The sequence below is a fragment of the Clarias gariepinus genome, chromosome 14, assembly GCF_024256425.1.
Source record: "Clarias gariepinus isolate MV-2021 ecotype Netherlands chromosome 14, CGAR_prim_01v2, whole genome shotgun sequence".
Classification (NCBI taxonomy): Eukaryota; Metazoa; Chordata; class Actinopteri; order Siluriformes; family Clariidae; genus Clarias; species Clarias gariepinus.
In genome coordinates this window covers 2,694,866-2,766,954 of record NC_071113.1, presented here as the reverse complement: position 1 = coordinate 2,766,954, position 72,089 = coordinate 2,694,866, and the positions used below count along the sequence as shown (strand labels likewise).

The following is a 72,089-nucleotide window of genomic DNA, read 5'->3' as shown; positions in this document are numbered from 1 at the left end:
TCTGACTTCACTACAAAAACACAACAATCTCTTATACTGTATATGTTATTCTTATAACACAGAATCTCTTATATTTATTCATATAGTGAAAGTTTATGTGTAAGTTTATAAGCTCCAAGATGCAGTACAAAAAGTTACCATTTCATCTCAATATTGACCTTTTGCAGACATGTACTCTACCATGATATGTACCATAAAGTGCTATACAAGTAAAATTGTATTATATAGGGTTTGGATCTAAGCTAAGGCAAATCTCATAAACAAGAAAACTTTACCCATACACATACCCATACACATTGTCTTGGTTTATTCCGTGAGAAGGAGGGGGTAGGATGGGGTAGTAAAGGCGAGAGTTCTCGGAAAGAGAAGTTGAAATATCTTGATGAAATGTTCCCTTAAGATGTTTGGCACAAACTGTTTCTATTGCTACAGTATGTGTGTGTGTGCGTGGGTGGATATTTTAGTAAATCACTTTTGTTTCTTATCAGATGATGGTTTTTGGATGACGTCAGTAAAAAAAAGTTTTTAAAAATCCCCTAAAAACGTCACTCAGGTATGAAGATTTCCAAATAGTTCTATACTGTACATGTTACTCTAGCTTTGAGAGCCCTGAACACTGTCAACGTTGAGTAGAAAGTTTTCATTCGTAGAGAATAATGAATGAAAACAAACACACTCTTCAAAAAGACATTAGAACTAAATTTCTGAGGTACTGATATTATAAAATTTGTTAATTAGTTTAAACTAACACCACTTATTTTAAACAAATCCATTTAAAAGGGCCACTCAAAAATACTTCGTAAGGAAACTGGGCTCTGTTAAGCCCTATTCGGATGGGACTAGTTTTCCAAATGACGTTTGAGTTAGAATTTTTTTCAGATGATGTCTGTCATTTCATGTATGCATTTGGACGGAACTAGGCAAGGCAAGGCAAGGCAAGGCAAGTTTATTTGTATAGCACATTTCATACACAATGGTAATTCAAAGTGCTTTACATAGAAGAAGAAAATAAACATGAAATGAAATAAAAGATAATAGCAATAAGACATTTTAAAATTTCATTTAAATAAAAATAAATGCAGTTTGCAACAAAACTTTAAACTAATTAAAATTTAATAAAAATAAAAATAAAAGGCTAGGTAAAACTAATAAAAACATAATTAAAAAAAAAAAAAAATAAAACAGTTTAAGAAATTAGATAAACATAAGATAGTACAGTCAGTTCGGACGTAGCACAGTGCTCATTGAATAAATGCACAGCTGAACAGATGAGTTTTGAGTCTAGATTTAAATGTGACTAATGTTTTAGCACATCTGATCTCTTCTGGAAGCTGGTTCCAACTGCGGGCAGCATAGTGGCTAAAGGCGGACTCCCCTTGTTTTGTGTGAACCCTTGGTATTTTTAACTGACACGAACCTAACGATCTGAGTGGTCTGTTAGGGCCTAACTAACATTTCCATGTATCACGAAGGTAGGAGTGTCTGTGTTTTACATGTGGGCGTTGCACAATTATTGTTATTATTGGTCCACAAACTTGAATACCTGCGAGTTAGAGATAGTACGGTAGTTCACGCTGACCAAAACACAAAAGAAAACGCATTTTGGAAATCACAGACATTAGCATTCGGACAGGATTAGATTTCTCAGAGGACTGCTGAGTTTGCTGAAATTCTTACAGAATTGCTTTAGAATTCTTACAGAAGTCGTGTAAGAGAAAGACAGACGTGGTAGATTCGGACGGTATTAAAATCACAAAGTATGTCTGTGAAACAGAAATTTCTCTAACGACACCCGTAAAACTACTGTAGTCTCGTCCGAATAGGGCTTTAGAGTCTCCAAGAAACTCCTGCAGATGTTCTATCCATTACTGGCCAGTATTATTTTGTATGCTTTAGTGTGTTGGGGAGGGAACCCTAAATGCGAAGATGCCACTCGCCTGAACAGGGTGATCAGGACTTGCTGGAACTGGTGCTAGTAAGAATAAATAAAATTTGAAAAAATTCTGTCCATCATGTCCAACAACAATCCACTCTCTATGGAACTTTTGCCAGGCATGTAAAGCGGCACACTACCTCAGCTAAACATGTTGCTCTCCCTCAAAACATTCTTACTGTTCAGTCATATTTATTTGTTTATCTACTCATCATGTACTCTTACTACTACTGACTTGCACTACCAGAGTCTTGCAAAAATTCACGTTGTCACTGTCATCTTAATTTTTCTGTAGTTTATCCACTAATATTCATCCTCACTCAGGAATATTTGATTCAATCCATTCTCTTCTGTCTCTGTGACAGATTTGCCCACCCTAGTAAAAAAATTACACTTTAGTGTATTACAAATATATTCAAATCTTTAATAGTACATTGCAAATATACTAACAAAACATTGTACCATCAGTTAATTTATAAAAAGCATGTACTAATATATTGTGGCGTGGGCGGAGCGGCGGCTGACAACCGTCATGCATTGCAAGGGGTTTTCAATGTGTTCACCCTGTTAGGGAAGGGTGTTTGGGTTAGTGGCTTCAGCCAGGGGGTGTGTTAAGGAGTGTGTGTGACTTGTTGAATGTGCTCCGGTTTATGCTAAGGCTGAATTGGATGTGGTTCTTGTGTGAATGTGCTGCTTATGCCATACAGTGCTGTGTCAAATAAAGTACTCCCAGCCATTGCATTGGGCAGCAATTAAGCTCACTTGTCTCCCCAACATCCTTTCCAGCGGTAAATCGCTACAATATATACAGTATGCTATAATTAAATGCTATAATTGTATTAAAGTGCACTTTTCAAAAATCTGTTATAGGAAAACATACTTTAAGTGAAAGGTCAGTTTACTTTTCAAAGCACACGTATTTAAACTTTGTTTTTCAATTTATTTTTGGCGTGTTATTTAAAAACCTGCTCAAAATAATAATTGAAACAATGTACAGAAAGTAGACATTAGAACATAAATTTTAATATACGTTAGTCTCAGTATACGGTAGTGCAGTGGTTAGCTCTGTCGCCTTGCACCTCCTTCACTTTAGCCAAAGTAAATTTCTTCTTTGTCTTTCGGCTGTTCCCCTTCAGGGGTCGCCACAGCGAATCATCTGCCTCCATCTAACCCTATCCTCTGCATCCTCTTCTCTCGCACCAACTAACTTCATGTCTTCTCTCACTGCATCCATAAATCTACTCTTTGGTCTTCCTCTAGACCTCCTGCCTGGCAGTTCCAACCTCAGCATCCTTCTACCGATATATTCACCATCTCTCCTCTAAACATGTCCAAACCACCTCAATCTGGCCTCTCTGACTTCATCTCCAAAACATCTAACATGGGTTGTTCCTCTGATGAACTTTTTCTTAATCCTATCCATCCTTGTCACTCCTAAAGAGAACCTTAACATCTTCAGCTCTGCTACCTTTAGCTCTGCCTCCAGTCTTTTCTTCAGTGCCACTGTCTCTAAGCCATAGAGCCTTGCTGGTCTCACCACTGTCCTGTACACCTTTCCTTTCATTCTCGCTGATACTCTTTTATCACACAACACACCTGGCACTTTTCTCCACCTTTCCCAACCTGCCTGTACCCACCTCTTCACCTCCTTTGAACACTTTCTGTTGCTCTGGACCGTACTTAAAATCCTGCACCTTCTTTACCTCTGCTCCCTGTAGCCTCACCGATCCTCCTGGGTCCCTCTCATTCACACACATGTATTCCGTCTTGCTGCAGCTAACCTTCATTTATCTGCTTTCCAGAGCATACCTCCACCTCTCCAAATTTTCCTTGACCTGTTCCCTGCTCTCACTACAAAGCACAATGTCATCTGCAAACATTATAGTCCATGGAGACTTCTGTCTTACTTCATCTGTTATCTTGTTCATCACCAGAGCAAACAAAAAGGGGCTTAGAGTCGATCCTTGATGCAGACCCACCTCCACCTTGAACTCTTCTGTCACACCTACAGCACATCTCACCACTGTCTTAGCGCTCTCATACATGTCCTGCACCACTCTAACATACTTCTCTGCCACTCCAGACTTCCTCATACAAAACCACAGCTCTTCTCTCGGCACCCTGTCGTACGCTTTCTCTAAATCTACAACACAATGCAACTCTTTATTACCTTCTCTGTACTTCTCCACCAGCATCCTCAAAGCAAATAATGCATCTGATGTACTCTTTCTAGGCATAAAACCATATTTCTGCTCACAAATTCTAAACTCTGCCCTTAATCTAGCTACCACTGCTCTTTACCACAGCTTCATTGTATGGCTCATTAGCTTTATACCTCTGTAATTGCCACAGCTTAGCACATCTCCCTTGTTCTTAAAAATCGGCAACCAATACACTTCTCCTCCATTCCTCTGGAATCCTCTCACTCTCCAAAATCTTGTTAAACAAACTAGTCAGAAAATCTACTGCCACTTCTCCTAAGCACTTCCATACCTCCACAGGTATGTTATCAGGACCAACAGCCTTTCCACTCTTCATCTTCTTCAACACCCTTCTCATCTCACTTTTACTAATATTTGCTACTCCCTGTTTCACAACAGTCACCTCTTCTACTCTTTGTTCTCTTTCGTTTTCCTCATTCGTCAACTCTTTAAAGTACTCCTTCCATCTGCCCATCACCCTCCTGGCATCTGTCAGTACATTTCCATCTATCTTTAATCACTCTAACCTGCTGCACATCCATCCCATCGCTGTCTCTCTGCCTCGCCAACCTGTACAGATCCACCTCTCCTTCCTTACTGTCCAGCCTAGCATACAAGTCCTCATATGCTCTTTGTTTGGCCTTTGCCACCTCTACCTTCACCTTACACTGCATCTCCCTGTACTTCTGTCTACTCTCTTCAGTCCTCTCAGTGTCCCACTTTTTCTTAGCTAGCCTCTTTCCCTGTATACACCCTGGACTTCCTCATTCCACCACCAAGTCTCCTTGTCCCCTTTCCCCTTACCTGATGATACACCAAGTACCCTCCTACCTGTCTCCCTGATCACATTGGCTATAGTTGTCCAGTCAACTGAAAGCACCTCCTGACCACCCATAGCCTGTCTCAACTTCTCCCTAAAGACTACACAACATTCTGCCTTTGTCCTTTTCACCTTCCTCACCATCAGGGTTATTTTACACACCACCATTCTGTGTTGTCTGGCTACACTCTCCCCTACCAACACTTTGCAGTCACTGATCTCTTTCAGATTACAACGTCAACATAAGATATAGTCCACCTAAGTGCTTCTGCCTCCACTCTTAAATGTCAAGCTATATTCCTGCCTCTTCTGGAACAAAGTATTTACTACTGCCATTTCCAACCTCTTAGCAAATTCCACCACCATCTGTCCTTCTACATTTCTGTCCTGAAGACTAAACCTGCCCATCACATTTTCATCACCTCTGTTCCCTTCCCCAACATGTCCTTTGAAGTCTGCACCAATCACCACTTTCTCACCCCTGGGGATGCTCTGCCAAAGTATATTTAATACACTTAAAATTGTGCTTTGGTATAATTTATTTACAAATTAAATGCACTAAGTACAAAATTAGCTGTCACAAAATACTGCAGCAAACTTCAAGTACACTAGTCATCAGTCTGGAGCAAGTACACTTACTGTAAGTATGCTTTGGCATGCTAGGATTTAATATACTTAGCATACTTTTTTCCCACTTGGTCTGAGAAAGGAATAACTCATCCAGCGTGGACAAGATAATTTATTCCGGTTATATCCGGTCTCAAAGAGCTCTGTTTGTTTTGTGTTTTCTTTCATTTCTTTGGAAAAGGGCTTCTGTGTGTATCATAAGAATTTTCACACCTGCTAATCACACTGACTTCCTCAGAGTACCTGCATAAGGGCTCTTATATACATTATTACATCCCGTGGTGCGGCTGTTAAACCAGCACCACTTAACACCCTGCTGAAAAAAAAAAAAACAGCATAGACCAGCATGACCAGCAATTATACCAGCATATGTTGTGTTTTGGTGCTGGTATGCTGGTGACCAGCATGCGTTGTGTTTTGGTGCTGGTGACCAGCATACATTTTGCTGGTATGCTGGTGACCAGCATTATAGTGCCATGATGCTGGTGCTAAAAAAAAAAAAAAACATAGACCAGCATAGCTGGTGACCAGCTATGCTGGTCTATCCTGTTTTTTTCCCACCAGCACTAGCATAAGCAGGGTGACCAGCATACCAGCACCAGCATCACAGTATTATGATCCTGGTCACCAGCATATCAACACCAAAACACAACATAGCCAGCCCATGCATCCCAGAATACCAACATTTGATGGTAAGCTGTTCACCCCATCAAATGTTGGTGTGATATAAAAGTCAGAATACATGCAAATATTACAATGCTTCTTTTGCTTCAGATATGCTAGTAAGTCCCTAGTAACAAGACAAAATTCAGATTTTACAAGATGATCATCGAGCAACTCTGTAAAATATAGAATAGAATTAGTACAAAATCTGCTTTATTGGCCAATACAAACAGTATTAACAATGTGTAATATGTAACAATATATACAATATACACATTTGTAACAATATGATAATTTAACAATAAACAGCAAACAAGTTTTGATTAAAAAATAATAACAAAAACAAAACATGAGACCAACGTCTCAGTGACACATACAGTTACTTTCACACCACAGTAGTGTGAATAAGTGAGCTTGGCCCTACTCATTATTTAGGGGTCTGCAGGTTTATGAGCCCTGAAGTAGTTCTGACATGTTCTGACATTTGTGTATTTTTCTTGCTTATAAACATATACAGTAAATGTAACCTTAGTTATATACATATAAATGTCACCTCTTTCACCTAGTGCAAAGTAAATGTCCAGGATTGAGAAAAAAGGGACACAGGTGAACTTATACACAGAAGGCACAGGCATCCTGTAAATATGGCCGTGCAAACAGACATTCAGGGTAAAACAGTGCAACAGGAACAGTGCACTATGAAGAAAGGATTTTACCTCTTTGTGCCTCTCTCGAAAAGCAGTTCTTGTTTAACACAAGACATAAGTGAACATTGCGTACCTGGCATTTCCATGGTGTTTTTTGCTGCTTACCATAAACTGATTTGCAATGCACACAGACCCTGTAACATTCCTGGCATCTGAGGGCAGTCCATGTGCTGGTTGTGAGCAGTCACAGATGAAGCCATATCGTGTGGCTAACTAGGATCCATCCCGAATCCAGACCTCTGTCATGGTCCAGGTTTCCATGCAGGCAGGAATCGCAGAGTCTGTGTTTTCCATGACATAATGATGATCTGTCTGTATCTTGCCTGCTTGTTTGCATTTGGTCTCTATAAAACAGGTGGCTGATTATTTTTATGGTCAAAACTGTTTATAAAAAAGGAAAAAGAAACATAAGCATGATAACAATAAATTACTGTATATTATCATCAATAATTATTAATAATTTATTACCATGGATAAAACACAAGCTTTTGCAACAATTTATATTTTTTGCATTAAGATTTACATTTACACCTTAACATTACAAACATCTGTAAGCTACATAAGGCAGTATTTTAGGCACCGGAAGCTGAAGTGTTTGTGATAAATAACATATCGATAGCAGTGTCATAAGCTAACCAAGAACTGAACCAAATAGCTACCATAACATGAAGCTATCCAAAACAGGGTAAACTATATTATAAATATTTACACCACAGCTGATACTGACAACCATCTGTAATCTACATACTGTAAGGCATTAGCTTAGCCACCGTGAGCTAACCTGTTTGTGCTAAGCTACATAAGGCAGTATGTTAGCATGATTTTGCAGTGTTATCTACATGCTACATGCCATGTAAGTGACATTAAATGACAATGTTTCACATCAACTGGCAAAAGCTTGTGGGGAAAATGATAAAAGATAAAATAATATTCATTTTATATTATCAGAATAAGGATTATATAAGATTTAATAACTTACTCATGGTAAAAGCTTGCTGGATTTTCCTCCTTTGTTCTCTGTTGGAGTCTCAGTGTTGTTCTGAGGTAAATCTAAACTCCTCCCACATTCCAGAACATTCTGTAGAGCTGTAGATTTTAACATTTTTAATTACTTTCACGGTTACCAAAAAAAAAATGCATGTGGTCCCACCACCGGAACAGCTGACCCCATGATGCCGGTATTGGTATGCTGGTAACCCTGCTGATGCTGGTGACCAGCATCATAATGCTGTGATTAAGTGTTTTCTATTGATTCATTTTTAAAAGTATGCATTTATTGCCAGTGCATTTATACAAAAGGTTTGTGTTGTGTTTTTAGACAACCCAGCAGATATTTAATAAATGTAAAATAATGTATTTACATGTTTTTGGTAAATGGATTATTTTTGCCTTTTTGTGTAAATGCATTTAAAGATAACACTGCATGGTCCATGTATTTACATCACACACTATTTTCAGTACTAGCTATTAAAAAAACTATATAATGAGTTAAAATAATAACAATATTACATAAAAAAATAAAACAATGATTGAAACATAACATAACATCTAAGATTCTAAAATGGCTTGGAAGTTGTGCCCTAGGTGATTTGGTGCAATTTTTTTTATTGCAGTGAAATCTTTCTATTTTCCTGTTGCATATCTTCCCATTCTACAGTAGGTCATAAAAGTTGTCTAAGCATTTTTGCTGCATACCATACTGTGTATGGATCTTTCTGTGACAAATAAAAATAGAAATTTGAAATTGATACTCCCTTCTCACCCATGTGTTGACAAATTGCATTGTTTCCCAAGCAGCTATAAATAGCCATGTACTATAAAACTTATTTCCTGATAGATGATTTTTTCACTGAAGTAATTTTTAAAACAAGTACTAGTTAATTTTTTAAATTGCCTTAAATTAGTGGCATATCATTAAAAAAAATCAACAAATACGAACACACCTAGGTTAGCTGTCCTCATACATTTAATCTAAACCTTTTTTACTTATAATACAATTGATTTAAAAAGGATTATTAAAGATCTATGAGAAGTTTATCTAATACAAATCATATATCCATCATATACCTATACCATATATAAGTATAACAACAAACTGCATTAGGTCATTGCTCAGGTAGTCACTAAAGGAACTTGATTTTAGAAGCTTACTTTAGAAGTCAACCTCACCAGGGACCAAGGAATGCTCCCCTTGGCTATATTATTTCCAGTCAAACAAATACTGGCACTTCCCCTTTTTAACAGGAATTGATGAGGGCCATCACTGCATAATGCCAGCTAGAGGCAGTGTGCCAAAAAGGGCATCCTCTTTCAGGGGTCCTGAAACAACAGGCCTAAGGAAAGAAATTAAATTAATTAAACTGTACTGATAAATAAAGTCTCTATATGGTACTGGGAGTGATCTTGTATACTCATATGAATCATGAGCATAGTTTTCTGAGTGGAAAACTGAGGTTTAGGTTTTGGGTGGGCAACCTCTCTTTCCTGGCTTGTAGTCTGAGGTTACCCTGTGGTTGCTATTGGCCTGTTTCTTCTGTTGCCTGATAGCCCTCTCTTTGTGTTAGTGCACATAATTTTAGGGTTTCTTGCTCCGATGAAACCATAAATCCACTGCTGGTACTACTTCCAGGTTGGGGTCCATGGAAACTATTGGGGTCGGTGACCTAGATAACAATTGCAGGACAATAAGTATGTCGAGTTTTGTGCATAGGGCAGATCAGGCCACTTACAGATGTGGCCATTAAGAATGCATCTTTTTTCTTGTGAAAGGCCGCAGTTCGTCTCACAGAGTGCCACCGAATCCCACAAACACCATTTTAGAATTTAAATAAATGTGTTGTGCTTCACAGAATATCCTCCAGATGGCGCATGAAAGGACTTTATCTAAAAGCCAGATCCTTTGCTTTAAACTCATAAGTTTGTTATTTAGTTTTTGTAATCCCAGACATGGCAATTGCCTTGGTTCAAAATGTATTAAAATTATAATTTTATTTCCTAATAGAAGTGCTATCTGATAGTGTTAACTTTGTGAATGCCATGATTCTGGCATTTACCGGTTCTGTATGCAGTAGTAAATTCGGGCACCTCTGTTTGTTAACATGATGTGCGTGAGTAACTGTGTGTGTACTTTTACCAGTACCAGTAGTGTCACAAGGGGGCAACTAAGTGGCGGGGATTTACAGATGCAGAGAGGAAAGACTTAAAGCAGAGCCTTAGTCGAGGAACGAGAGCTCAAAAGCTGTGTGATCTGTCAGGGAGGGCGTCGAGCCAAAAACGCGAAGTCTGGACCCCTGGGGTTGTGTAGTGTGCGCACAGTCCCCCAAGGAGTCTTAGACATAATTCTGGGATGCTGACTCAAGGACCTGCGAGCCTGACATCCAACTATGAAGCCTGACAGATGTCTTGCAAAAAAGGCAACCTGCCGCATGACATACTTCGCCACGCGCCTCATAGGCTAGGGCACTAGCATCTCTCACCCGACTCGTCCAGTGGCGGCTGCCCTTCGGCCGCGGCCCCAAGAGCATATGAAACCTGCTCTGATTTACGCCACTGGCTAGTGCGGTGGTGTGCTGTAAATTTGAAGAGCATGAACTAGACACAGTGAATGAAGTCTTACTGCTCCGTAGCCGTAACGGCGGAGGACAGAAGCTTCGAGAATAACTGCAGAAGATAGTTGGGTGAGGATGCAGAATAGCTCAAGCTAGCCAATGGCAAAGCCTAAGCACCATAGAAAGGCTGATAAGCCAGCAACAAAGGGGTGCTTTCCACAAGCCTCATCGGTCAGCCGCTATGTACAGTATGTTCTGAGTGTATTAGTGCATAAGCCAAAGGTCAACTTTCTTGCAGAAACTCCAGCAATTATACGGTACGGCGGTGGACTGGGTCTGCATGTTTCACCATGTCCCGGAATGTAAATGATTCTGAGGGACAGAATTTGTCCTGTCCTTAAAGCAGAACCTAGTGCGCTAGTCTCCTTAGCGGCGCGAGCTTAGTCTGCCCAAACAATATTTACAAGACTGCCGTAGTGTTGTCCATCTGTGCTAGGACATGTTAACCTCTTGACTGCTTGAGGGAGTATTTCAGGGCCCCTAAGTGGGACCCAGAGTCAAGGACAAGGGTCTGAACCACATAGAAAGGGTGCGAAGTTCCCAGCGCATAACCCTTATTGGCTTTGGGGATTGGCCCATGGATGAAATCCCCCGGCACTAAGCCACCACTAAAACCACTCTGGGAGTGGTGACGTTACCACCTGGCCTAGCTTGTACTCCTTTAGAGTGCTATAATAAATTTGGCGCGCGCAGGAGACAGCTGTGCCCGCATTGCGCTCGGATTCCGCATGACACTCAACTTCATACCTCATGTCGGAAGGAGAACGCTTTTGTGGCGTTAAGACTCCACCCTGAACAATGAGGTGAGCTAGGGCAACGTGTTGGCGGCAAATGGCTCTGTCTGAAAGGGAACATGTGCTATGGCCCCTTTTTTCAGCAAGCCTGTGATTTTGAATTACTAGAGATGCTCACTGTGGTTTCACAGAAGTGAAAACCCATGCCGTTGAAACACAATGACTGAATCCTGTAGCCAAGAAGACTTGCTTGGCAGTAGCTTTCACGCTGCCAGCTTCTCTGAAGGGGTGGTAGCTTTGTCGCTTAGCTAGGCAGAGGAGTGGTGGTGATAGTGGTGGCTGTTAATTGTTCGGTGTCCTGAAACCTGGAACCGAGCACCTAACACTTTGTTAGAAACCGCTGTCTCCCGAAACACCAGTGGTGGCGGGAATTGGACATCTGGCTCCTGAGGGTGGTGGTCTTCCACAGTGCTTTGTGCTTAAAGAGACATAGCTGGCAGTAGGTTCCCCGCTGCCAGCCTCTCTAAAAGGTGCACGCACTTTGACGCTTCCGCTAGACAGGTGTGTTAGGTGTTCAACATCCTGAACATGGGAGGAAGGGACCGAACACCTAAAGTTTCACTGTGGTGGCGGGAATTGAACACTGGTCTCCTAAGGGTGCCGACAAGGAGAGACACCCTCACGGGGTCCTAAGGACTTTCTCCTCTCAGATATAATGGTTCTCAGGCCCGTTCTCCTCGCGACTGTGGCTGACAGTTCCACCTGTTGAGCACGGCGGGGAAGGAACCTAACAAAGGCTTCCTCATCGAGCTTTGCATCCCAAAACTTGTTCATAACGGTTGTGACGGCGTCACCGAACAGTCCTGAAGGTGAGATGGAGGGGCCAATAGCACGGGCCATCTGCTTGGTTGCCCTGAGAGACAAGCCTGTGGCCTTGGCGTAACTCCAAAAATGTTGGACTTTAATAGGGATAAAATCACATCTTCCCTCAAGCCCAAGGACAGCGTCCCCCAAACACTCGACACAATAAGTGTGGAAATTGCCGTCTGCTAGACCTCTCACACGGATAGACGCATTTCCTGCTAGATTAAGCCATAGTAAGTAAATAAATTATTACTTCCCTGAGAAATCTGTTTGCACACCGCACACACCACAAGACAGGTCCTGAGGAGAAAAAGATCTGGGTATGTTACCGGTTCATGCCTATTTATAACCTCCAGGTGCACCTAATCGAGTGATGTCACCTGACCGAGGTTATACATGCCAAAATTTTTGGCTTGTTTGACACACCTGTGCTTCACAACCGGTAATGAGGGATTTTTCCTATAGCGCTTTCACGCAGCATCGAGTGTAGCTTTTGAAAAGGAACAAGGAAACAAAGCAAGTTCGACAATGTGAAAACTATGAAACAGGATAATATTAAGGCAAGACATCCCACCAACAGATACTTCCAGGTTTTGCCGCAAAGTGCCTCGGGGTGGCATTTATGGAAGTCTGTAATCAGTGCTGGGCTTAGAATGTATTGGGTTGGAACACAGCTTATTTCCTCAGGTCCATAACCCTCCTAATCTACCAGATACTTGACCCCTCTGCCTCAGCTTAAAGTCTTCAGGAGTCTTTAGACCATATAGGTCTCGCCGCCAGCAATGATCCTGGGAGAAGAAAGAGAAAGCAACAGTCAATCAATTAAATTCTATTTTATTTGTATAGCACTTTTAACAATTGTCATTGTAACAGAGCAGCTTTACACAATTAAAAGAATTATTTAAGTTTGTATGGAATGTGAATGTACATGAATCAAAATGAGCAGATTGTCCCGGGTGAGCGAGGGCGACAGTGGCAAGGAAAAACTCCCTGAGATGGTAATAGGAAGAAACCTTAAGAAGAACCAGAGAGAGGGAAGAGAGAGAAGGGGAGAGAGGGAGGAGAAAGAACAGAAGAGGGGAAAGCAGAAGAGGAGAGATAACAGTTAGGTATCGTCGCAGTCACATAATATATAATGTGAATGTATATTTAGTGTAGAGTTCAAGCAGAGACTCAGGCAGGACTAACTATAACAGCATAACTAAAAGGGGAGAGCCAGATGGAACAATAGACATGAGGGCTCCCTGAGATGTAAAGCAAACAATCACCTCACCGTCAACAAACCTGAGTGATCAATAAGAGTGAGGAAGATAGCATCTAAACATACCAGTTCCCCCAGATTTGCCCCTTTACCCAAGACAAATCTATTTATAAAAATGTGTGATTAAATAAATAGGTTTTAAGCCTGGACTTGAACACTGAGACTTTATGCTGGGTCAAAATTCTGTGTTATTTCGGGTTCTTTAATCACACTTTTGGGTTGCTTTCGCTATGAATATCAAAAGTGCTGCATAAATAAACTCAATGCAAAAAACAGAAAAAGAAACTTCTCCATTTCCGCTCTTTTGTTCTGGTGTTTATGCAGTAAACCAATGGGTGAACACAATGATTTAAGAATTTAATTAAACACGAATATATATAAGTGCCATTTTAATTAAAATCCAACATTTTAATGGTCAGTGGTTGGTGCATGGACGTCAACTCGCACGTTCTGTGATATTCCATTGTCATTCATACTGCCGTAGTTTTAGAGCCCTATACCAAAGCATTCGCTAGTTAGTAAGTACGTAAGCAAATCAAAGAGAAATGAATAAACAGCTTTAAATGTTACATCAGCGTAGAAAAAAGCTAGAAAACACTAGCATGAGTTTATGTATAAGTGAAATATTATGTTTAAAGAAAATCTGATTTATATATTTGTGTTTAATTAAATTCTTAACATTTTAATGGTTAGTGATTGTTGCAGACATTCACACTATTTTGGGGGAAGGCTATGACACGTAGCCTTCTGAGTTTGGAGGCCAGGGTTGGTTGGTTTGTTGGAAGCATGTTTGAAGGAGAATATACAGTAACGTCACAAACACACACACAAACTCTCTGTGCATACACATATACAGTACAGTATGAGTGCGCGGACACACACTCTCTGTGCACACACACACACAATCTCTCAGTGCAGAAACACTGTGCAGAGAAAAACTGAACACCTGGCCATTATTAAAAAAATTAATATTTAGGCCTAAAAAAGATGCTTTAAAATCTAAAATTCATTTACCAGCGTGTATAAAACGCTCGGCTGCCACTTTCACTTAACAAAAGGCAGCGTTTTGATCAAAAGGATGATAAATGCGTGCGATTTATCGATAAAAATGCAGACAGATAAACAACAAACACAATATATAGGCTACTCGATAGATAAACGCTGTCTTTTTTAACACGCCAGCGCGCTCCGATGTGAGCCGATTTATTTAAGTCATAATTAGAGAATAAATAGAGAGATAAAAAACATAGAGAAAGCATAATATGACTGTCCATACAGTAAATAAAAAGAAAAGTGTCTGTTAGAATTATTTTATATATAAAGGAGTTATTTTTTTACTCTCTTTACTCTCTTCCTCATAGATCTGATATTAACGTGTTGAATCTTTCCTGCTGCTATCTTCCTGTCTCCTCTTGCATCTGCTATTTATGGTGTGAACGCTCCCATGCTCACCTTCCCATCCTCTCTTTATGTCCCCCCCCCTCTCTCTTCCCCTCTCTTTCTCTCTTTCCCTCTAACTCGAGCCAACATTTTGTGATCTGTCTCTGGACGGACACCTCTCTATCTTCCTCTCTTTTGATTCTTCAGAATCTCACCAAGACATTTACAATGGTTCATGTTCTTTGTAGTAGCATACACTCTAAAAAACGCTGGGTTGTTTTTTCTACCCAAGCGCTGGGTTCCCTCTGTTGGGTCATTTTTCTGGGTTATTTACAGAGAGTTGGGTAGTTTTTGTGTAACCCAGCTGCTGGGTTGAAGTTTGATTGGCTCCTCCCCCAAAGTTGGATTCAGCGGCTGTCAGTCAGAGCTTCGTGTCTCTCTTGAGCTCCCACACCGCTGATGACGGTTCATTTAAGGGAAAATGACGTTAAATACAAGGTCTGTATACACATGTTCACTCACCTAAGTCACATATGACTGAAAAATTATTACTATATGTGAGATTTATTACTGTTACCGTGTTAAGGTTACACTCAAACTTTCAGGCTGGTCTGAGGTAAGATAATTTAAGTGACAATAGCTGCTATAGTTAGCCAAAGAACCCCATGAAAGAAACGGATAAGATGTCTGAGCTTTTTATCTTTCTCTGTAAAATGTTTGCAGGGTGACGAAACTGTAACTCTAGTATTAGCATGACGCTAACATTTAGTTAGGTTGCTAGCGTTAGCAACCACATTAACATTAGAACTAAATCTCACTGTTTGAGACAATAAAATGCTGGAGTGTTACAAAACACTGACCCTCTCACAAATATACACACCTGCTAACCCTCCTGTTTTTCACTAGCTAGTAATTTACTCCGCGGTCAAAAGTCGCCGCGTTTCTCCAGAGTTATAACAATATTTTACATCTTTACCCCTTTGGCAAGTAGTATGCAAATATGACTGCTGCATGTAAGCTAACCAGGTAGCCCTCTTTAACCAAAGTTGCTTGTGACTCAGGCTAAATTAACTATCAGTCAGCTGTACAGATAACTACTAGATGGAAGTATTAATATTTGGGTGATTGTAATGTGCCAGTATGACAATGCATTTCCTCGGTAATTAGCTTAAAATCAACGCAGACCACAAGATCAACTAGTCTGACTAAAAATAAAAAAAAAAAAAAATTATATATATATATATATATATATATATATATATATATATATATATATATATATATATAAGCTTTATCCCAAAAGCTATGCTTATTTTGCTTATTTTATTTTTGGTAGTAGCTGTCTCCATGTTTTTGTTTCATGTTACCTATACCCTAACTTTGTAATTTTTTTATTTAGTTATTAAAAATTTATCTTTAATTTCTTTCTAAGGTTGGAACCAACATGGTGGAATACCTCAAGCAGGCTGAAGGGTCAAGGCCGTACCCCTACTGTACATCCTGACGTTGGGAGATAATGACCAGCGCTGCTCTCAGGCATTCTTCATTCTGGTGGGACAGGCTCTGGAGCAATGCACACTACTTGGGGCAGTTGATGTGTGCTTCAAGGCATTTTATATTTTCATTTACTCCAAAGTAGTGTGCTCCTGTACAGGACTTTTTGTAATGTCAAGTAGCAAGGCCTACTTGAAAAGTCATAGACAGTGTTTGTATGTTAAAATGGGACCAGGGCTGGATAGTTTTGTTCTGCAAAAAAAGATATCTAATGTAACAAAGAGATCCTGCTCTGTAGAAGCTGCCTCAGCCTATTTGTGTTATTACTCCATTCTGCCCTTGTGAGTAATAGTATAGTAATGATGTCGCTGTTGATTATCTGTTCTTGTGCTTTTGAAAAATAAAAGTTTTTTTCTATGAACATTTAATAGAATGTTGTTTATTGCATATATGTATGGTTTGCAAAACTTTTACGTTTTTTTTTTTTTTTGTAATAAACCAGTATATCAAAGAAATTTAACTGTTTAATAGACATGGGTAGTTTTTTTTTTTTTTTTTTTTTTACAGATTCACTGTAAAACATGAAAATAATAATAACCTATTTGTGAGGTAGAATTAACTCAACATTCCAGTTAAAATGAACCAACATCTGGGTAGAACATTTGACCAATTTATGTGGTAGAATTAACCCAGCATTATAGTTAAATATGACCCAGCATTTGGGTTGAATATTTAACCCATTTTGCTGGGTTTGCATGTAGTTAGTCCAATAGTTACCCAGCAGCAAATGGCGTCAAAATAAATTGTTAGTTTTCAAAATAGCATGGAAGGAGAGCATCCTGAACTATAGAAGAGCTCTCAGTGCTGCTAGGTCAATGTATCTCTCCACTCTTATAGAAAATAACAAAAATAATCCTAGATTTTTACTTAATACCATAGCTAAATTAACTAAAAACAAGACCACTGCAGAAATCTCCACAACAACAACATACAGTAGTGAGGATTTCATGAACTTTTTCAATAACAAAATCATAAATATTAGGCAAAAAAATTCAGGCTTTGAAACCAGACAATTTAAGTCAACCTGTTAATTAGATCCTATACCGAAACCTGACCTTGACCCCTGTCAGCTTTCCAATTACAGGCCGATATCAAACCTCCCCTTTATCTCTAAAATTCTGGAAAAAGTAGTATCACAGCAGCTATGTTCATATCTACATAGGAATAGCATACATGAACTGTATCAGTCAGGATTTAGGCCTCATCACAGTACAGAGACAGCACTCGATAAAGTAGTAAATGACCTCCTAGTGGCCTCTGATCAGGGTTGTGTCACTATACTTGTGTTACTCGACCTCAGTGCAGCTTTTGACACTATTGATCATAGTATTCTCCTTTACAGATTAGAAAATGTGGTAGAAATTAAGGGAACAGCCCTCTTATGGCTTAGATCGTATTTGACTGATCGTTATCAGTTTGTAGATTTAGATGGTGACCATTCCTCATGTTCTCAAGTTGAGTTTGGTGTTCCACAGGGTTCTGTTTTAGGCCCACTGCTTTTTTTCCTTTTACATGCTTCCTCTAGGCAACATAATTCGTAAACATGGTATTAGTTTTCATTGTTATGCTGATGACACACAAGTATACGTTTCAGCAAAAACAGGTGAGAAAAACCAGCTTACTAAAGTTGAGCAATGTGTGCAGGACATAAGAGATTGGATGTTAATTAATTTCCTTCTGCTTAATCCTGATAAGACAGAAGTTCTAGTCATAGGACCACAAGCAGCTAGAAGTAAGCTTTCTGATCACACTGTGATTTTAAATGGCCTTTCTGTTCCATCAAGTGCAACAGTAAAAGACCTCGGTGTAATTATAGATTCAAGCTTTTCATTTAAAGCACATGTAGATAATATTGCCAGGATAGCATTCTTTCACCTCAGAAATATTGCCAGGATAAGAAATACATTGTCACCAAATGATGCAGAAAAACTAGTTCATGCTTTTATCACGTCTAGGTTGGATTATTGTAATGCCTTACTGTCTGGTTGTTTAACAAGGTGCTTAAACAAGCTTCAATTAGTCCAGAATGCAGCAGCGAGAGTCCTCACTCGAACCAGAAGATATGAGCACATCACCCCTATCTTATCCACATTGCATTGGCTTCCTGTGAAATTTCGCATCGATTTTAAAATACTACTCTTGACGTATAAAGCATTAAATATTCTTGCGCCGCAGTATCTTAGTGAACTGCTAGTGTCTTACAATCCGCCACGCCTACTTCAATCAAAGGATGCAGGCTGCTTGTCAGTACCGCATATTATTAAAACTACAGCAGGGGGCAGAGCTTTTTCTTACAAAGCCCCAACGTTATGGAATAGTCTTCCAAATAATGTTCGGGACTCAGACACAGTCTCAGTGTTTAAGTCCAGGCTAAAAACCTATTTATTTAGCGAAGCATTTTTATAAATAGATTTGCTTTAGGTAAAGGAGCAGATCTGGGGGACTCATGGACGTAGAGTATTAGGTGAACTGGTATGTTTGGATGCTGTCTTCCCCACTCTCATTGATCACTCAGGTTTGTTGACGGTGAGGTGATTGGTTGCTTTACATCTCAGGGAGCCCTCATGTCTGTGTTTCCTTCTGGCTCTCCCTTTTTAGTTATGCTGTCATGGTTTTTCCTGCCGGAGTCTCTGCTTGCACTAAATATACATTCACCTTATACATTGTTCGACTGTGACCATACCTAACTGTTATTTCTCCATCTCTTTTGCTCTCTCCTTTTCTGCTCTATTCTCTCTCTCTCTCCATCTCTCCTTGTTCCTCTACCTATCTCTCTGTTGAGCTATACATGTCGCTCCTGAGCTGCCAGTGATCCAGACCCCCTCTGCCCGCTGGACCTCTCTAGCTCATCCTGGAGTCATGCTTCTGGTTGAAGATCTCATCACATGGATGCCCCCGTGTGGTCTGCCTGGAATGCGTGTGGTGACTGGGGTTGGTTCCACTTTTCCATGAAGGTGGTCCTGTCCTCGACTGATGCAGACAGCTGTTCTCTGAGGACCTGTGACTTTAGTCGCTCAATAGTTCAGGACTGGAATTTCTCTCTTATACTGAACTTCCAGTCTCGCATATTATTATGCACATCAATCCCTGGTATCTGTTTTCACCCAGATGAGGATGGGTTCTCTGTTGAGTTTGGTTCCTCTCAAGGTTTCTTCCTATTACCATCTCAGGGAGTTTTTCCTTGCCACTGTCGCCGTCGTCCTAGGCTTACTCACCAGGGACAATCATATAATTTTGATTCATACACATTCACATTTCATACAAACTTAATTCTTTTGATTGTGTAAAGCTTTTGCTGGCGAAATACATTTTAGGCAGAGATGTCTGCTCGGTCTTGTTAAATCGTTTTAAACGTCTCAATTCTGCAAATTCCCCCATCCACGAAACCGGTTTGATAACTTCACACCTACATCAAAGGTGAGAAATAGGATTACAGTAACTGAGCATACTGTCATGTTGGATATACTGTACAACACGCGTTTATCAGCCTTTTGATAAAAACGCTGCCTTTTGTAAAGTGAAAGTACGAGCCGTGGGTTTCCGCGATGGACAGCTTTATTTTAGTCATAAATTCAAAATTACATTCCAGCTATTATTTTCAGCCGTAGTCAAATAATAGATAAAATAATTATTCAATATATATATATTGTTCATTCATGTATTCTGATGATGGCGACACATTTTTACGTTTTAAATAAGATATGTTGGCATATTGACGAATCAGGTCATTCGCATAGTTAACACTATCAGATAGCCTACTTTCAGGAAATTCAATTAATTTCAACACCATTTAAACCAAGGCATTGCCATGTCTTTCATTGTTTTGTCCCTGTTAAGACATTACAAATGTCTTAACAGGGACAAAATACCATGGGCATGGTATAGCATTACAAAATCTATATAAGAAACTTTTAAAGCACAAATTTGGGCATCTCATTTCCTCATTATGAAAATAACATGAAGCACATATACACACACACACATTATGAAATAGTTGTTGTAAAACAAAATTTATGTTTGCTTCAGCATTGAAAACAATATTGTTTTGGGCTAACTAAGTATACACAATTCTTCGCTGTACTTGGTCTGGCTTTTAGATAAAGTCCTTCCATGCACCATCTGGCGGATATTCAGTAAAGCACAAAACATTGATTTAAATTTCCGAATGTTGCTTGCGTCAAGTCGCGGCACGCCGCGCACCATATTGCAGCATCTCGCGGGAAAACACACACATTTTTAATGGCCACATCTGTAGCTGTAGAAGCGCTGATCAGGTTATGGTCAGAACCGGAGTCGATAAGTGCCTGAATCTGGTGAGCTTGGCCGCCGATGATTATAGAGTAGTGGGCATGGTTCTGGAAGTCTGTTTGAAGGAATGCCCTCTAATGCTCCCAGTCTGACTAGAGGGTGCATCCTTTTAATAGACAGTTCTTAAGTGAGTGTCCCAAGGCCACACAATAAAAACAGGGAATGCCCTGGGTATGCCTTAGGATCCCCAAGTCAGAGTTAGCTAAGGTGGCTTGGAAATGGAAGTTTGGGGTTTCCTGCTGGAACTGCTACCGCCGTGACTTGATTTTGGATAATACCCCTTTGACTCGCGGTGAGATATGGTGTTAGCCACCATGAGTGACCACGAGGTAGGTCTGTGAGAACTGACACGCGAAAAGATGGAAACAGAATCACAGTGCCAAAACTTGCATCATAATGAACCGTACTTACGGCCACCGCGCAAAACCGCATAAGTGAGATAGGGGTATAAACAGTTAAAGATGAATGGATGGATGTTTTTTAGCATTGAGTTTTATGACTTTTATTAAATTTTAAAAACAAACCATGCTGTGCTAACCTCTTTGTTTATGGTTTTGCTTTTATGGTATTTTTTGTCCTTGAGCAGGTGACTAAGCATAAGGAAGTGTTTTTGATGATCTTTCTTCCTCATATTTTTCTAAACAATAACTTCAATTAAAAACATTGCAAAAAGGCCTACTTGGTGTCACCGCTGGTGTTGAAGGTCTGCTTTTAGCTGCAGGATGTGTGGGTGCGATTTCATTCTCAATGGCTTCGTCAAGTTTTCGGGAACTTTAAGTATTATCACCCAGTCAATTACCTGCCGAGGCTGCTGAGGCAAAATACTGATCTAAGAATTGTACGTCACATAACTCGCGCTATCCTCAAAGTCGCGACACAGGGTGGAATTAAAGGGGCTTTTATTAATGCGAGATTTATTGGAAATAAGTCACACACGCTAAAAGATAATTTTGTCCTCCTTTTAACAGACTTGGGTAGAGGTAGAACATAATAGTGTTTTCCCAAACCTTTTTCCTCCGGGGTGCTCAGTTTATAATGCACCCTGTGTGGCTGGCTGAGGTGGAGGCTTAGCTGTGGTTTTTAATAATGAATTGAATTGTAGGTCTCTCTCACGGATTTTCTATGCAAGCTTTAAATTACAAATAATTGTCGTAATTCTACTTAATCCTATACTGCGTGCTGTTATCTAACAGCCAGCAAAATTTCTTTAAATTTTATTTGTAAATTCTCAAATGTTTTGGCTTCCATTTTTTCCAAGTATGATAGCGTACTAATTTGCAGGGATTTTAACATTCATTTGTGCTGCCCAGAAAACCAATTAACTGTCCAATTAATTGCTATACTAGAGTCATTTGGCAGGTTGTTAATGTACATATAAAGAAACCTACAGTATGCTGGACAGTATGCTCACTCGCTGATTAGTCATATTTGCGTGCATTGCACTTAGACATTAAAAGTTATGTAACAAAAAGGTTCTTCTTCGTACCGTGAACTGTAAAATTACTATTTAAGTTTATTAGGGTTATATGTGTGTGTGTGTGTGTGTGTGTGTGTGTGCAGTGTGTGTACGTTTGCTTGTCTTTATATTTAATGTGGAAACAACTACCTCTAATAACCTTAAAGAACACAATAACAATCTGTTAAAGCTGCCTTGCCTTACTGAGGTTGATAAAAAAAAAATCCAGTTTGTCAAGTTAGTTTTGTTTGACAACTTTATAATTACAAATAGAATCAAACATTCTTACATAAGACACACATAAGATAGGAGGTCCACTGCCTGGTAAGCTTTTAACTTTTTATTATTTTTTTTTAAAATTATCAGTACGAAAACAAGCAAAAGAAAATCTTAACGGAAAATTATAATAAGATTTCTTAGCGACTTTTAGGTAATATAATAAGCATAAGCATATGCCTTAGGGCAAGATTTAGGATACACTTTATATTGCTGTTGGGAATATATTTTGTTATAAATAAACAATGTCTAGTTATGATTATCTAATTTTTTTCCATGCATTTATTAAAAATAACTAACAAAAGAATTTAAATAATAATGATTAAGTGGTTAGCACTGTGGTCCAACTTATTTTTTATTTTTTTATTTTAGTTTATATATAAGTAAAACTCGAAAAATTTTAATATTGTGCAAAAGTTCATTTATTTCAGTAATGCAACTTTAAAGGTGAGACTGATATATGAGATAGCCCACACTGCCAAAAGCACCAAAATCTGGTTCAATGAGCGTGGAATTACTGTGCTTTATTGGCCAGCAAACTCACTTATATAGAGAATCTATGCGGCATTGCCAAGAGAAAAATGAGAAACATGAGACTAAACAATGCAGATGAGCTGAAGGCTGCTATTGAAGCATCCTGGTTTTCCATAACATCTCAGCAGTGTCACAGGCTGATAGCTTTCTTGTCACGCCGCATTGAGGCAGTAATTTCTGCAAGGGGGCTTAAACCAAGTACTGAGTACATATGCATACTTATACTTTTCAGAAGTCCGATATGTTCTATGTACAATCCTTGTTTTATTGATTGCATGTACTATTCTAATTTTTTAAGATTGTGGATTTGGGGTTTTTATGAGCTGTAAGCCATAATCATTTCAATTATGACAAATCACAGCTTGAACCATCTTGCTTTGCATGTAATGAGTCTATCTCATATATTAGTTTCACCTTTTAAGTTGCATTACTGAAATAGCCTAAATGACAGAGCCTAGCATCACAGTGGTGTAGTGGTCAGCACTGTGATCACGCACCTCATGAGTCCAGAATTTCGACATGGGCTAACTGGCGTTCTTAAATAGGCTGTATTATGTGTGTTTGTGTGTGAGCTCTGTGATGGATTGGCACCCTGTCCAGGTTGCAGCCGGTGTTGTGCCCAAAGTCATTGTAGGTAGAATAGATAGGTTCCAGGCCACCCATGACCCTGTACAGCTGTGGTTCCCAACCGGGCCATGTATAATTTGGTCCTGAAAAAGAATAAAAAATAATAATACAAAAAAAAAACGAAAAAAATTTAAAATATATATTTGACTTTATTTCCATTTTATTGACTATAAGAGTCAATTGTGCAGAGTGTTTTATTTTGAAAAATTATCAGATTGTCTCCCATTTGCTTTCATTTGCAACATATGTGAATGAAAAATTATCTGCACAAGCAAACAGTTATGCTACAACTTGGGCAACACATTGAACAAATTTATTTTCTGGTAACCCAGGTACTAGAACTTACTGTGGTGCTGGGGTTTCCCTGGCTCCAGCAGCATAATCCCTGCATTGACTGGCCAACATTATCCATTTCTAGCTGGGGTTTCTCAGTGCCCTCAAAGCCACCTGAAGAGCACCTTATGCTCAGCTCCAGCACCTCCTGTCCCAGGCTTTTCAGGCTTATTGGGACCACAAGTACAATTTTCCAAGGTAGTGGCATAAAAGCACCCTGGCCAGAGCACTTCCGGTTGTGCAACAAACCTTCCCCCAGGGCCCATCCAAATCAGAAGCAGATCGCTGTCCTTATCCCTAACAGAATAACAGCCCATGGCATGGTGCAAAAGAAAAGCCACAATGGAGCTCAAGCAGGTAACTGCCAGGCTCTACATCAAGAACCTGGATGGCCTAGCACTTACATCTCCCCCACCCCATAATCTCCCACATGGAAATAACCTATATAAACATATATGTTTATATAAAGGTTTTGATAAAGGTTTTTAATATATGTGACATATATGAAATTGGCCATTTTTCCATATTATATGCACATATTTGCGTACATATATGCGTGCATATATACGTGCATGCATGTACCTATATGGGTACAGATATGCATGTATATATGTGTGCATATATGCACCTATACGTTCACCTATATATTAGTAAAATTATTAAAATCCATAGCTGCTAAATAACATAAATAAAAGCCCAAAAATAAGACAAAAAACAGGAAAAAAAATATTTTGAGGATCTTCTCAGCTCTGTGAGCTTTGAAATGATAGATGTGCCTATCTGCCCTCGGGTGGCTGCCGGCCACTTCTTCAATGTAGCATCTAGAGAAGACAAAAATTGGACACATATTTTGGATAAAGGGCTGATCATAATTTAAAAAAAAAAAAAAACGTCATGTAAACATGTCAATTGGAAGAGACTGATTGGATTCTGCTAAATCTGAACGAAATTATGATTGGTAACATCACCCCCCCCCCTTTCTTTTTAGCGGCATCATTCTTTCATATGCACATTCGTCATGGGGACTGCACTGTTAACAGTCACACGGTCAATCATGTGCATCCAAAGCAGAGAAAATTCATGGATAAGAACAATTTAGCCACTCTTGCATTTTTTGGTTTGCTTAAAACACAGGTGAAGTACAACTTCTGCAGTTGTTTGTAGGGAAATTAAGACCGCTCTGCGGTTTTATAGCATTTTTCTGCACCCAACAGTACCCAAAGTACTTTACAATGGCCTTCCATTGACCCATTCTCACACACTTTTCACCGGCGAGCTGCCATGCTAGGTTTACTCGAAGATCAATAAAATATGCATTAAAATCAAGCAAATCAATTACCGGTATAGACAAAATAAGGCACAAACACAGGAAAGAGGGGATTAAGGGTGAAGGAGGGGTGATTATTTCTATAACTTCAGACGACAACAATTAGTGCCACGAGGTTATTTGCAACACTATATGTTCTACAAAATAGAGGACTACACACCTTACAGCGCAATACCCCAGAAATGTGGCTTTAGAAAAGGAAAGGTAGGATTAAGAAGTGAGCAAGCGATGAATTAGTATTATAGTCTCCAAGCAGATACAGTAACAATAATGGGTGCCCTACCTTATGCACTCTCTATTGATACAAGTAGGCTATGGTTAAAGTGGTGAACTTATAAAGTCTTAAATGTTTTGTTTTCCCTTCTCAATGCATTATGCATTTACTCACCAATAATGGCTACCTTTTTTTTTATTGGCAACTTTTAGAAACTTTTTCATGTTTCATACTGATTCTTATGCTTAGCTGCCCAATAGTTAATAGGATTTTATGTATAAATGCAGATTAATGATAAAGATATGAAACAAATTAATCATTGCCCTAAACGTTATTAAAGGAGAAAAGGAGGAGGACAGGGTGGGGGAGTAGGGAAGGAGAAAAGACAGTGGGTGGAGGGGAGCGAAGGGGGGCAGGAGGAAAGGAGGATTATTATTTATAACACTAATTGGCTCCTACAAAGCACACAGTTTAAGTACACCTGTGTTTGCTGCAGTCTTGGTAGAGAAAAACCATTGTTAAACTCTTCAACAATTTTATGCATATGGGGCAAGTAATTTACATATTACCACTAACTATCCCAACATATAAATCCCTATAGCTCAGTCGGAGCCTTAAGTAAAATAAGTAAAAAAAAATCTAAGGTATAAGACACCTGTGGTGTCTTTCGAAAGCGCTCCGTCACCATGGGACTCTCTTTAAAGGGCTCGGTCTCCTCTCTGGAGTCTTAGAGAAGAAAGAAACATAGTAAAACTCTTCATCAATTTTTATTTATCCAAGCAAGCCACTATAGATTCTTATTTACAGACGGGCTTTGTAAATAACATGTCAATAAATTAAAGTTACATGCAAAAGTAATCAGCCAAACATCATACAAATCCATATAGCTCTGTTTGAGTAACAAGTAAACTGAATAAATAAATAAAAATGCAAGGGAGAAAAATACTCACCAGATGCATTTCTCCAAAAGTCGAGGAGGAATCTAGATCCTCCACAGGAGTCCTTCCAGTCTTGTTCATAGTTATTCTTTTCAATAAATTGAAGTGCAAATACATCAAATAATCAACTCTATCAATCAGCCCAACATCACAAGTCTCTACAGCTCTGCTTGAGAAACAATTTAAAAAGCAATGAAAATCAGAGGAAGTTACCTTTTGAGCAATAATGGCGAGGTCACTTTTCATTTGAGGGATTTCTAGAAAGAGGTTATGTAAAGAAAACAATAATTACAATCAATAGATCAAAAAAGCACCCAGCAACTAAGTGCCCTTACTCTTCGAAAAACATTTCCCGCAGCTGTGAACGCAAGCTACAACCCCCATTGATAAGGCTCTGCAGAGGAAACCTGGTTGTGAACGCAATTTTCTGACAGTGGCACAGATGGGAGAGCGGGTCGTCCCATGATCGGAAGGTTGTGGGTTTGACTCCCGGCTTGTAGACTCTCCTGCAAGTGCAGACTGTCGATGTGTAACAAGACACTTGGACAAGACACTTCACCCAATCCCTACAGTATGTGTGAATGGTTGGTGGTGGTCAGAGGGACCGTTGGTGCAGATGTGAGCAGCCTCGCTTCTGTCAGTCTAACCCATGGGAAACTGTGGCTACAAATGTAGCTTACCACCATGAGCATGGAGTGAATGAACCCCCCTTCCTTTTAGTGCTTTGGTGTGACTTTGGGGTGACTTGTGTGTCTTATGAAAAGCACTATACAAATAAGATTCCCTTATCCCCCATAAAAATTGTACTCATCATGAATGTATTGTAATGTAACAACACACACAGGATACAGACTGGTAGTGTACCTTGATCTTTGAAAGTCTGTCATGACCCTTCTCCTGCTTCTTATTGTCCTGGTACTTATAATTGGAAGCCCATCCTTTTTTATTGTTAACCTTGAGAGACAGAGAGGGACAGACTGACTTTTAGCCCAACTCTTACACCACCTTGCACATACATCTTGTCAACAAAGCACATGAAATCATTATAGATGACACAATTACAAACCTACACACATTAGGAAACAAAAGAGAGAGGGGGGGATAACTTTAAATAAAGCACCAATTGGTGCAGTCTGTTACCTTTTTCTTTAAAGCCTTCCCAGTGTGCCCCTGCTGCTCACTGTACTTTGAGTTTGGGATGTAAGGACATTTTCTTTGCCCTTGTGTGTCCTTCTTCTCCATCTCGATCGCACGCAGTTTAATTTGGAGAGTTTTTTCAAATTCTGGTGCAAAAAAATTGGAATGTTATCATGAACTGCAAACGTCTAACCATGTTTAACGTTACCAAATCTAACATTAGTCCCATTTGAACTTCGCTAACATTAGCAAATTAGGTAGCTAACATGAGCCAGATAGCTAAGCTATTGCTAGCCAGGTACCTAGCAAAATCCATTTATACTTCTTTACTGTAAGTGCGAGCAAAACCATTTAATGTGGTATGTAACTACATAACGTCAGCTAAAGTCAGCTGGTAACATACTTGCCACGTCAATAATTCTGGCTCGGTGCACCGGCCAGGGTTTGCGGCCTTTTCGCCATTCCACCAGTTTCTCGGTTTTATCAGTCCTTTCAAGAAAATCTTTAACTGAAAAATTCTGGACACAGTCGAGGGCCAAAATACTATGGGCCCCTCTTTCCTCCCCCTCAGTCCATTCAAGTAGGACATAGCGGATCTCCAATGCTAAAATCGCCATTTTTACTCCCAGCCGCTATCTTTCGGATGATGTCATCAACTAACCGACGTTTTTTGTATTTTTTTTTTAGTTAGTTCTTAGTTATTGCCTTGATAATAGAAAATATGGGCTAGGCATCATGTATGACAGTTGCCAAAGTGAGATATAAGCTAAAATGACCAGATCCTGCCATGAGCTATATATGAGACAAATCTTGTATGTACATATAGGGCTTATATGTGGATATAAAAAAGCAATACAGGAGACCTACTGTATATGGCCTGTATTTGCACATATATGCACTACAATTTTGCCTGTATGCAGCATATATATTATCATGTATATGCATATATACTGCATATAGGTTTCATATATGCGCATATATCCTCATATAGGTGCTTTCCATGTGGGCTTGACTTGACTTTATTCTTGTCATGTTAAGACAGTATTTGTTGGATTGTAGGAGGTATGGTCCGGAAGGATGGTTGTGGGTTCCAGTACGGCACATAATGGACCCCGAATTGTGGACATTAAAGAGATGTAAAGGGGACAAGCAGCTGCCATAGGAACATCAGGAGCCATGTATAGAAGAGGGTGATTTCGTAACGCGCAGGTCTTGCAAGGGGCAGATCTGAACTGGCCACCCTCCTGTGTAGTTGCTAGATGACACCACTATGTGGGTAATCAGGAGAAATGGGCCTGATGAAAATTAAGATAAAAAGAAAACAAATGTATAGTCCATTGACAAGATAGCATCATGCATTTGTTGCATCATTCAGCTGTATGCAGTTGCAAATCCTTGACAAGAATGCCCTGTTCCAAAACCCCAAATCCCTGAGGTGCTCTATAAGATTGAGATTTTTGGCTGTTGACCATTTTTGTATTTTGTTCGTAGCCAACAGGAAAGGCACCTGGCAAAGTCTTTGCCTGTTGTAGTCCATCTGCCTTAAGGTAGTGCATTCAGAGATGCTCAGTTATAAAGAGATTTTATTACTTTTAATCTTTTATTATTATTTGTTACTGTTGCCTTTCTCTGTCTGCCAATTCTTCTTTGACCTCTGGCATTAAAAAGTTATTTTTCATCCAGAAAACTGCTACTTACTGGATATTTTCTCTTTTTCTGACTATTCTTTGTATACCCTAAAGATGATTGTGTGTGAAAATCGCAGGAGCGACCTGTCTGGCACCAACAAATATGTCACTTCCTAAACCACTTAAATACCTTTTTTCTCCTATTCAATATGCTTGTTTTGATCTTTAGCTCATCATCTTGACCATGTCTAAATGCCTAAATGAGTTGCTGCTATTTAATTGGCTGATGTGTTATTTGCAGTAGCAAGCAGGTGAAGATTTATAGCTAATAAAGAGGCTAGTGATTATGTATGTATGTATGTATGTATGTTTGTGTATGTGTGTTTGTACTGTATATACAGTGACAAGAAAATGTATGTGAACCTTTTGGAACTTTATGTTTTTCTGCATTAATTTGTCATAAAATGTGATATTAACTACATCTAAATCAATTGACAAATTTAATGTGGCTAAAGTAATAACACTAAAAATTCTGATCTTTCATGTCTTTATTGAGAACAATCATAAAAGCCTCATAGTGCTAGTGGAAAAAAAGAATGTGAATCCTTGAGTTAATGACCTCAAAAAAGCTAATTAGAGTCAGGTGTTAGCATCCCTGCCATCTTGTTAAGAAAATGTGTTTGGAGGTGTGAAGTAACCTGGAGCTACTTTGAGTGATTAAAAGACCCTCAAACAAAGTTTGCTCTGCACAAGACGAATACGCTTATGTGAGCCATGCCTCACAAAAAAGAACTTTAGAGGATCTATGATTAAGAACTATTGATTTACATTAAGCTAGAAAGGGTTACAAAGTGATCTCAAAGGCTTTAGAAATTCAGCAGTCTATAATTAGGCAAACGATCCACAAATGGAGACACTTTGGGACTGTGGCTACTCTATCAAGAAGTGTCACTCAGTCAAAATGACTCCAAGAGGACAACGAAAAACCTGAGGTAATAAATGAGGTAATAAAACCAAAAGGAACAGCCAAAGTTTTGAAGGCAGCATTGGAACTGGCTAACATCTGTGTTCATGACTCTACAGTATGTAAAACATTTAACAAGTAGGGTGTCCAGAACACCACGAAGTGAGCCGCTGTTTAATAAAAAGAAAATTGCTGCATGGCTTAAGTTTGCCAAAAAGCACATTGACACTTCACAGCAATACTGGCATTCATTTACATTTACATTTAGGCATTTGGCAGACGCTCTTATCCAGAGCGACTTACATTTTTTATCTCATTACACATCTGAGCAGTTGAGGGTTAAGGGCCTTGCTCAAGGGCCCAACAGTGGCAACTTGGTGGTTGTGGGGTTTGAACCTGGGATCTTCCGAACCGTAGTCCAATGCCTTAACCACTGAGCTACCCCTGGCCCCCATTCAAATATGTATTTGCCAGTGTTTCATCTGTGTGCGTATGAGTGAAGTTTAATTAAAGCCGTGTTAACCACCTTATACTTTTTTTTATATTGAACCGAGAAAAAAAAGCAGATGTGTAGTAATATCGGAGAGGAAAAAGTGTGAGCACACCTTTTGCTGAGAAAATACCACAAATCTGAAGGGACACATCAAGGCATTCTGTAAAAATCATCTAGTTTTACAGCCTCTTTGTGGTAATTGTTACCACATAATTATGCTGTGATGTGTTTTATTTTATTTTATAGGTAAACCGATGCCAAAAACATTAATCTAATAGGTTAGCAAATGATTGTGACTTTAAGAAGCTTGAACAGTCCAGGTGTGTGAATTAATTTAAAAAAAAAAATGTTTTAAAACAATGTTCATACTGCTCCTATTGTTTTGTAGGACATGCAGCAGTTAAAAATAAATAAAATTAACTGAAAAATCTGATAAAAAGATACATTTAGAAATGTTAAGAAAATTATTTTGTAAAAAATCTTAAATGGGCTAGACTAGATTGACTCTAGGGTTAATCAATAATGATCTTATTGTTAAAATATTACATTTTCATTGACTAAAACTAGATTAAAAATACTTAAGGGTTCCTCTGACTAAAACTAGACTAAAATGACCAGACTTCTACACTGAAAAAAATGATTTTTTGGTGTGGTAAAATTTATTAAATTAACCATCATAATTTTTACATTGTAAAAATACATTTCAAGGAGAACTAGAATTTTCTAAGTAAAAGTTTAAATACCTACACATTTAATTCATGTAATAAATTAACTAAGTGGAAAGAGTTAAATATTATGTATTTACTTGTTACATTTACATGTTTTATAGTCACTGCACATAAACCTAATAATATTAAGTAAATTTTACTTTTTAAGTTTAGTTTAAATTTCAAATTAAAGCGCGCATGCGTGTTTGGAGACGCTGTAGATCCGTCGGTTGGGGATCATCACGGAGGTACAGCACGGCGTGGCTGGAGATGAAGTTTGGCGTGTTCGAGGTAAGTTTACCTTTCTGTTTTGGATGTATTCTCACTTTCATGACCCCCAATTAATGTTCATCTTAATCTCAGGACGTACAATTAGCAATATTTTAGTTTTTAATAATGTGGAGATTCACAAAACACCGTTTTTCGTGTAAAAACCTGAACCTACGGAGCCCCACAGGGGTCCTGTGGTAATAATTAAAAAATAAATAAATAAAATAATAACGAACCGAGCGCGTGGTTTAATAGAACGAGATGCGTGTTTCTTACCCCCACCCCTCGTGAAAACGGCGTGTTCAGAGAAAGGCTCGCCAGTGAGATGACCTTTCTGAACAAACTGAGTCAGGTGTGTTAAAGCATTAAATGGTAAAAGAGCACTAGCAATAAACGTTTTTTTTTTTCTTTTGAATCCGAATTGTATTAATAAGTTACAAGTTAAATTTCAACTGTAATAACCCTGTACATATGTTCATACAGTATTGATAGAAGCTCTAATTTGTCCAAATCGCATTGCAGACAAGAAAAAGAAGTAGAGTCATCCTGTGACCTTGCATGCTTCATCTTTCCACACATGATTCTTGCTTCTCACTTTTTCCTTAATCCCTCACTGTTCTATCTTGTATTTTTCTAACAATGTCAGAAACGTTGTGTTAGTAGCACTGCTTGACATGCTTGATGCCTTTCTCTTTTGTAATTTTCTTTGGATAAAGGCAAACTTACAAAAGATGAAGAAATGGCTAAATGTAGTTGTACTAATAAAAGATTATGTAATGATACAATGTAAATATTTTCACAGAAACAGCGTAGAGCTGAGACGTGAATCTGAAGAGGATCTCTGATGATTGCCTGGTAAAGCATTGTTTTCTTACTAATTATACAATTTAAAATGTTAAATTCACTACAAGATAAAGTTAGATGAAGGGGTGGACATTTCCTGCTTAGTGATGACCATCCACAGTTTATCTAGCTCAAACAGTAGAGCATGGTGCTACCAAGGTCATGGGTTTGATTCCCAGGAAAAGCAAGTAATTGTAAATTACAAGTTATAAATAAAAACTTGTACCTTGAATATAGTGTTTGTTGCATTGGACAGAAGCATATACCAAATGCAAATGAATACATAAATCTGAGTAATGATTTGAAGAATTTTCATGTTTGGACTAACCCTTTAAATACAAACTCAGCATTCATCATAGGATTTCCTGACACTGTAAAGGTGCAGAGTAATCTATGGAGTGTAGCCATCTCATGACATGTTTTAGAATGTTTTACCGATGCAAGATTATTGCTAAAGCAATTTAACCCAAGTTTAACAATCTGAAGTATATGAAGTGATGGTCATTTTTTATTATCAATCATTTTTATTATTATTTTTTTCTGTGATAATAAAGTCATCACAGGTGATTGAAGCAATTCAGATTTTTTTGTTTCTCAAAATAATTTTTTCTTTTTTTTTTATTTACTTGTAAATTTTATGCAGGAGGACAGACGAAGTGATGCCAGTTTGCACATTCTTAAAATCCTTGTTGTCCGTGCTGTTGAAGGGGAGGAACCAGTTGGTGTATCCATAATCCTTGAAGGAAAGGAAATTTTGCAAGAATGTGGCAATACTGCAAATGCATGTGCACTGCTTATGGGAATAATTTATGCCATAAACCTTGCAGACCCCCGAGCACTGCGCTACACATTTGAGCTATTTCAGAAAGTTCTTTTAGAACTTGGTGGGATTAAGCTATCACCAAAAGTGCAAGCTTTAAAGATAAAGTTATCATCTTAAAACATTTGATATGGCTTGACTACTTGTGTTTACATGTTCAGCTTAAAATGTTTTAATGCGTTAAGTTTCAATGGCATACTTTTAGGTGCACTAGTCCAGAGTGCTGATTTGAATGTTGCAACTTCACTGCTACAGAGGGCTATTAAGTTTTAAAATTTATTCTACAGTTTGTTTAATGTATTTTCTGCTGTATTTTATTTCTAAATGAATGCTGTATTTTATTAATTAATTAATTTATTATTATTATTTTACACAATTTTGTTTAAAACAAGTATTTCAGGCCCTGGTGCTGTACAGATGTTCCTATGGATGCAAAATTTATCTGAATGCACATTTATTAAAAAGACAACCTGTATCTAGACTGTGAATGTCAAAAAATATTTGGTAATGTTGGTGAATAAACTGTTTAATTATATTTTAGTTGTGTGATTTATGAAAGATATAGATGAAATAATTACTTAAGTTTCTTTGCAAAACATAAATTAGCAATGTGTACATTATTATAGGGAGTAATATAAATTAATAAAACCAAGTAAGGGAAAATCTCATAAAACAAAATAATAGTAAGATTTACTTAATTTCATAAAATCAAGGTTCCTGCTGATACAACAATAAATTAGCTTTACTAGATTATTTTAAATAAATCTAACTTGTGCATTAAATATAATTATGTAACTTTTACTTAATTTTTTTGATTGTTAATTTAATTAAGTAGATTTTACCTGACAATTACAGGTGAGTTTTACTTAATATTGGAGCAATAAAATTTACTTAAAATCCATGTGTGCAAATTGTTACGAGGATTTTATTAAGTAAATCTTACAAGTTATTTTTTTCAGTGTAGTCGACTAAAACGTGACTAAACTAAAATTGGGATTAAATATGATAAAAACTATCAGGGACATTTATCCCTAAGACTAAGATTGAAAATACATGACAAAATGAACACTAGCAGAAACTCTGCAGAAATTGGGTAATGCAACAGGACAATGACACAAAACATTGGAGCAAGTCCAAAACACAATAGTTTCAGGAAAAAATCCATCTTTTGGAGTGGCCAAGCCAGAGTCTAAACCCCAACCCAACAGAGATGCTATGGAATGACTCTTCTGGGGAAGAGGTTCATTCACATGAGACGCCCAAAGAATACCTGGTTGAGATTATTGCTGCCAAGGGGGCGGGGTCAATCAATTATTAATTCCCAGGCTTCACTTACTTTTTCCACTATTTTAAATGTTAAATAAATGTGCTTAATAAAGACATGAAAGATTAGAATTTTTGTGCATAGCTGTGGTTATTATTTTAGGCACATTATATTTGTCAATACCCTTGACTTAGAAGATCGGATCACATTTTATGACAAATTAATTCAGAAAACCATGAAATTCCATAAGGTTCACATACTTTTTCATTCCTCCTTTATGATTATGATTTTTGTTTTTAACCTCAGATTTCCTGTTCCTCATGGGCCATTCACTTCTGATGTGTATGGCCACATTGCTCTTTGTGAGTAAGTCTAAACTTTACAAGAATACAAACACCGGATATTTTATAAATGTTTAATAAATGTTACCTAACAAAAAACTTCACTATATTATTTAAATTAACTCATAAATATGTCAGCTACACTACCATCAGAACTGCTGTTACAGAAAGTTATTCAACACCTCAAGTTTAGGTTTTAACTGTGTTGTCATCTAAGAAAAATTATACAATTATTAATATCTGGATATAGAGACATAATAAACTTCTTCGCACTTTTTACATTGCCTTATACCTGTAAATTGTTAATTCAAACTGTGATCTTGTGCCGTGGCTTTCTACAGTATTCACCCCAACCCTTCTAACCTAATCAAATCAAAGCAAATTACTTTTATTGTCCAATCATGTTACTGGTACACTGGTACAGGACATGTGAGTGAAATTCTTGTGTGCAAGCTACACAAGCAATAGTGGTGTACAAATATAAAAATAAATATGCATATGAATAAGTACAGTAGTAAGTATTTTTTTAAAATGAATACAATACAAATGAATGTGAATACAAGTATACATACATATACAATATACATATATATACAATATACATATATACACATTTTTATATATATATATATATATATATACATAGACACATACACATATATGCATACATGTCTATACACATACACACATGTTTGTGAGAGTGTGTCTACTTAGATATAAATGTATAAAGAATGTCTGCAATGAATGTTGTGCAAAAGGCAATTATATGCAGTATGGAAGGCCTAAAGTGTCTTAGTGACTATAAAGTAACAGTGTGAAAGTGATCTATTGGTCAGTGTTCAGGAGTCTGATGGAAGAAGCTGTTCCTCAGCCTGCTGGTTCGGGACCGGATACTGCCGTACCTCCTGCCTGACGGGAGCAGTTTGAATAGGTTATTACTAGGGTGACTGGAGTCTTTGATGATCCTCCTCGCTTTCCTCAGGCACCGCTTTCTGTGGATGTCCTGGAGGGAGGGAAGCTTACCTCCGATTATCCTCTCGGAACACCGCACCACACTACGCAGAGCTTTGCAGTTGTTGCCGTACTAGGTCGTGATGGATCCAGTGAGGATGATTGAGGGGGAGATGTGCACCAATGTGTCAGGGCACTGACCTCTTCCCTGTATGCCGTCTCATCGGTGATGAGACTCACCACTGTTGTGTCGTCCGCAAACTTCACAATGATGTTGGAGCTGCTAGTGGCCGTGTAGTCGTATGTGTAGAGTGAGTATAGTAGAGGGCTCAGTACACACCCCTGTGGAGCACCAGTGTTCATTGTGACGGAGGATGAGGTGATACTGCCCAGTCTGACCATCTGGCGGCTGTTGGACAGGAGCTGCAGAGAGAGCTGCTCAATCCTAAATCTTCTCACATATGTAACTCTCTTCTCCAGGTTGGTGAGGGCAGTATGTAGTCAGGGCTATGGTGTCATCAGTGGACCTGTTGTGGAGGTATGCAAATTGTAGAGGGTCCAGTAAGTCAGCAGCGCAGAGCAGATGAAGTTTTTGACCAGCCTCTTAAAGCATTTGCTCACAATGAGGGTCAGGGCTACTGGTCGCCAGTCGTTCAGAGATGTGATGTGGTGAAGGATTTGAGTACAAGGACGATGGTGGCCATTTTAAAGCAGGCTGGGACTACAGACAGAAAGAGGAAGAGTTTAAAGATGTTCATGTACACTCCAGCCAGCTGAGACGTGCATGATTAAAGTACATGGCCGGGGATTCCGTCAGGACCAGCAGCTTTGCATGCGTTCACCTGTCTGAAGCACTTCCGTACATCCTCTTCAGACACAGTGTGCGCACAGACGTCATCCATGATGCGTTCGCTGTCCAGTCTCATGGTGTTGGCTGTGTCGAATCTAGCGTAAAATACAGTACGTTTATATCCTTACGCATAGATGCCATGGTCTGCAAAGGGTCAGCCGGGAAAGAGCGGGGGGAGGAGTAGTAATGGTGGACCAGTGCTGGCGTTATTTGTTTGGATAAGAGAAGGAGAGATTGCTGTGGATCATTTTCTCTCTAAGATTTTTTAACCGGATTATCTTTGACTGGACATATTCCCTGGACTTCTCACCCTCCGTCATTGGCCTCCCGGACTTCATTAACCCCAGTGAGACCGAACCATACTCGGTATAGTCTGATAACACGCATACAATAAACACGGACTTCGGACATTTTCCACTCACTTTCCACTCACGCACACATACACATACCGTTTATTATATGCGGTTTGTAAATATTGTTTATATCAAGTTCAAGTTCAAGTAGGCTTTATTGTCATTACAACCATATACAGTTAGTACACAGTGAAACGAAACAACGTTCCTCCAGGACCAAGGTGCTACATGCAACATAAATTTACAACATAAATTACCATAGACACTAAACTAGCTAACCAAGAGGCCTACTGTAGTTAGCTGGCTACAGAGACAGAACAGAGAGACCTAACATAAACTACAACATAAATTAACAAAAACTAACTAGCTAAAGTAACATTTTTATAGACAACATAAAGTGCACGTGCAAATGTGCAAACAAGAGCAACAACAAAGTGACAGTGTGCAACCACGACATAACAGAACATAAAATATGGTGTTGAGGTAGTGGGTAAACATAAACATTCCTTAAAACAGCAGCAAGAATTGAGGAATTAGTGATATCTTTGTTTGGTTGTGGTGCACCTTTTTCATTTACTTATTTAGTTTTGTATAATACACGTTTGCTTTATCTACTTGTTTGTGTTTGTTCTTTTTGCTCACTGGCCTTTTAACGCAACACTGACACAAAGATAAATGACCTCTCGATTTTTGTAGCCACAGTTAATATAAAATTAGCTGGTCGTTACACGGTAAAACGGACACCATCTTTTCTATGTATTGACGTGTCTCCAGAGCCGTCATTCAGTTATGGCAATGGGCGTTTCGTTTTCGAACACACGCTGTAGCAAAGTGTTTTTATACCTTGCATACCTGTAAACCTGTTTTAAGAAACTAATTGAGCAATATTAGCAACCTTTAAAATGGCATAATAGGACCCCTTTAAAGCATCCTTCGTAGTTGGTAGGTGGTGTGTGTATATTCCAATGTGTTAGCGGAGGCAAAGGCAGAGTTCTGTGCTGCCAGATCCATGCGACCATGACTGTTTATACATGGTTTCTGGTTTGGATAAATTTTCCCTGTTTTGGAAGGGACAACATCATCCACGCAACTGAGTCAAGTAATAATGATTAAGTAATAAACATAACATTTTGTGTTTTTAAGTTTGATAGATATGACTTAAGAAAAGTAATGAATAAATGGTTAAGCTTTGGGGTGAAAGTCATGAATGTTAGAAGAGGGTGGGAGTACAGATCCTGGTAGACACATTGGGTCAGGTAGGTTGGATGAGTGAAACTTCACTTATGTTTACTTGGAGTTTTGTATTAATGCTGCTTTTTTTATTTTTCCTTTTATTTCACTGTCATTTGTCTTGTGTTAATGATATTTGCACGTGATAAGTGTTTTTTTGTTGTTGGTGATTGCCATGCTAAATCCTTAATCATTGACCTGTTTGTCATCATGTTTTATTGTGCTTTAGATTAACATATTTCTAATGTCATGTCTGCACTAGCATCCCATCTTCACTATCTCTCTCTCTCTCTCTCTCTCTCTCCCTCTCTTTCTCTCTCTCTCTCTCTCTCTCTCTGTAATGTTAGGCAGTACAGCAACAGGACAAAATGGTAATGAATAATAAAAATAATTGTGTGGATATTATTTGCACCATTCTTTTATTGGTAAATTATTTGCTTCCATTAGATACATAATGTATTAAAATAAACTTTCATCTTTTACATGAAATCCAGTGAAACTACATTTCCTACAAAAAAATGAGAAAACTTAACTTACTGTAAAATAGATACTTCACTTTAATTAAGCTTCACTTTAATTAAGCTTGGCCAATTTTATTTTTTTACACAATACTTAAATATTTAATTGTTAGTCAAAACAATTTTATCAAACAGAATGGGAATTAAAATTTGTAGACAACTGTTTTGTCATCAGCACTACTTAGCCAAGATTTGAACTCATAATCTGCAGATACAGTAAGGCAAATTTTAGGAGTGAATACGTGTGCTAAGACTGATCGGACAATTTTCATATTGCATTTTAGTTTTAAGGTTATTTTGTCAGACAAAATCTGTAAAAGTATTAGTTTGATTTTGTTCTGCATGAAAGTGCCCATGAGTTCTGCATGAAAGTGCCAAGTTTTTCCTTAATGTCAGGAGATCATGAAAATCACAGCAGAGCAGAAGGGGAACGGGTGTCATGTTTGTACTGTCCTATTGATAACAGTACTAGCCAACAATAGGTCCATTTGGAAGTGCTGTTGCCAACAATTATCTAAACTTTGTGGTCTGTTTGACCAGACCTTTTTTTTTTTTGCCCAACAGTGAAATGTATATGTACTGTTGCTGGCTGAACTGAAGAATTTGAGTTACCTGATTAATTAACAGCTAGCTTTAATAACACTAAGTTAGATAATAAATAGATTTAGATTTTAAGTTTAATTAAGATTAACACAATTACCTTTTAATTTATATAATAGTACATACATACAGTATGTAGTTGGACATGAATTCATTGGTTGTCTTGGGTGGTTAGAGATCATCGACATAAGGAGTTGACAACATTTAACATGGAAATATATGTGGAACAGGGCCGGATAGAATTAACTGTTAAACAAATGTCATATACTTTAAGATTCCGTTGACCTCCGTTGATTTAGCTTTGATTTAAATTTATTTTGATTCAATTTATTTTTATTTATTTAAATACTTAGTTTGTAAGATGATGGGTGTTGCAGTTGATGGCATAATGAGCACAAAAGGCGCAACACACTCAAATGGCACCCCTTCTGCCTGCATGCGCTCCTAGACACCCCTGATTAATTAGTGTCACTTGTTCATGATTTATGTGGTTTATGAGTTTAAACATGCCACCATTCTTACCTTGGAAGCATGGTGAATTTTGCTTCCTAGAAGTCCCAGCAGTGTGCAGCTGTGGCATCCTCATGAACTGAGTTTTCATTTTGCAAAAATAATAAATGCATATTCATATCAAATGTTCCCCTGTAATTCTTTTTGAGGGCATGCTAGGAGTGAATTGGGATGGTAAGCGGTAGCGTGAGAGCATGTGTGTTTGATTGAATTCGTGTTCAGTGGAAGAATTTGCTTAAGCAATGGGGGGAGTTGTGGGACTCAGCAGCATTAAATCTGCTGCTACAGTGAACAGCACTGTTGTGATCTTTATAAACAAATGCAGTAATAGAGACAGAGATCACAGTAAATGAATGTTTCATTCCTGTTCACACACTCATTACACCATTAAAACGGATCACTCCAGCTAACATGCCGCCATTTACAGTATTAGTGATGAGATCTTAAAATGTGAACTGTCATGACTTGGTAAAATAGTTTCCCTAATTCTTAAAGTCCCCTCTCCTGAATAATGTTGTCTAATAGGCATCAGGTTTACATGATACCCAATAACCAACAAAAGTTCTTCTTCATGTGAGAGTAGACTTTGACTACTTCCTGTATGCTACATTTGACACCATGGAGTGCTTCGACTGTGGACAAGAAGGGCATGTGATTAGAGCATGCCCTGAGAAAGCAGATCAAAGTCAGCCAGATCCAGGCGAAGATGGACAGGACAGAACTAGTGCTGAGAGCACTGAGACCAGTATGAGGAGACAAAAATGTCTCCAAAAGGATTTAATAGAAACAGACACAAAATCAGTTACACAATATGTGTATTATAGAAACAGTTACTGAGGACAAAGAAGTGTCTAACACACTCGAAAGTACTCAGAGTGTTACTGTAACTCGGCTGATTCAGTGTGGGGGCCTGCAGGTACTGATTAAAGCGATGGTGCAGTTCGTGCTGCAGACGTCAAGTTAACCAGCACTACAATCCTCCACTGAGTGAAGCACAGGGTAGTGCAGTGTTACTACTTAATTTAGTCGTGGCTAATTCCTCCCCGTAGCTAGGGGGCTCCCACATTAAGGCTACTACTACCATTCAGCTGGGAGGGCTGAAGACTATCACGTGTTAATGGGGCAGACACAGGAAGCAAACAGGCAAAAGAACATAACTTGTAAAAAACAAGGTTCCAATCGGAATCTGCTAAATCACATATAAACAAAAAAGAGACCTGTAAATTAACTTAATAAGAGATATTTAGGCTGAGGAAATAAATACAGTGGAGCCTTGGATAGCGAGCATAATTTGTTCTGAAAGCAGGCTTGTATATCAAAACACATGTAAATTAAGCGATAATAAGAAATAGTGGAAACTCAAATTATTTGTTTCACGGCCCCAAAATAATAATAAATAAAAATAATTATTACAAAATTAAAAATAAAACAAATTAACTTGCACTTTACCTTTACAAAAAGTAAAAAATAAAGAAAGTGGAAGGGAGGCTAGCCAAGAGAAATTTTCTGCTTTCATCAAAATTTTATACAGCGGTAGGGTGTTAATCGCAAAAAACCTTGCTGCGTCTACTCTGTGGAACCGTTTAGCCTGTATGAAACCTCCTGCCCACTATTTTACCCACAATCATTAATTTTTTTAGGACCGTCTTCATTGAGTTCCACAAAGTATTTTATTTTTGCAAAAAAAGCTGGGACAGGGTTTGATCCATCTGTTGAGCAGGACAGCAACCTCCCAACTAAAGTTTGCTCAAAAATATCTAATAGGGTTGAAACAACTGGTACGGCGGGACATAGCCAGCTGTATTTTAAAAAGAGCAAACAACGTAAGATTGGCTGCAGCATTGTTTTTAATTGGCCCTGACTTTATAAAGTACAACAGTCCACCTCCTTTTTTTCCAAGAGCTTTTTAAATCATTGAAACTTTTTAAAGTCAAACTTACAGACTCTACTTTGGCTCCTAGAACAACCCCTAGTCAACTGAGCAAAGTTTAACCTGGGTGGCATTGCTCCATCTGGATTAAACACAGCACTTCTCAAGACAAAAACACTACACCTCCAGCAGGTAGTAGATGCAGCAGGGCCTGACTTGAAGGACACCAAAACTGTGTGTGCACTTCTTGGTCTGAAGTTGAGGTGGGTCACACAAAACATTCTGGACCTGTGGACTCAAGAACTCACAAAGGGGGAACTCCTACTGCTCAGAAACTACAGATCTGGCATTATAGCTCCTAACAAGCAGGACCCATTTCCAGAGATGGTCCTACAGCCTGACTTTGGTGAACTATCTGGTCCATTACTTAATGCTAGGGTGACCAAGCGTCCTCTTTTGCCCGGACATGTCTACTTTTTGTAGACAGGTCAGTGAGGTATGGTGCTGTAATGTCAGGTCCAGACTGGATGGAAAACAGGTTTTTACAAAATTATGGGAAATCTGGAATTTTTAACAGCAGTGGTGTTACAATGACATAACACTGGTCTGATTGTTAGGATCAGAGCTCTGTATCAGGACATTGAAAGCATGCTGAAGTTCAGTGGTTTTAATGTGTGCCCAATTTAAAATAAGCAAAAGAATAAGGATGTGCACTATTAGGAATTTTGTATGCTCTTTAACTTGAGCCAATGGCACTGGTTTACTGTACTCAATTTTAACAAAAGCACAAGTACTATAGTGGATACATTACTGCAATTTACACACACTTTTACTGAGAGATGATTTTTCTAATGTTTTAAAGACCTATTTATTTATTTACTTCAAATTAAATTAAATTGTGTTTAGAAATGCACTTTATTGAAATCCATGCAAATGTTGAGGTAAATAATTACATAATAAAAGAAATCTCTCTCCACCAGATAGAGGGACATTTTATGATACGAGTATTTTTACCCATTTTATTGTATTTTACCATATAAGATGTTTTATTTTTGTGTGGTAATGAATCATTATTTTCATATGACTTTTCATTTGTTTATGACTCTCTTTCTTCACCCCATACAGTTCCAACGACAACAGCACCCCCAGGTAATATTAATCGAACATTTGCTTTTTTTATCCATTTTATTATCAAAAAAAAAAATCTAATCGATGTTTATGGTGATTGTTAAAAAAAATCAGGACATGGAAGATTCCCAGTAGAAAAGAAAATACTCTGGTGATTTTCCACCATTCGATTGATATGATTTACATAATAGTGAGACAAGATGGCTAATCATGAGGTCATCCTTCGAACATACAGTAGGATTGTTCTCTCTGGTCCACTGTCTAACCAAGCTGTAGATGATATACAGTACTATCACACTACTAGTAAGATTCACATCTTACTGCAATCTGAACAGATTGTCTCTATGGAGGATAAGCATCAAACATACTCTGGAGTGGAATCTTATAGTTTCTTACACAATTTATCATAAATTTCTAATGAATTTTATTTCTTTTGTTTCTTTCTCTCTGGGAAAGTTACAATCACCATATTGTCATTAAGCAGAACATTAAACCAAGCATCTCATTTTCTTATGGTCAAAAAATAAAACCTGGAATTATTAAGACTTTTCTTTTCAATTTGTTGTAGAATCAACGTTTTTTGTTAGACCTAATGCAATACAGCCAGCCTTTTGGGGGGACCTACTGTAAATGAATTAGTGTCATAATACAGCTGCAATATCTCAGAAATTACACATCGGGAGAGTCTTCTGGTGCAGGGTTTCAGTCAACTTAGAGCAGCTTGCCATCTTGCAAAGTTGGTGAAATTTGGAAAGTATTCCAGGAATAATAACATGGAAATGGGTTTTGTTAGATAACTAAGGATAACTAGCACCAGGTGCTAAAATGCGACTGGGCGGTATCTAAATGGTCTCTTTAAAAGTGATCATAGTTCTTTTAAAAATGCCTCTTTTAAGTTTTATACTGTGTTTCACAGTACATTTAACTTTATATCCATATGTGTTCCCTTCTTAAGAGAATGTTTCCCTGCATTGTGTTGATTTTTATGTTAATAAATGGCTTTCCTCACAAAGCTGTATTTCAATTTCAGCATCTCTCTTTCTTTTCTTACTTTAAAAAAAAAAAAAAAAGGAAATAATGTTACTTCAATACCACTTGACATAAATAGGTGGTTAAGCATAAACAAACAAGTAATGTGTTCTGGAATATTTACTCTGTGTTTCCTGTTAGCTACAAAAAATGTTAAGTATACCATGTATAAATACACATCTCATTTCTTTATTATTTGTTAGCCTTAAAACTAGAAAATCTATCATTATATACCTCTATACATGTAATCGCAATGTTAGCTGCCTAACCGCTAACAGATCTTTGACACATATTCACACTAAACTCAAGATTAACACCAACACATACACTTCCATTTTACACGGTACAATATTTCCCAATTAACTGTACTCAAATCAATTTTTTATAAACTTTTGATGATCTCAGATTCCATTGTAATTTCCATCTCTTACTTGCCTATGACGTCAGCCAACATAGTCACTTTCCAAAATAAAATACCCCATAACAATTAAGAATTATAAAGAAAAAGAATAAAATAAAATGTAATAAATAAATAAAATGTGTAATCTGGTGTAACAACATATTCTTCTGCTACATTAGAATAACTTCAAATATAACTAAACATTAACCTTGCCCTTTAGAAAATTGTAGGTTATTGTCTAATTAAAGAAAAAACGATGTGCGTAATTATTGTTCTTCCTAACTGTCTATAATAAAGCTTCCAAAATCACATGTTTAGGGTTTTTACCTCTAACTAAAGTGGCCCAGAATGGCAAAGCATCTCTCCTGTATGAGTATACTATCTCTTTTATCATCATGGTTTATTCCTTACTTGATATGTTTATTCTTATTCTGTATTTAAGTGAAACAAGTCTGTGAAATGAGATTATAGTTTAGTTTAGTTTAGTAATTGTTATCAAATTATATTTTCCTGTTTATCTTTCTTATAGCATCCTGTCAAAGTTTGAGCTGCACTCAGGATGAAGTTTGTACACAAATAAATGAAGTTTATGGCTGTGGCTGTTTTGTACAAACTGGACGGAATACCTCAGGGATTTATGGTATAAATTTCCTAAAGCAACTTCCATTTAATTTATTTTTTACTGAACAGTTGTGGGTTAAAAACATCCACAGTCTATTATTTTCCCCATAAAGTAGTACACATTATTGAGACAGATTTTTGACATTTCATTAGTTTTTTCCAAATCGAATAGTTTCTACAGTAAATTACTGGTCCATACAATATGAGTTGGTCATAGTTTCCTGAAGATGATTTTTACTGTTTTCTGATGTTACTGTTACATATTTCTGGCTACATTTTCAGATGCTTATGAAACATGTTCAGGCAGTGCTGGATCACTGTCTCTGTCTCGCTGTCAGCTCTTTGAGGCTGGATATGCTGCAGATTCTCTCCATCTTAACGATCCAAACTGCAAAGGGCGACTCCAGGATGGCAGGCTGGTGTTCAGCTTTGACAGTAATGCCAACATGTGTGGCACAAATCTGACGGTATGAAATCAGCACAATTTTATAAGACTTAAACACAATACATACTAGTTTTAAGATATTTTATGATTGTTTTTTTTTTTTTGGATGCCATAATTTGGGGTCAGTTTATCATCAAATTCATTATCACAACACATACAGTATGTAGATAAAGTAATTTGTTTAGTTTGCATGGTCTAACCTAGATAATTACCCTTAAAAGTGTCTTGGCAATATTGCATAGGGCACAGCTTCCACACATTACATTAGGCTACTTAATAGATGCATTCCTTCCTAATGCCCCAATTACAGTAAGTCCATTTCATTTTTTTAAATAAAACCTAGATTTATGTTTAGGGACGCAATGACTTTCAGGCTGTAGAATTTTCCACTTTAAATTTGCAACACACTGCACATCACCTGCGGGCAAAATTGGGCCATTATGTGGTTTTGCATTTTGCATTTTATATTTTAATTAATGCCTTGCAATCAGCCAAAACATGGTGTTGGTGCTAAAAAGTGTCTCAAATATGTAAAAAAGTAACTTTTTTCAATACTTTTGCTTAAATTTAAAATTTCAACGATCTTGGCTTTCAATAAACTTGGCTAATTTAGATTTCACAACTGAAAATTCTATGATTCTGATTATAGCCTGATTTTAATTATAAAAAAAAAAACATGCACAAATTAACTTAGGAAGAAAGTGATTAACTTTTAGCTAAGGCTGCCACTGTTAGTAACCTTGGAAACCTGTAAATGCATTAATTCTCACCACCAACAACAACAGATCTGCCTAGGCTATAATGCTACAGGAAGCTCATGGAGGGAGAGAAGAAGGTGGTGTGGGAGAATTTAGGAAGGTTGAAAATTTAAAGAGTCAATGGGTCTGGGTTCGATTTCCACTTCAGGTCCGTGTGCATGGAGTTTGAATGTTATCCCCAATGCTTGGTGGGTTTCCTCCTGGATACTATTCCTTCCATAGTTAAAAAATATTTGGATTAGGTTAACTGCTATTCCCAAATTGCCTGTAGTGTGTGTATGAGTGAGTGTGTGCACTGTGATGCGAGAATGTCTTCACCAAAAGATCGATGTCACCTTATACGACTCACATTCTAGATAGGAGGCAAACCATTTTTATGCCATGTCAAGACTTGGAGGAATACACAGGAGTATCCTTTGCTGAGAGATCCAGGAGGTTGAGGATAGATGACAGTTTAACCAATCTAGCAGGATGGAGTTTCTCTGTGATGGACAGAAGGGCGGTCTCTGTGAAATGTGTGCAAACAAAGCATTCAATTTTAGAGAGAAATGGGAGATGTGATCCCAGTCAATAATCACCGATGTCTGCTTAATCCAGGGAGGGTTTCTTAAGAAGAGAGTAATCCTTGCCTTCTTAAATGCAAAAAGAACATAACCAGACGGTATGGAATAGTTGAAAATTGTTGTGATCGAGGGAAGGAGGTTTAGTGAGATGACCTAAGCATTGTGGAAGGGATTGGGTCTAATGGACAAGTTAAGGGATTGGAGGATGAGATAACAACCCTTTGGTTATCAGTTTGGGAAATTAGCCAATGGAGAAGAGAGAGGGTCTGGAAATTGTACTAAAGGGGTTGGGGTTGGAGCACAGGTTTTGCACTCAAACAAAACAAAAATAGATATCTTAGTATCTTAGAGTAGTAAATTTCAAGGCTTGTTATTTTATTGGCAAATTGGTGGCTGATGCAATAAAGTTAGACTTTGATAAATAAATTTTTTCTAATGTAATACTGTACCACACCAACTGTAACCCTGGCAGATGTCCTATGATTTTCTAATTTCTCATTCTTTTCCCCATTCTTTTAGACTAATAGCACACACATCATCTATATCAACAGCGTTGGAACGACTGGGGAAAAGGGTGTGGTCAGTCATGTTGGTGTCCTCAACATTGCCTTTTCCTGTGTGTATCCAATCACCCAGATCATCTCCATGCCAATGGCAATTGAAGCATTTGGAGGGTATAAAGCTATCAGCATTTATAGTTTCCAAAAAATTGTGAGGCTGCTTTTGGTACCATCTGGTCCCAAACTACCATCTTAACAGATTTATTTATTAGGGCCCAAGCACTATGACATTAGCATGATGACAACATGACCATTGCTCTGATGATGCTGTTTAAATAGTGCCGATGCCATGAATGTGCGAGCCCTCTTGTTCTTCTAAGGCATATTAGAGCCCAAGCATTAAGACATCGCACAATGATGACATGACAATGAAGTCATCTCCATCGCTCTGATAATGCAGTTGTAATAGTGATGATGTCATAAATGTGCGAGGGCCCTCTTGTTTTTTAAGGATTCTTTTTCTCTTATTTTTGTCCCCAATCATCTGGGCCATTTGGATGATCTTGTCATGTTTGTAAAACTCATGAAAACTCATAAAAGTCGGCACATAGGTTAGACTCCCCTGCCATTAGAGTGTCTGCGACACTTACTGAGCTAAACAATTTTCACTATGCATGTCAGGGGCTCAGCTTAACATAAGGTCAGATAATTTGGGTCATTTGCAAATACACACAAAGGACACACATTGCATACGACACACTACACACATTACACATCTTACACACACACTACAAATCCTGCACACACCACACACCCTACACACACACTTCACATCCTACACACACATTACACACACTGCACATCCTATACACACACACACACACACACACACACACACACACACACACAGTACATACAGTAAACATCCTGCACACACTACACATACAATAACTGGCCCAAGCATCTGCGCCATTACAATTGCCCCCAAACCCGGCCTGCATTGGGTACTTCAAGGCAGTGTAGTCTTTTTGGGTCTCAACAGCATGCTCAAAAGGCACACAGGCACACACTACACACACCAAACTCACACTACTCTTTTTACATATACACACTTAATACACACTACACATCCTAAACATGCACACACACTCCTACTGTAACTCACAAACACCTAATACACACTACACACACACACACACACACACACATACGTACACATCCTACACACACCACACTACACATTTCGGAGTTCTTAACATGCTCAAATAGGCAAATAGGTTGTATGTTGCGTACAGCTGGCGATAATGCACCAGAAAAACATGTCCAGCAATGATGATGCCTTAAACGTATTATGCCGTATTCAGTGACATCAGTTTCTGGGGCTTTTTAGAGGTCGTAGCATGCTCAAAAGGTGCATAGGTGTTGTGCAACTGTATTTTTTAGTTAAGTTTCCATTTTTATGTTCCTGTTGTACCATTTATGATTTCAAAAGCATTTTATCTGCTTACTTATAGTCTAAATTGTATGTACTAAATATTTTTCACTGTAAGGAACAATGCTCTAATGTACGAATTAAATAATATATTTTTTTATTATTATTTTTTTCGAGTATTATAATTTTTTTAATTATTAAATTTTTACGATTTTTTTTACATTTTATTTTCCATATTTTATGCTTCTTTTCTTATGCTTTTATTCACGTTACAGTTCCATCAACGGGGAAGTCTCTGTCGAGGACTATTACCAGATCACCATGATGGCGTATCCCAATTCCACATTTCTAGAGCCATACTCTGGCAATGTGACCCTTGAATTAAACCAGCAGGTCTATATCGCTGTGCAGGTGGAACAGTTTAACAGCAAACAGATCGCTCTTGTGCTGGACCATTGCTGGGCCACACCAAACCGCCAGTTCGACTCTAAGATCTACTGGAATCTTATTGTTAATCAGTAAGTGAAAAAAATGTGACTGTGGCTTTAGACCCTTTATGGAAAATGCATGAAAATGACACATGAAAAAAAAATGTTGTATGCACATATGGACTAACTGTGATGTTTATATGACTTTACTATATAGGGCACAAAATGACTGCAGTGCTTTTCTTTCTCTCTCAAGGTGTCCGAACCCTGAGGATGGCACAGTGGAGGTGTTGCAGAATGGCGTCTCTACATCAAGCCACTTTTCATTCAGGGTGTTCACATTCGCTGACTTACCTCACAACCACATCTACCTGCACTGCGTGGTCCATCTGTGTCTGATAGAGTCAGGCAACTGTATGCTGGTAAATTTTTCAACAGTTACTTTGGAGTTATCATATGCTATGTTGTTATACATTAAGGATTCATGTAACATCTCACTTACTTCTCTCTGACTTTCTCTCTCTCTTTCTCTTTGTCAGGCATATAATGGAACTTTCCAGACCCCATTCTGCTGATTTCTATAATTCAGCTGAAATTACCATCTGATTCGGATTTGTTTTCAATTAATGGAACAGGACTAAATATATATTTTCATTTTAAAAATTGTTTATTTTATGATTCATTTAATTATTGATTTGCATTCAAAAATAATTATACAAGCAAATGTAAAATGTAAAATTAACTTACAGGTACAGTATAACTCAGAAATGCCCTGTAAACATGTTGCGTGCATAATTAAAAAGAAAATTATATATTATATATTTTCTTACCGTTAATATTTTAAGTCAATGTTTTAAGTGAATATATATGCCTGATTTTTTAAAAATATATAAATTAATAATAAATCTTTAAATCACTTTATTTTGTGGTCATGGCAATTTCTTTTTTGTTGTTAAAACTAGCAAAATGAAAATAAAAAACTGAAAACTAAAATTGTCATTAATGTAAATTTTAAATGAATCAATGTAGTGGTTAGCACTGTCGCCTTGCACCTCAAGGGGCTGGGTTCGATTCCCGGCCAGGCTTGATTACCACGAAGGTAACCTGGCTAGTAAACTTGTAAAGCGTAGCCTGGGTAGAACAAATGATTACACCAAGAATTTATTTGGCACCTCTATCTACACTCACCAGAGCATAAGAAGCTCATTACATAGTGAATGGCTTAATGAGGACCATTCCAGGATTCTAACAAAGCTGAGAAGAGCAGATGACAGCCACCAACTTTATGGTGCTTTTTGGCATGAATTTATATGAAGAGGTCCATGTTTCTGAGCTTTAGTCACTCTGGTTGCCGAGGCTACATTGATAAACTTGGCTTGGTGACAGTCCTACACTTCTTGCCGCCCTTAAGGTGTATCATAAACCACCTTTAGTAGTTGAAAGACTGAACAAAAAAGAGGCCATACTGAACAAAAAGCTTGTTGTAGCACTCCGAATCTAATTTATCCCCAAGACTCCAAGAACTTCAGGTAAGGAAGTCTGACCTGGGGGATCTTTCACAACTAACCAGTCATGCAGAAAAATTATTCTACCAAGTATGTCAATAGTTAATTCCACATGCTCTGTTTATAGTATTTCCAAACCATGTGTAGAGAAAAGCTGGAGCTTGCTCTGGCAATGCAGCCAAAAGACACTTTCTACCATTGTTGACATGATGGATCCCGTATCCAACAAACAATTTATACCTTCTCCACATATACGACAGCTATTTGAGGGTACTGTCCCACATGGGATAACACTAGATTATTTACCAAACTCTGTTTCTGAAAGCCAAGCTAAATTGGGAGGGCAAACAACAGTTTCTGCTATAGTTACACATGCATTTCTCACTAATGGCCCAACAAAGTCCATGTCATATGACATTCTGATTTAAATTTTAACCTGAAATCTTTACATTATCTTTAAATGAGACCTAGATTGATGGTTAGGGGCAAAGCGTGGCTGTCAACTTAACAACTTGTCGTGTGCAGACAAAAAGTCTTTTTATTGACCTGTAATATTAATAATATAATACATATGCTATTTGAAAAAGGAATACATGTGTATGTTCCAAAAGGATCATGCAAACATCATTAACATAACACAGGAAGTAGTGCTTTCCACACTCTAATCAAGCAGAAATAGATCACTTAGTATCTTAGAGTAGTCAAGGTTTTTGATTAAACTGTCAGTTTAGTAGCTGATACAATTTTGATAAATTCATAGTAGAATTATGTGACGCAGCATCTGAATCCTGGCAGAATTCCTATGATTTTCTTATTTCTCAAATATTTTTTTCATTTTTTTATTTCAACAATGCAGGAGTCACTGATGTCATGTGATCAGTCATGTTAAATCATGTTGCCGTTTTTCTGTGTCTATCCACACATCCAATGTTTCTCCATGCACATAGCCTTGGGAGTGTATATATCTATTAATGGTTTCATATTTCAATATTTATTACGGCCCAAGCATGATGACATCAGCACAATGACGACATGACTATGATGACATCAGCACGATGATAACATGACCATGACATAGCCTTTACATACAATGCTTGCGCTCTCACGACTACAGCTCAGCTTCACCTTTGCTATGGATCCAGCAGGTTTGGATAAGATGAGACAGGCAATAGAGAGCCTAGGTGCTCGTCTTGGTAAGCACCAGGAAGTCGCCACTAGGCAGGCACTCGCCGACGTCACCACCCGGATGCAACACCTCTGAGCACACAAGCCCTGGACCCCCCGAGAGCCATGCCTGCCAGCCCCTCCCACTTATAGAGGATAGCCGGGAACATGTAGGTGTTTTCTCTCCCAATGGTATTTGTTTTTTTTAATCATAAGCTTCCATATACTCCTTGGAGTGGTCCCGGGTGGCCTATATGATTACTCTCCTTACTGGTTGAGCCCCAGGAGTGAAGCACAGCTCTCTGGGATTCTCACAACCTATGCTGCAAAAGTTTTAAGGCTTTTTCTGAAAAATTGAAAAAGGTCAGGACGAGATTACGAAGACTTCACCTAGGATCATGCTCTGCCTGTGATTATGCCATCGAGTTTCGGACCCTAGCTGCCTCAAGTGGGTGTCTCACAGAGCCCTAGCTGACGTCTTCCTGGAGGGACTCAAGAATGGGCTTATTTCTCAAGCGCTACTCACCTTCACAAACACATGGATCTCGCCAGGTTGTCGCCTTCTCCCAGGACAACCCACACTTTCTCTCCCCCAAAACAGATTAGTCAAGAGGAGCCCATGCAGCTGGACAGGACTCGCATTGCCAAGGGAAAGAGACACTGCTGCCGCCTGGAGAGGGCCTGCTTCTACTGTGGAGGCTCAGGTCACATGCCCATGGACTGCCGATAAACGGAGGCACTCTCTTGTTAGGCTGGGAGCACTAGAGGGCACTCCTTTAGACAGACTCCCAGAACCACGCCGCTTATCCCCGTAACCATATTTATTTGTGGCAAGCTCACCAGGCGCTCGTTGACTCCGGCTCAGACTGGAACCTGATCAGCGCCTCTACTGCCAAGGCATGAAAGATCCTTCGTATGCCATTGGATCTTCTGCTGGCTGTCCAGGCCCTAGATGTGAGCCTTCTTCCAGCCAGGACCCTTCCACTTATCGTAGGGATGTTGGGGAATCATTTTAAGGAGATGTGCCTTTTTGTTATCAATAAGTCACACACCGCTTTGGCCCTTGGTTCCCCTGGTTAGCACTTTATGGCCCCCAGATCGACCTGACCAAGCATATCATCATGAGTTGGAGCCCCTCATGTGCCAGGTCATGCTTTTACTCAGCACTTCCTCCCTACTCCAGTAATGCCCAAGGAAACCCTGAACATCTCCAATGTTTCCACTGAATACCATGATCTCAAGCAGGTTTAAACAAGACTCGTGCCATGTCATTCCCACTGCACCAACCAAATGATTGCCCTATTCATCTTCAGGCATCTCCCCACCAAAGGGTTGACTGTATTCTTTGGCTTGCCGAAAAAAAAACATCCGTCCATCCCCCTTCCCTGAAGAGATAGGGATCTTCTTCATAATGAAAAATAATGGGTCCTATGTCCCCAGAAGGCTCAACGAGATCACCAGCAGGAATCGCTATCCACTAGCGCTCATGGCCACTGCCTTTGAACACTGACTCCTTTACTTAATTAGATCTTAATTAGATCGTCCGTAACTGGGAGGACGATAAGTGGAAGACGGCCTTCACCACCACTACTGGGCACTATGGGTATTTGGTGGTCCTGTTTGGACTGACCCATGCCCCTAATGTCTTCCAGGACCTCATTAACATCAATGTTCTCTGCGATGTCTCGAATTCTTTCTACGACATCCTAATTTTTTTTCAAGGTCTGGAGGAGCACCGGCACCATGTTTGCAGAGGCTCTTAGAGAACAACCTCTCTTGTGAGTTTCACACAACTTACCTGGGTTTTGTTATTTCCGCTTCCAGGCTGGAGATAAAACTACCCAAGGGCCAGGCCATCTCTGACTGACCCACTCCAACCTCCTGGCGGGACTTCCAATGGTTCCCATTGTTGCAACGGATTCTTTTCTAGGGTCAACTTTGTTCTGTCCTATCAGCGAGCCTCGAAAAATACCAAACCAGGTAATGTTTCCCCAAATCACCTCTTTCCTTCTTGCCTACGCTCACAGGTCTTGGAATGGTGCCCTGCATCCACACTATCCTACCACCCAGGTTCTGCCCAGACCCATTTTATCATCCAGCAACGATTCTGATGGATCAGGTTAGAGAAGGACGTGTCTAGATTTCTCGTGGCCTGAGACATCTCCAGCCGATGTAAGAGCAATAACCGACCAACTGCCGGCCTTATTAGACCCTTACCTTTGCCTCACCATCTTGGTCCCATATCTCTCTGGACTTCATTACTGGTTTACCCCCATCTGACAGCAACCACTGTATCATGACCATTGTCGACTGCTTTTCTAAGTCTGTTCATCTCGTTCTTCTCCCCAAGCTACCTAGGGGAAGTTTATACTGTGGGTCGAATACGCCCACAACTCCCTACCTTCTGCTTTAATATATAATATTTAGGTAGTTCCTTTTCCTTAATTTTTGCTAAATTAATTAATTACACAATTGGTGCTGTGCTGAACATGGTGCTGTAAAAAAAAAAAAAAAAAAAAAAAAAACCATCACAACCTGGTTTGAGAACAGCACCATGCAGCACAAATGAGGTCAACAGAGGGTGGTGCATTCAGCTGAGCACATCATTGCTATGTTTTCTTTAAACTTGTGCTGGAAAACACCACAAATCAGAATTTCCCTGCATATCATATTGTGTATGGTTGTGTATGTTTAAGATCTTTGTTTTAAAATGACAGTTTATTAATTTACAGATTAGGCTTAGGATGAGTACATTTAATAAACTGTTTGGCGACAAAAGATTCTCAAATCTTTTCCCCTGTTCAGGGTCAGTCACTACATTGGTTCTATTTTATTTTGTTTTATTTAGGTTGGAGTGCACTGTGCACACATCTGATAGAGCTTGTTTACAAATTTTTATGTCTTCTATGCAATTTATATAGGTTTTGACACAGGAGGGCAATATTTTTAAACACATCAGAGCTCATCTAAAAAAGCATGAGACCTTTCATTAGGTTTGGTCTTTAATGTTAACAAAACATTTTTATATGGATTGGGTTTTTATGTTTTTTAATTGGATTGTGTTTTTAATTGGTTTTTATGTTATAAAAATGAATAGAGAAAATTTTTATGATTATTTCTACCATTTATATAATTGTAGTAAGTAAAATTCATACATGTAAGTAACTTAAAATGTCAAGAAATAAAAAAAAATATGTATTCATTTTATACAATTATATATTAGAATTTACTGAATATTTTAAAGGAAAATTATTTTGCTGTCTATAAATAAAACTATTTGACGTTTAGTTGTACATATAAGTAACATTTGCTTAATATCTTTATTAATGTAAAGTTTAGGGGTTAGTACATTTTACATAATACTAGATTCATATTGCTTAAGAAAACCTTTTTTTAATATAACAAAAGTAAAATGTACTTAAATAGTGAAAATTGTTATAAAGATTTTATCAAGTAAATACTAGAATTTTTATTCCAGCATACACACAATCATTCATAAATACTTGTATTTCCGGAAAGTAAATATATGTTGGGTACGGAAAGAATTTTCTGCTTAGCAGATCATGGCACCAGTTCGCTAAAAAACCTTGACGTTATCCAAGCACGAAAACAACGAGATAAGTGTATTAGTGTAGCCGGGGATTATATAGTGAAATAAAGGTGGTTCTTACTCTCATAATTTTTTGTTCTGTAATTCTGCACAATTAAATGTTCCGCTTTGAATTAAACACCATTTGCATATTGTAAAGTATATTTTTTGTTTGATAATTTGTTTGTTTTTCAAAGGAACATAGGATATATATATATATATATATATATATATATATATATATATATTAGCAAAAGAATAATAAAAATTTTTTTGCTTAAACCCTAGAAGTAAAGTTTAAGTTTTCATTTGTTAACATTTTGATCACAACTTTCTCATGATTAATCAGGTTTTTTTTTTCTAATGATGCACCAAAATGTTTGTAGACAATAGCCAGCTGAAAAATATAAAAAATATAAACAAAAATCAAGACAAAAATCTCTGAAACCCTACATTACAACAGAATACCAAGAAAATAGCTATGATATAAAAAAAATTGAATAAGAAATTGATTAAAATTTATCACTATTTGAACATGAATATAAGAGGCAGTTGAAGGGAGTCTGTACAAATATATGATTATATGATTATTCTCATGGTGAATCTAACTACTGATCGTAAAGTATAATGTAATCACGAGGTCATTGTGCTCTTAGAGTCAAGAACAGCTTTTATTATGGTTATGATGTATCTGATTCCTCCTGTTCTCTTTAGGCAGATAACAGCAGCTCAAGGCCAAAGTGCAGAGTGTTCTGTACCTCCTCACTCTTATCACTAATGAAGGGAAGAGATTAGCAGACAGGAAGACACCTAGTGGTACAGACACAGAGAGAGTATAAAGTGGGGGAGGATCCACTTGGCGTCCCCTGTTCAATGCAAACTCCATTGATGTATTGATCTAACGGACCCTTTTGCAGAAGGCTTAAGTAAATTTTGTCTATTCTAATTTTAATAATAATTGTTGTCTTGATCTTACTTAATTCAAATAGATTTTCCTGTAACAGTTGCTTTTAAAATACTCTATATTGCTGCATAAATAAGAGTAACCATAATTATATTAGATAATTATTATAGATAATTATATAATTATATTATAACAGCTAACTGTGGACTTGCAAGATATTAAATCAGTGCCATAAAATTTAAATGTATATATTGAATGTAGACTAATTAATCACATCATGAGTTGCTAAGAAACTAAATAGCACCAATTTATTGTTCAAGGGGCTCTGTGGGGGAGAAAAAATAAGTTATAAGCAGGGAGGCAGACAGTCATAGTCGTGTAGGTAGCCATAGTCCTGTAGGTACTGTTTATAATTTTTTATTTTTTATTTTAGCAATTATTTTTTTTATTATTTTATTTTATTTTAGTTATATTAACTATGTGTTAGAAGTCAAATAAGTAGGCTAGAAACAAATGCATGTTGTGAAACGTAAATATGCTGGCACATTTTTTGATTAGTAGCAAGTTTAAAAAAACACTAAATGCTCATGTTCTATCTGTCCTTATAGAGCTTATATAGGTGCATCATTATTCTGCAGACTCAAGACAAGAAGTCTACTGTCTGGTGAACTTTTTTTTATTTTATTAATATATGGCTTTATTTTGCCCAAGGTTGAGCATTTACAGATGCTTTTTGGCATACTGCAGTTGTAAAGAGATTATTTATTTAAGTTACAGTTGCCTTTCTGTCACATCGAACCAGGCATTTTCGCCCAGAGAACTGTCGCTTAATAGATATTTTCTGTTTTTTTTTCCTATTCTCTATAAAACCTAGAAATAGTTTTTCATGGAATTCTCAAAAGATAAGCAAAAAAAAAAAAAAAAGTTCTGGAGATATATATACAGTGTGTGTGGGGGGGTGGGGGTGGTGGTACTGTGCATCTTACAAAATACATTTGAAATATTATTTTGTTCTTTATTATTATGATTGTTATTGTAACCATTTCGTTTATTATTATTATTATTATTATTATTATTATTATTATTTGCCTTACATTTTAGTTCCTCATGGGGAGCCCAGTTCTGCTGTGTCTGGCCACATTGCTCTTCATGAGTAAGTTTGAACCTGAGTTTTTAACTGATGGAGTGGATTTTTTGTTACTGTAAGCTGTTATACAACACTGACACTGGAGACTCATTTTTATAAATTTTAAATAAATGTCACCTAACAGAAAACTTATATAACAACATATTAATATATTTATAGGTGACATTTATTTAAAATTTATAAAATGAGTCTCCAGTGTTTAAATAATGTCATAAAATTTTTATTGGAAGCTGAGCTTCTGCCAGACCTGATGTTATAGAAAAGTATTCAACGTTTTCAAACACCTTTAACTAAGGTTTTAACAGCATTGTGGTTTAAATCAATTTAAATGAATATACAATATCACAGTTTATATTAGGCAGTATTAATTCTGTCTAATTTACAGCCTACAAAGAATATGCACACTTAAATGTCACACTTAAATGATTGAGATTGTGTAACAAATTTTTATATTACCCAAAAGATAATCAAAATAATACAGAATGCAGTTTTAAAATGATGATTTCCAAGAATTGAGTCATTTAAAAATTGCAATTTGTCTACTGATCAAGTAATAAACAGTACACATTGTGTTTTCAAGTTTGATACATTTGCATCATGAAAAAATAATGTAAAAATGGATGGGCTTTGTCATGAAGGTCATGGTCAGGGAAAGTGCCAGAAGAGGGTGGGACTACAGCTCCAGGTAGACATTGGGTCATGTCAAACTTTGCAGGCTTATATTTCTATTACCGTTGGCTATTTGGTGTTAATATCACTTGTTTTATTTTTCCTTAGATTTTCCACCTTATTTATTCATCATGCATCTCAGTGTTCTTTGCCTTGTGCTCATAATATTTTCCCTGAATGTGCTAAGTTCCTGTTTCACTCTTTTTTTTCTTTGTCTATATAAATATAATGCTAATTGGTAGGTTTAGGCTAAAGCCTGGTTTAATAGTTCTGTTAGTCATTCTGTTTTGTTAGTTTGGTTCAATTAACAAATTTCACATTTACACTTGCACCCCTCAACAAGTTCATTAAAGGTAGTCAATGTTCATCTCTCTCTCTCTCTCTCTCTCTCTCTCTCCCCCCCCCCCCCTTCTCTCTTTCATTCTCTCTAATATTAGGCACCATGGTGACAGGAAAAAACGGTAACATATGTAATTATATAACATATGTAATTAGCATTGTGTGTATAAACAGTATATACAGTATGTGTGTGCATGCAAATGTATATATATATAAGTTATACTTAACTTTAGGGAAAGGATGACAATGCAATGAAGTATAGAATAATTTAGAAAATGAAGTCAATCATTGGTCTATAGTCTCAGGTACAATTTGTGCAGTTTTGTGAGAAAATTAGCTGCTGAGTTTAACTGAACATCTTTCAGAAGCAGCCACAGTCCTTCTGATGACTTTGTGGCACCTGCTTCTTTTTTATGCATGGAAAAACAAGGATCTTACATTTTTTTGTAAAAAACTGGCCTTTTACATAATATGTGTTACTTTATTTTATGGACTACAGATATTTTTATTTAAGATTATAGTGTTTTGCTGGAATGCTAAAGCTTGCAAAGAAGCCTTTATTTTGTACTGGCCTAATAATTCATTCATTAAAAAACATCTATAATAATAATCTCTGTCTCACTCTTTCACACATGGTGTTGAGCCAATAGAGCAAGACAACAGCAACAAATCATCACCATCACACTCAGGTAAAGCTCAACTATATAAATATAAAGACATCATTTCCAGCCATTATATCATTCTTCACACTGAATTATACCAGATGAAGTTAGACAGCAGTCTTCATGCACTATGATATTTGCAGATGACATTGTTCTTTGTAGCGAGAGCAAGGAACAGGTGGAGGAAAATCTAGAGAGGTGGAGGAATGCTCTAAAAAGCAGACGAATAAAGGTTGGCTGCAGCAAGACAGAATACATGTGTGTGAATGAGAATGACCCAAGTGGAATGGTAAGGCTACAGGGAGTAGAGATAAAGAAGGACTAGGGTCAACCGTCCAGAGCAGCAGAGAGTGTGGAAAGGCCTGTGCAGGCAGGTTGGAACGGATGGAAAAAGTATCAAGTATGTTGTGTAATCAAAGAGCATCAGCAATAATAAAAGGAAAGGTGTACAGGACAGTGGTGAGACCAGCAATGCTCTACGGCTTGGAGACAGTGGCACTGAAGAAAAGACATGAGGCAGAGCTGGAGGTAGCAGAGCTGAAGATGTTGAGGTTCTCTTTGGGAGTGAAGGACAGATAGGATCAAGTGTAAGTTCATCAGAGGGACAACCCATGTTATAGTTGATGTTTTGGAGATGAAGTCAGAGAGGCCAGATTGAGGTGGTGATTGGCCAGGTGATTTGGAGGAGAGAAAGTACATAAATCAGTAGATGAATAATGAAGTTAGTTGGTGTGTGAGAAAAGGATGCATAGGATAGGGTAAGATGGAGGCAAATGTTTTGCTGTGGTGACCTCTGAAAGGAATCATCTAAAAGACAAAGAAGATGAAGCAATGAATATGAGTTTAGCCTTTTCCTCTCTGTCTCCCTCACATGGCTTTGGGCCAATAGATCAAGACCAAAGCAACAAATCATCACCATCACAATCAGGTAAAGCCTAACTATATAAATGTATTAACATTATTTCTATGGAGGACTAAACATGACATAATTATAAATAAATAAATGTATGAATAAATAAGTAAACATACGCCCAACGTTCCCTTCCTCTTTCTGTGTAAGGATATGAAGTTGGCAGACCACTTCTTGAAGATGGTCAAACACAGTTTGGTTAAGGTCAACATCCATCTCAGCATCAAGCTGAACTAAATTGTCCATTAATCTTTCAACTCGATATAAAACGTAGTCATTTGCGCTAATGATTTTACCTCATTAGCGGCAGCTTGTGAAAAAATAAAATACACCATAGTTGCCAGACAGCAGACATTACAAGCCAAGGCATTACTAGTTGAGTCGAAACAATCTCACTTCATTTAACCAATCACGGTTTCGACTAAGGCTGGGATTGCCTACCTTATCAGCATACAGCGACAAAGAAATGTAAAATAAAAATGCAGAAATAAATAAATCCTGAAATATGGTAATAAACAAAAGTAGGAATATATTTAGCAATTTTCCAGGGCTTATTGTATTTATGTGTTTATTTATTTCTATATTTACTTATTTATTCACACATTTATGTATTTATGTATTTATTTATTTCTATATTTACCTATTTATTCACACATTTATTTATTTATAATTATGTCATTTTTAGTCCACCATATATTTTCATTTATTTTATAATTTTTCAATACACTAAAATGTGAAATATTACATTACATAAGATAACTCTGATTATTATCAGATATTCTGCTAATAATAATAATAATAATAATAATAGTAATAATTGCAATGATGAGCGTCCTAATTACCTGTGCCATCGCCAGGACCTCTAAAAAGCTGATGTCACTCAATGTGCAGGTGCTTGGACCCGTCATTGTTTGTGCAGGATGTGTGTAGTATGTGTGTATTTGAGTGTGTGTGTGTGTGTGTGCGTGTGTGTGTGTGTGTGTGTGTGTGTGTGTGTGTGTAGTATATGTGTGTGTGTATATGTGTGTGTGGGATGTGTAGTGTCTATATTTAACAGTGCCAATGTGATTAATGCACAATTCGATTTTCAATTCAATTTTATTTGTATAGCGCTTTTACCAATTGTCATTGTCCCAAAGCAGCATTCAACAACAAACTCACACAACAAACTCACACATTCTAGACACACAAATAAAATAATAATACACACAAATATCATACCCACACACACACTACGGTCTTTCGGCTGCTCCCGGCAAGGGGTCGCCACAGCGGAATACCCAGTCCGCACTACAACTTGGCACAGGTTTTACACCGGATGCCCTTCCTGACGCAACCCTCCCATTTTATCTGGGCTTGGCTGGTGGCTGGGGTTTGGCTGGGAATCGAACCTGGGCCTTCCGCATGGTAGGCGAAACACCTACCACTGAGCCACCAGTGCCCTTACATACTATACACACACTACGAAAACTAAAAACACACACAACACATGCTACAGACACACAAACTAAACCTTCTACACACAAACACTATACAACCTACACACACACACACACACACACACACACACACACACACACACACACACACAGGTAACAGCACAGGAAACAACTGAAAGACATAGAAAATGTGGTTGGATATGAGTTATAACATTTTCCTCTCTGTCTCTCTCACATGGTGTTGGGCCAATAGAGCAAGACAACAGCGACAAATCATCACCACCAGACTCAGGTAAAGCTCAACTATATAATTTTATTAATTAAGTAATAATGTAATGAACATTATTTCCACCCATTATATTATCCTTCAACACACTGAATTATATTTACAGTACATTTTTATGGAATGGTTTAAGGTTTGCAAACCAGTGTTTTGTAGTTTATAAATAAATGCATTAAATAAGCATGCATAATAATAATAATAATAATAATAATAATAATAATAATAATAAATTATTATTAATAATAATAAAATAATAATAATAATAATAATAATAATAAATTATTATTAATAATAATAATAATAATAATAATAATAATAAAAAAATAATAAAAATAAATTAATAATAATAATAAATTAATAATAATAATAATAATAGTTGCAAGCAATGATGACGGGCCCATCGCCACCCCGGGGGCACCGCACAACCTGTGTGTTACTTGTGTGTGTTAAGACCTCGAAAAATCCATCGCCACCTGGTTGTACCGCCCAACTTGCACACATCACACACTACACAGGGCTAATGTCAGTTTGGACTTTATTGATTTCATATGTGTGTGTGTGTGTGTGTGTGTGTGTGTGTGTGTGTTAGTCTGTGTGTAAATATTTGTTGAGTGCATTAGTGTGTGTGTTGAGTGTGAGAGTGTTAACATTTGTAATGTGTACGTGTGTACAATAGGCGGCAGATGCTGGAAAATAAGAATGACACTATGATGTTATTTAATGTGATGTCACTGAATATAATGTCACTTAATATAATGCCACACAGAAAGTTATTAATAATTTTTCAGCATTTGTTTAAGATTTGGCTAATTTTTCAGCATTTGTTTAAGATTTGGCAAATTTTTCAGCATTTGTTTAGGATTTTTAATACTTTAACGGATCAGAACACCGCTGATCTGTTAAAATATTAAAAATCCCTCTGCAATTTTGCATCCCTAATGTTTTTAAATTAGATCGCCTGTTTGGTGGCAATCGTATAAATTTCCTAGGAGGAGTATATCAAAATCCATTGGGTGCATTTTTGCGAACGACCCAAAATGAGCGGCGTTCTGTTGAGTTCAGCTCAGGACATCCATGTGAAAGTTGTTCGGCTCAATGAGCTCTGAATGTGTTTTGAGTTTTGTGTGTCTACGTGAAAGTGTGTATGAGCTATCCAGCAAAATCCTAATGGCAGCAAATCCCAATCTGTTAAACATGCCCCGCAAAAAGCCCCGCAGTGTGGAAAAAATAATCCTTAGGAAGACAAGAGGGTCCTGCGCACCTTATAGTGCTTGGGCCCTAATAATAATAATAACTCTCCAGGAATTGTTTCCTTGTTGTGGTGAAAAAGTTTGCATTCCCTTATAAACCATGAACAAGGATCTTCGTTGTCTGAAGCCTGGTAGTGCCTTTTAAGGCAAATTGGTCTCAGGTGAGGGTCCAGACTATGAATGGTTCAAATTAGACACCATGATAAATTAGTAGGGAGAAAGGTGACCTTGATCGGAACTTGGGGTCCATGTCTGGAGCCAGGCCTGGACAGTGAGCCCATCATTGATCATCTGATGGCTGGGTCTGCTACAGGGCCAGGACAGGCATAGACAGTAAGAAAAGCGTGAACACCCATTCTCCCCCATGCAGTGGACCCACCACCTGCGAAAGGGTGCTATTTGGGTGGCAGTGAAGGTCGATGGCCTTGTCGGACCACACCCAGACAGAAGAGGTTGGCTTTGGAGACATGAAACATCAATTCCCTGTTGGGGGAAGGAGCCAGAGCATGTGAAGGGTTATACCTAGTGGGGCTTGCCTCTATGAACAGCCTTAGCTCTGGATCCCCAAAAAGCCCCAAAAAAATGGTGGGAAAAAAAAATCTTTAGGAAAACAAGAGGGTCCTGCACACCCTATAGTCCTTGGGCCCTAATAATAATAATAATAATAATAATAATAATAATAATAATAATAATAATTAACACAACATGCCTAAGACTTTTTAACAGTACTGTAAATGACTTGTATATTTAACACAGATACTTTGTATTGGCCTTTATAGTATATATACAGTAAATTTGAGGTTCGATATGAGTTATAGCTTTTCCCTCTCTGTCACTTTCTTACATGTTGTTGGGCCAATAGAGCAAGACAACAGCAAATCATCACCATCACACCCAGGTAAACTTAACTAAATAAATTAAACATTATTTTTGCCCTTATATCATCCTTCAACACACTAAAGTATATTTAAATTTGATGCAGAAAAAATCCATATATGCCTAAAAATTCTATTAAAACAGCATTATCAGAGCAAATTTGTCATGGTGCTGATGTCATTGTGCTTGAAAAAAGTAATTGCATTACATATGAAACTTGTACACAGTTTATAATAATAATAATAATAATAATAATAATAATAATAATAATAATTATTATTATAATTATTATTATTATTATTATTATTATTAATATAAACTGTGTACAAGTTTCATATGTAATGCAATTACTTTTTTAAATCTCATTTCATAGTATATACTGCATGTGCTTGGATATGATTTATAGCATTTTCCTCTCTGTCTCTCTTACATGGTGTTGGGCCAATAGAGCAAGATAACAGCAACAAATCATCAGCATCAGACTCAGGTAAAGCTTAATTATTTGTATGTATAAACATTATTTTGTCCTGTTATTTTATCCTCAAACTCCTTGAAATATACTTAAATCTCATGCAAAACCAATTTAATTGATGCTTTACATATTTTCCTGTAAGATTCAATGTTTTGAATAAATGCTATTGTTTGCAAACCCTTTATTTTTGTTCATGCTTAATAGTTTATTTATTAAATAAACATGTATAATAATAATAATAATAATAATAATAATAATAATAATAATAATAATTTTACACAGTACTATACTGTACATGAAATATATTTACCATAAATATTTTTTTCTTTAATCTCAAAGTATATATATGATACCACTCAACTTTAGAGTGCTTGTTTATGTGGATGGAATTGAGTTAGACCTTTTTCCTCTCTGTCTCTCTCACAAGGCGTTGGGCCAATAGAGCAAGATAACAGCAGCAAATCATCACACTCAGGTAAAGCTTAAATTTTTAAAAGTATGAACATTATTTCCACCCATTATACATACTGTATCATCCTTCAATACACTGAATTATATTTAACCCAATCAATGTATTTATCAAATTAACATGTATAATAATAAAAGAGTAATTTAAACACAGGATTCCAAAACGTTTGATGTTTGTATATTTAACACATTTACATTTTTATTTGATTCTATAGTATATTTGTGGTTGGATATGAGTTATAGCCTGTTCCCCTTTGTCTCTCTGTTACACGGTTTTGGGCCAATAGAGCAAGACAACAGCAACAAATCATCACCATCAGACTCAGGTAAAGCTTAACTATATAAATGTATGAACTTTATTTTCAATTATTATATTATCTTAAAACACATTAGGTTATACGTGGATACCCATCCTCCCCTATTCCGTGGACCCACCACCTGCAAAATGAATTAGATGTGCTGCTATTTGGGTGGCAGTAAAGGCCGAGAGGCTTGACGGACCAGACCCAGACAGAAGTAGCTGGCTTTGGGCGAGAGGGGGCGAACTTCGCCCATGTGTCGACTATCGGGGGCTAAACAACATCACCATTGAGAACAGACATCCACTACCACTCACCAACTCAGCCCTGGACGCCCTCTCTGGTGCCACCGTATTCACCAAGTTGGACCTCCGGAGCGCCTACAACTTGGTGCGCATCAGAGAGGGTGATGAGTGGAAGACGGCATTCATCACACCCACCGGACATTATGAGAGCCTGGTCATACCATTTGGACTCTGCAACGCACCCTCGGCCTCCCAACAATTCATGAATGACGTCTTCCGAGACATGCTGGGCCGATGGGTGTTCGTCTACCTGGACGACATCCTCATTTACTCCCGCCACCTGGAGGAACATATCCAACACGTACGTGCTGTTTTAAAGAAATTGCTCGCTCACCAACTGTACTGCAAGCTGGAAAAATGTGCTTTTCACCAGCACTCCACCACGTTCCTGGGTTTTGTCATCTCGCCCCAGGGTGTGGCCATGGACCCGCAGAAGCTAGAAGCTGTACGTCACTGGCCCCTACCCAGGACACTCAAACAGCTTCAGCGGTTTCTCGGGTTTGTGAATTTCTATCGTCGTTTTATCCGGGGCTACAGTACAGTTGCAGCACCATTGACCACATTGACCAGGCCCTCATCTCACCCATTTCAGCTCAATCCTACCGCCATCTCAGCCTTCAAGGAACTCGCTTTACCACCACCCCGATTCTTCTTCATCCTGATGCCAACAAACCCTTCGTTGTGGAGGTGGACGCGTCGGATGTGGGCGCCGGCGCAGTTCTCTCCCAGCGAGATCACCAAAACCTGATCACCATCAAGAACCTCAAACAGCTCAATCCACGACAGGCACGGTGGGCACTATTTTTCGAACAATATAATTTCCATCTTTCTTACCGCCCGGGGTCGAAGAACACCAAAGCCGACGCCCTATCACGCCAGTATGAGGACGATCTCCCCCGGGCAGAACCCGTGCCTGTCATCCACCCATCTCGAATCCTCGCACCCCTCCACTGGGATTTGGAGACCAGGGTCCGCCAGGCACAGGCAGCGGAGACCGAACCGGCAGGTGTGCCACCTGGACGACTCCACGTACCCCAACAGCTACGAGCGGAGGTTTTCCAATGGGGGCATCATCCCGTCCATCATCACCGGACATTCTGGGGCGCGACGAACCCTATCGTTCATTCAACGAGCGCTCTCGTGGCCCTCCTTGAGGAGAGACGTCCTCGAGTTCGTTTAGGCGTGCCCGGTGTGCGCCAGGGCAAAAGACACAAATCAACCAACTCCAGGAGAACTCCAACCACTCCCAGTTCCTCGACGGCCCTGGACGCACATCGCCCTGGATTTCATCACGGGCCTGCCGGTTTCAGAGGGTAAGGACACCATATTAACCATCGTTGATCGGTTCTCCAAGGCCGTGCACCTGGTGGCCCTAGCCGGACTCCCATCAGCAAAAGACACAGCTGAATTGATTTTGGAACACGTAGTCCGACTGCATGGGTTCCCAAAGGACATCGTCTCGGACAGGGGGCCCCAGTTCACAGCCCGGTTCTGGAAGGCCTTCTGCCGTCTGATCAATTCCACCTGTAGTCTGTCATCCGGTTACCACCCCCAGACTAATGGTCAGACGGAACGGACCAACCAACAACTGGAGCGCTACCTGAGATGTTTCGTTTCGATCGCCAGCGCTCCTGGGCCCGCTACCTCAAATGGGCCGAACTGTCCCACAACCTCCACGTCTCCTCAGCCACCAACCTAAGCCCATTTGAGGTGTGCCATGGTTTCCATCCTCCCATGTTCAACCATCAAGAACCGGAGGTTGACGTACCATCGGCCCAACAGTTGGTCTGTAGGTGTCGGCGGATATGAAACCAAGCTAATCGCGCCATCCAGCGAGCCAACACCAGCTTCGTTGCCCAGCATCGCCGCCGACACCCGCTGGGACGTTTGTACCACGTAGGTGACAAGGTATGGTTATCAACTAAAAACCTCCATCTGCACACCGAATCAAGAAAATTATCACCAAGGTTCATCGGACCATACCGCATCACTTTACAGATTAACCCTGTCACCTACCGGCTCCAGCTGCCTGCGGCGCTCCGGATCCACCCAGTCTTCCATACATCACAGCTAAAACCCTTCATCACTTCACCTCTGGTTTCACCCACCCCCCCTGCTCCTCCTCCCCGAATCATTGACGGCGGTCCCGCCTACACCGTGCGACGAATCCTTGATTCGCGCCCTCGGGGCAGGGGCACCCAGTACCTGGTCGATTGGGAAGGCTACGGCCCCGAGGAGCGATCTTGGGTCCCAGCACGGTTCATCCTCGACCCTGAGCTCATCCGGGACTACCGTCACAGGGTATCCTCCACCTCAGGACCGTCTGGAGCCGGTCCTGGACAGGGGGGTACTGTCATGCACACTCGGAACGCGACCGGAACTAGGACCCGGAAGTTAAGCGGTTGCAAACCAGGAAGTATAAAAGAGGTAAACAAACCATAGCACCTCGCTCATTTATTGAGTTTCGCCGATGCCACTTCGGAATCCTTCACCTAACTGTGAGTACTTACCCTTTTGGTTTCAATTCCTGATCAAGTGTGTATCTATAGGACGCGGGTTAGATTGTGTCTTTCCCTTACTCCCCATTTGTGAGAGTCCTTAGACTAAAAGCGTGATTATCCTGCCTACTCGTGTTCATCCGCGTTTGGGTTTACCATTCATGCTACAAAGGGCTAACCACTAAAGCTACGTCTTCTGGTCATCTCAGGTTAGTTCTTGACAGGAACCAGAGCATGTAAAGGGACTAAAGTGTTTAAAATTAAATCTAGTGGGGGTTACCTCTATGCACAGCCTCAGCTCTGGATCTCCAAAAAGCTCGAAATGTTGGGGGAAAAATCTTTAGGAAAACAAAAGGGTCCTGCACACCCTATAGTGCTTGGGCCCTAATAATAATAATTAACACAACATGCCTAAGACTTTTTAACAGTACTGTAAATGACTTGTATATTTAACACAGATACATTTTATTGGCTTTTATAGTATACTGTATATACAGTAAATATGAGGTTCGATATGAGTTATAGCTTTTCCTCTCTGTTTCTTTCTTACATGGTGTTGGGCCAATAGAGCAAGACAACAGCAAATCATCACCATCACACCCAGGTAAGGCTTAGCTAAATAAATTTACATTATTTTATGCCTTATATCATCCTTCAACACACTAAAGTATATTTAAAATTGATGCAGAACAAAATCCAAAAGCTTAAATATATAAAAGTTTGGGCCCGGTTTCCCGAAAGCTTCTTTTTGCTAAGTAGTTCTTAAGTTGTCCCTTAACCTCTCTCTTAACGTTATGGTGCGATTTCCGAAACGTTTGTAAGTCCCACATTTGTAAGGTTGGTCCAGTCTAACGGCTAGTCACCGCCATTGTAATGCGGTCTTTATAAATCACCTGTGTATGCAAGCACATTATATCACGTTATCAAAGACGTATTATTGACGGAATATACTGTACTGTATGCCTGTTTAAGTGATTTATTTTATTTCAGAATTAATTGAATGACTTTTAATTAGCCTATTTTATAATGAGACTAATGCATTAAAATTGGCAATCACTTTCAATATTGAACAGGTGGCAAACAATTTGGCTCTAAGTGGCTAAGATCATATAAATGGGTAATAGTGGCATCACTATATACAGCGTGTTGTTTTGCTAAACTGAAGACGACGCCGTCTGCGGAGCCGTGTGGTTCATGTAAATTTTTTCATTAGACAAAACTTCAGCCCTTTTAACATTTTGCCTGAGGTGGCTATTTTAAAAAAAGTTTTGCCTTGCCGAAAAATTATAGAAGACCAAAGCTGTTTGTCTATCAACTATGATTGTATACAAATGATTGGTTTGTTTCACCACCACTACCGGTTACATGAAAATATTAGTGACAGTTTTTATGCCTTTTAAATTCTATTAAAACAGCATTATCAGAGCAATGGCAATGATGCCATAGAAATGTTGTCATGGTACTGATGTTATTGTGCTTAGGCCCTAATAATAATAATAATAATAATTATTATTATTATTATTATTATTATTATTAGTATTATTAGTATTATTAATAATATTATTATTATTATAAACTGTCTACATGTTTCATATGTAATGCAATTACTTTTTAAAATCTCATTTTATAGTATCACTGTATGTGGTTGTATGTAAGTTGTCCCCTAACCTCTCTCAACGTTATGGCGCAGTTCCCAAAACATTTCTACTTTTAGCATATCTTAGGTAAGTCACACATTCATAAGGTTGGTCTGGACCATTCTTAACTCACCCTGAGCATTATTTCAGCTCAACACGCTAGTCACTGCCCTTGTGATGCAGTCTTTATAAATCAGCTGTGTATGCAAGCACATTATAGCACGTTATCAAAGATGTATTAATGACGGAATATACTGTAGGCCTGTTTAAGGATTTTATTTTATATCAGAACTAATTGGCTGACTTTTAATTAAGCTATTTTATAATGAGACTAATGCATTAAAATTAGCAATTTAATTAAATTTTATTTGTATAGCGCTTTTAACAATTTATATTGTCACAAAGCAGCTTTACACAATCAAAAGAATTTGGTTTGTATGAAATGTGAATGTATCAAAACGATATGATTGTCCCTGATGAGCAAGCCAAAAACGACGGCAACAGTGACAAGGAAAAACTCCCTGAGATGGTAATAGACCTTGAGAGGAACCAGACTCAACAGGGAACCCATCCTCATCTGGGTGAAAACAGATAGTAGGGATTGATGTGCATAATATTATGCGAGACTGGAAGTTCAGTATAAGAGGAGATGTGTAAGATTAAAGTACAGTTTTTTCCTGAAGGCTCAGGTAGGTACTGTAAGAAATTCCAGTCCTGAACTATTGATCGACTAAAGTCACAGATCCTCAGAGAACAACTGTCTTCATCAGTCGAGGACAGGACCACCTTCATGGAAAAGTGGAACCATCCCCAGTCACCACTCGCATTCCAGGCAGACCACACGGGGCAACCATGTGATGAGATCTTCAACCAGAAGCAGGACTCCAGGACGAGTTAGGGCAGAGGAGGTCTGGATCACTGACAGCTCAGGAGCGACATTTATAGCTTGACTGAGATATAGGTAGAGGAAAAAGGAGAGAGGGAGAGAGAGAGAGGAGAGAGCAGAAGAGGAGAAAGCAAAAAAGATGGAGAGATGGCAGTTAGGTATGGTCACAGTCAAACAATGTATAAGGTGAATGTATATTTAGTGCAGGGTGCAAGCAGGGACTCCGGCAAGACTAACTATGACAGCATAACCAAAAAGGGAGAGCCAGAAGGAAACACAAACATGAGGGCTTCCAGAGATGTAAAGCAACCAATCACCTCACCGTCAACAAACCTGAGTGATCAATGAGAGTGGCGAAGACAGCATTTAAACATACCAGTTCACCATAATACTCTACGTCCTTGAGTCCCCCAGATCTACTCCTTTACCTAAGGCTAATCTATTTACAAAAATGCTTGGCTAAATAATTAGGTTTTTAGCCTAGACTTAAACACTGAGACTGAGTCTGAGTCCCAAACATTAATTGGAAGACTAGTCCATAACTTTGGGGCTTTGTAAGAAAAAGCTCTGCCCCCTGCTGCAGTTTTAATAATATGTGGTACTGACAAGCAGCCTGCATCCTTTGATCCAAGTAGGCGTGGCGGATTCATTCAGCAGTTTATTCAGTTACTGCGGCGTGAGACCATTGAATGCTTTATACGCCAAGAGAAGTATTTTAAAATCGATGCAAAATTTTACAGGAAGCCAATGCAATGTGGATAAGATAGGAGTGATGTGCTCGTATCTTCTGGTTCAAGTGAGGACTCTCACTGCTGCATTCTGGACTAATTGAAGCTTGTTTAACACTAGAAGCGCCGCGCCAGTGTCACCTACTAAAAGCGCGGTTCAGCGGTCATTTGACCGCCTATTGTTTTGAATGGGAAGCTGCTGCTGACACACAATGATCGCTAGATGGCGCTTTCACCCAAAGCAAATAGTTTAGCTCCAAGATCAACTTGCACTTGGACAATGCGCCATTCATTCCCGCGTTGATAATAAGCGGTATCTTTTTTCATATTCAACTGAGAAAACCTACTACAGAGTCTCTAAGGAGACAAACGAAGAGGGGAAAAACAAGTCATGTTTGGAATTATAACCCAAAGTTTTTGACTTTTTTCTGCCGTTTTTTCTCCTCCTTTGTCCATCTAGGGGCTTCGTACTATAACAAAAAGGAAAGCTCTACTTAATTTTATATCGTATGGAGAAAATGTTGTCAGTGTGTTCATTCTATTTGAAGCTTCTGAACGTCTCGGAGCAGCGATTTAGTTCTGAACTCGCTTCCGTGAAATTATCGCTAAAACAATATTAAATTTGTATAAATCAGATCTACTACAGCAAATAATAAACTATGCTATGTCATAACCGAAGCAAACACAACGAATATGTCTCGTTTCGTTCAGTGTTGCTAGGCAACGGACCACGCGCCTAATCGGTTCACTTGGCCGCGGTGTATTATAAACCTGCGAATTGTTTCACTGCTTATGTTCATGTAATAAAAGCGAGGGAAATGTGTAAGTGATGTGTGGCCACTGAATGAGAACTAAATCAAAGATTTCAGTAACTACACTGAGTGTAACATCTGCATAGTGACACTAAACAGCTGAACAACTTCACTTTCCCGTTTACCTCTGAGAAAGAAAAAAAGCTGTATGTTGTTTGTTTATATGTTTATAAAAGTAAACGAAGTAGGCGCGCGCACACACACACACACCTCCCCTGAGCCCTCGGTC

General features: G+C 38.3%; 1 protein-coding gene across 2 annotated transcripts; it reads left to right on the top strand.

Moving 5' to 3' along the window:
- Positions 1–22,395: 22,395 nt before the first annotated feature.
- LOC128541461 (pancreatic secretory granule membrane major glycoprotein GP2-like) lies at positions 22,396–49,669 on the top strand. Of its 2 annotated transcripts, XM_053511886.1 has the most exons (10): positions 22,396–22,440; positions 34,798–34,857; positions 38,564–38,587; positions 42,840–42,863; positions 44,801–44,911; positions 45,175–45,359; positions 47,178–47,332; positions 48,866–49,108; positions 49,275–49,440; positions 49,558–49,669. In XM_053511886.1, exons 2-10 carry the CDS (start codon positions 34,812–34,814, stop codon positions 49,591–49,593), a joined length of 990 nt encoding a protein of 329 aa, XP_053367861.1. In that variant the 5' UTR covers positions 22,396–22,440; positions 34,798–34,811; the 3' UTR covers positions 49,594–49,669. The 2 variants fall into 2 exon arrangements, with proteins under 2 accessions (XP_053367861.1, XP_053367863.1); XM_053511888.1 differs by lacking the exon at positions 38,564–38,587 and having other exon boundaries at positions 22,397–22,440.
- Positions 49,670–72,089: the final 22,420 nt, after the last annotated feature.

Coding starts and splice junctions, on each gene's coding strand:
- LOC128541461 (XM_053511886.1), top strand. CDS start 34,812: ATGGGCCATTCACTTCTGATGTGTATGGCCACATTGCTCTTTGTGA. Junction 42,864..44,800: donor AACGACAACAGCACCCCCAG/GTAATATTAATC, acceptor TCTTTCTTATAG/CATCCTGTCAAAGTTTGAGC. Junction 47,333..48,865: donor GCAATTGAAGCATTTGGAGG/GTATAAAGCTAT, acceptor TTCACGTTACAG/TTCCATCAACGGGGAAGTCT.